The sequence below is a fragment of the Manacus vitellinus genome, unplaced genomic scaffold (assembly GCF_001715985.3).
Source record: "Manacus vitellinus isolate BGI_N305 unplaced genomic scaffold, ASM171598v3 scaffold_50_pilon, whole genome shotgun sequence".
Lineage (NCBI taxonomy): Eukaryota > Metazoa > Chordata > Aves > Passeriformes > Pipridae > Manacus > Manacus vitellinus.
In genome coordinates, this window is record NW_021940612.1 from 3,493,869 (window position 1) to 3,565,957 (window position 72,089).

Genomic DNA, 72,089 nt, shown 5'->3' on the forward strand with positions numbered 1-72,089 from the left:
CTGTGCTGACTGGCATCTAGTGAAATTATTTGCATGAGCCCTGTGAAGTGGTTTTATGTTCTTCTGCATGAAAGGCATTATCTAAAGGCTAGCTATCTGTTATTTAGAAAAATTTGTCACAGCTGTATTGAAATATAGGGAGACATTTTGGGAAAAGAACAAGGAGGACCTCTGGGGAATCAAGCGTTTCAACCCCTTATCAAGTACTGTAAATGTGCAAATGAGGCAGTCACACTGCTGTGTTATAAACTGCCAGTCTTCTGCTGAAGTGGGGAGAAAAAAAAATCCTAAAATATATGGTATAAAGATAATAGACTTCCTTGTATTTCAGCATGGCTTTAAAGTATTAGGTGTGATGTCTAATTTGCATTCATTTTAGGATAAAAAGACACGAATCCTCATGTGATATTAATGATGGCATGGCTGGCCACCTTACAAAAAAATAGGGTTGAATAATGAGGATAGTTACCAGGCTTTCACCTCTCCAACACATGAAGCAATATTATAAAAAAAAATCCGGTCATTTTACGGTATAATTTCCTAAGTGAGAACAGCGATGTTAATATTTCACTGAAAATACTTTTTCCGAAATAACATTAATGACATCCTCCCATTTCCATATGCACATGTCTTTGCCTGATTAAAAAAAATCCCACCTCCATTGCAAATTAGCTTATTTCATCCAGCTATTCATCAGAAGAGCTTCTCTACGTCATATCAATTTTAGGGTTTTTGCGGGTTGTGTGTGACTCTGCTGCTATTTTCTCACTCCTTCCTCCCCCACTGAGAACATTCCTGAAGCTGGTGTTCAGTACTCAAGAGATGCTCTTGCTCGTGGCTTGGTCTTGATCTTGGAGCCGCTCAGGGAATGGGAATGGAAAGCGTTCACAGGATTTGGCTGGCAGTAACAACTGCTGTGACAGCTGTTACAGACTCACTTATGCCTCCTCCTTCCTCTGAGCAGTCTTAAATAGAGAGATGCAGTAGGAGCAGTCCTCTGTGTAGCTGACCTTTCTGCTTTACCTGGTTTTCACAGGTGCTCATCATCTGGAAATGATAGAGGAGGAGAAGGAGCTGGGAGTCCTAGCTAGGCTCAGTGTGCCGGTGGGAGACAGCCATGAAAAAGACAAATGTGATACAGGATGTGTCAGGAGAGGCATTTACTGCAGAGATAGGGAAGTATTGCTGCCATTATACAAGGCACTGGCGAGACCTCACTTGAAATAGTGAGTACGAACCTGGTCACCTGTGTTCAAAATCTTAATTGAAAATGGGACTGATAGGGAGAAGGGCCTACCAGGCAAACTGGAAAAACAAGGGGATGGAGAACTTGTCATGTAAGAAAAACCTGCATCCTTTTAATCTTACAAGGTGGCAGACCAAGAGCAGATCCAAATGTCATCTGAAAATACTTCAAATGTCTATTCATCAAGGGTGAAATGGCATTACAACTGAAAGAAAAAGCTAGCACAAAAAAAAAAAAAAGGTGAGGAAAACAGTGTAACCTGGAATTAAAGAGGCTTCTGTTAAGAGCAGGGAGATGCTGCAAAGGATTTCCAACACAGAGACTGCAAAGGAAAAGCAAACTGCTTTTAAGGCAGAGCACAATACATTTATGAAGATGTGTGTGTGATTGCAGGGCACTGGTATCCATAGCCCATGGGTCTCTTCCAGTGCTTCCTACGTGCTTGACCTACAGAATATATAATGGTAATGGAATGAAAGGATGTTTACTTTGGAAAGAAGTTTGGTAGGTGAAGAGAGTGGGAGAAAAGGGTTGTCAAACAGAAAACACTCAAAGTGGAGTGTTTCTCTGCAGATGAAAAATGAACACTTTTCCTTAGGTCTATTTATTACAACACTGCTTATCTAAAACAATAGTTAGAAAGAAAACAGCACATTATTCAAAGTCTAATGCATTGTGCTCTGGCCAGTTAGGTTCACTGGTTTGTACTCCATCAGCCCAGATAGATGATCTGGTTTCTTTTATAAGTCAAAGTGTTTGGATTTTGAGCTTGGAGAAATGACAGATGCTTCTCCACGTCTATTGTGGGTCTCATCTGTAGCACTTGGGTTCAGTGGAGTGTCCCAGAGTGCAGCTGTGCAGACTGATAGCTGTAAGCTGCTCAGAATAACCTCGAGGGAAGAGAGGGAAGATGATCTTGGCTGCACAGGAGGGAGGCAAGATGATTATAGCTTGGCATAGTCAGTCATACTAATTGCTACTGTGCAGTGCTGTGGGAGATGTGGTTTGAGGACAAAGATTGCCAAGGATCCCTTCACTTATCATGTCAGAAAGAGTAGGAGAAAATGGTATTATAAGGCAAATTGTTCCATGTGAAACACAGGCTGCATTCTACCACCAGACTAAATTTTACCAGCTCTGGTTCTAGGTCAGGCATTTCTTTTCTTAATGCAAAAGGAAAATTTCTGATCCCAAGACAAGTGTTTGTATACTTCAGTCTGGGCGTGCCTGCAGCTGGAAGAATGTGAATATGTATATACAGGCTTGATGGATCACCATGGTAGTTGTAGCATATCAACTAGCTTATTTCCTTTTTTTCTTGCCCCTTTTCAAACGTAGTATTTTCTGGAGCTGAATTTCAGTCCACCAGAGAAAGCATTGTTGACCATCCTGCACAGCTTTCCAAAGAACTTGTTTAATGTATTAATTAATGTGCAGTGGTAACAGTGTGAGAAAATTGTGAACTGAGTTTTGTGTGTCCTCACACCAGTTTTAAGAGTGAAGGAAAAAAGTCTGATGCAATTGAAGTTAGGAACCTGGTGGAATGGTACGCAACTGGAATGTAGTGGCTTGGTAGTGGAACACAGAAGAAAGGCAACAAAATGCTAGCTGAATTTTGGCTGAAAAATGGCTGCAGAAAATTATCACAAAGCTGACTGTACTTGTCATATTAAAAATAAGCAAACAGCAATTTTAAAGACAAAAACAATCTTATTTTCTGCACTTTGAATTCATTGCAATTGTTGTCTTTTTCCCAACCCACCTGTTCATACTGTGGAAGAAGCCCTTTCTTGAGAAGAAAGGACATGAAATTATCATGGAGCATTTAGGTTTCTCTTGTTATCCCTTACTGAAATATTGATCCACCATTGTGGCACTGAAATGTTTGAGACTTATGGAGCATACCATCATTCTTTTCTGCCTGACAGTCCTAGCTGTATGGGTAGAAAGGGAATCTGACTTGAGGGACATACTGTATGGTTTTTGCATGATATGGTGTTCTCCTCTTATTGTATTTCTCCTTTACTTCCAGGGGCATTGCCATGCCTGTGGTAATAGCATGAGAGGCAAGGAAGTCTGCCCTCCCCGTAAAACATCTGGAAGAGTCCTGTCCTGAATTGGATGTAAAATGGGAACACCTTTGAGTCCTTAACAAGGGCTTTTCTCTCAGACACTGACGCCTCATTTGATACGTGCACTTTCTCTAAGCTATAGTACTGCCTCCAGACCTGGGGTCCCCAGCAGAGGAGAGACATCTACTTGTTGGAGAAAGTGCAGAGGAAGGCCACCAAGATGATAGAGGAATGGAGCACCTCTCCTAGGAGTAAAGACCAAGAGAATCAAGTTTGTTCAGCCTTGAAAAGAGAAGGCTTTGGGGAGATCATGTAGCAACCTTCCATATAGCAACCTGAAGGGGGCCTACAAGAAAGATGGATAGGGACTTGTATTTACAAGAGCATGTAGTGATAGGGCAAGGGGAAGTGGCTTCAAACTGAAAGAGAATAGGTTTAGATTGGATATTAGGAAAAAATTCTTTACTGTGAGGATGGCGAGGCATTGGAACAGGTTGCTCAGAGAAATCAAACCTCCATCTCTGGAAGTGTTTTAAGACCATGTTATGACCTGCCCCTGAATGCAAGGGTAACTGAGGTTCTTGTTAAGAGATCTTTTAGAGCAGATTAGAGTGAAACGACACTGAATGATCAGTGCTTATGTGCATATATATATATATATATATATGTTGTGGTGGGTTGACCTTGGCTGGATGCCAGGTGCCCACCTAGCTGCTCTATCACTCCCCTTCCCAGCTGGACAGGGTAGAGAGTGAGATGGAAAACAACTCATGGGTTGGGATAAGGCAGTTTATTAAAGCAGAAGCAAAGCGGAAGCTTGTGCAAGCAAAAGCGAAGCGAAAGATAGCAGGGTTTATTCTCTACTTCCCATGAGCAGTGATGGTCAGACACTCCCAAGCAGCAGGGCTTCAGCACGTATGATCGTTCCTCAGCAGGCAGCCATTGGAGACAATGAATGCCTGCCTACCTGCTCCTTGCTTTAGCTTTTCTATCTGAGCTGATGTCATATGGTATGGAATATCCCTTTGGTCAGTTTGGGTCAGCTGGCCTACTTGGGTCCCCTCCCAGGATCTTGCCCTCAACTGAGGAAGGCATGTTACAGTGCTGATGCTGTGCCTGCCCTGCTCAGCAGTAGCCAAAACACCGGTGTGTTATCAACACTCTTCTAACTACCAATGCAAAGCACAGCACAGTGAGGGCTGTTGTGAGGAATGAACTCCAGCTCAGCTGGACCCAATACACATGTATATAGGTATACATATGTATGTATGTGTATATGTGTGTATATATTTATATATATGCATATATATATTTATGGCAGGTTTATTTTAGAACAATTTGGTTGCAAAGGAAAGGAGGTATGTAGTCATTTTGTTATTATCTATAGAAATGCAACAATAAAAAAAGTATAAAAATATCACTTAAGGAAATACATAAAGAAAGAGAAAGAAAGGATGAGAGTAGAAAGATGTCACCACCCATGGATCTTGATTGTTGCAATTTCAGTGTCCATTTGCTGAAGTGATGGTCACAGTCTTGATCTGTCAGGAGTGGGGGAAGCCCACAAAACATGAAGTTCAATGGGTTAATATATATTCAGGTTCAGGTGGGAACACTCAGGTAGCTCCTCTGGCAGGGGGAGTTTTACACTGCCTGATGTACCATTGTAAGTCATGCGGAGTCCTCTGGTGGAAATTAGTCTGGGGGTTCTTCTAAGGTCTTTGATTGTTTATGACCCCCTCTAAGACATAGCAGCTGCCTCTCAGGCCAGCATAGTTGAGCCAATTATGCACCATCAGAAGGGATGAATACCCTCAGACCTACATATGCATGATGCCTTCCTGAGGTGGAGATTTTTACACCTGAGCCAGCTGTGTAAGGAAGGAAATTGGCACCATAAAAAGCATTATCCCACTGCCGCAGGGTCTGCTTCTTATTGGCCTTCTCCTCTATCTGGCTCAAACCCCAGCTAGTTACCCAGCTCCTTAAACAAAGGTAGTTCGTCCGGGTCATCCTCCTGTGGTGGGTGCTCACCCCCTCTGCATCGGAGCTGTTTATAAAAACAGCTCCATACACCCAAACCCCCTCCTCCTTCCCTTCCGCTGGAGGCTGCAAACCTGGCCTCAACAAAGCACCCTGCTGCTTTTTGTAAATGACCGGTTGTTTGAATCATTAACATTTCAGTCTCTCAGGCCAGGATGGATGGAGCAGCTCTGAGCAGCCTGGTCTGGTGGAAGGTGTTCTTGTCCACAGCCAGTGTGATGGTTTCACTCTAGGCCTTCCTGGAGACCAGCTTGTAACCAGGAAGGAACTAGGGTAATGACTTAGAAAGTATTCCATGCTATTCCTTTCCGTAACACAACATATAAAAAGGCACAGATAAGAGAGTTCACTCTCTTCTCTCTTCCGGTGGCTGAAAGCAATGGGTCTCTCTGTAGATGGGCTTTGTTTATATAGGCCGGGGCCTGCTGCTCAGGCCTGCCGTGATCTCTCCGGGAGGCGTGGAGGAGTTGGCTGCTGCCTTGCACACCTCTGCTGTCCTGATCAGGGAAGTATTTAATTCATTTTTATATTTATTGACTAGCTCTCTATTAGCGGGTATATTGAGGAGATATTTGTTTTTATGCTTCTTTTTATCCCTGTTTCCCCTTCCCTTTTCCCTTTTTTCCCTCCTTCCGGGAGGTCCCTGTTGTGGATAATATATTCAAATTGTATATGTATATATATTTGTAAATATATTTTTTTTGATAGAATCCCGTTTCGTTCAAACTTCTTTCAGTTTTTCCCATGGTTTGTTTTTCTTCCCTCTCTGGGAAGCAGGCCTTGTTGTCAAGTTTCGGAGACTTGGCGGGAAGCCAGCTCAAAACTTGCACAGCCAGGCAAGGTGGAGGCGGGTTGAAACTATATGATCTTTAAGGTCCATTCCAACCCAGAACACTCTATGATTCTATGATAGTCTCAGTGAATCTTTCAGGAAAGGAATTTTGTCTTTTATAACATATACTGATAATATTTTTTTTCCTATGAAAACAACAAAAATGTTTGGTGTAGGCCCTTCAGCTTCTTGGGACATCTCTGTTGTGTTGAAAAAAAGGCTCTCAGCAGATTGCTAATTTCTGGGTTTCCTGTACTTGCAGTTCAACAAAAAAAAAAAAAAAAAAAAAAAAAAAAAAAGAAATTTTTCATTATTGCTTTTTCTTTTTGTAGCATTATTGAACGACAGACAGTTGATTTCCTTAAGACTGTTACCGAATTTGTTCAAAAGGTATGGGGTTGAAGGTGAAAGAAAGTGTTTCAGTTTTCTGCCTTTACCCTACATCTCTGCATGGCCCCTAGCCCAGTGTTAGTTTGTGGCAAGATATTCCTTAGGAAAAAAAATTAGTTTGTGTCCCAGATTAATTGTTTAATCTCCTCTGTTGCCATGGAATTTTGATGCTGAAAAAATCTCCAGAGCAGTTAATTAGGGGTGAGATAAGAAAGGTTTATTTGCCAAGGCTAAGATGTTACAAGACCCACGCAGGCTGTGCCTCAGATGTTACATTTTATAATACCATCCATCCAATCCCAGATGTGTCCACCCTGTGGCCTTTACTCTGGACCGCCACGGGGTCCCCCCCTGAGAAATGGGTCTGGGGGTTTTGGGACCCCCTATTCATCCCATCTTCGTCTTCATCAGAGCACAAAGGGTACATAGTTACCTAATTCTTGACCGTACTCTGTGGTTTAGGCCCTGATATGCTGTTCTGCCAACAATCTAGGCCTTGCCTTGACAAAAGACTAAACATCTCTGCTGTATTCAGGAGTAGGATTGATATAGGGAGCATAGAATGGAGTAAGAGGGTTAAGGAATGTATAAACAAGGGTGCTAGAGAAAGGGAAAGGAACAAGGGACAAAGGAGGGGGAGGGGTTGCTGCTTTTAAAATCTACTTCCACTACTTATAAAACTTACAAGTCTTACAAATATTAGAAAAATAACAAAACCATTAGGGGCTTAAGGCATCACCTCAATCACAGTGTGTATGCTGCATACTCCTATTTACTGGCCTAACTGGATGAATCTTTGTCTTTCTGTTACTGGTCTTATGCATTGTTTTGCAATATTTCCTTAATAAGTGAGAGGTTTTTTGTCCAAAGGAGAGCACCAAAGAGGGTGAAAGGACTACAGGGCATGACTTAGGAGGAGTGACTCAGTAAAGGGCTTTTCATTGAGGGGGTGGTCACTGGAGCAAACCCATAGGGAAATGGTCACGGTCCCAAGCCTGTGGGTGTTACAAAAGTTTTTGGACTTTAGATACAAGGTTTAACTTTTAGGTTGCTCTGTAAAGAGTCAGGAGTTGAACCTGAAGAATTTCATGGGTCACCCACGAGATCCTCTGATTCTAAACTACAGTGAAAAAGTTAAAAAGAAAAAAAAAGCCCCCACACAACCCAAAATTTTATCAAAAATGTTTTTTCTTCGTAATTAACTTTTTAAATTGAAATTTAAATTTTAGACAATTTTTAATCTGGAAGCTTTCTCATGACTCAGAACTCTGTTTCTTCTCAAATTGTGAACTCATTTCCTGCATGAGAACACGCTGGTGTCAGAGACTGAAATAGTTAGTAGCTTAAACATTGTTAAGATTACCAAAAGACTTTTGTCAAACTGCAAAGAAAAAGCTGCTCATCCAGCAAAGCCCACTCCTCCCTGAATATGCCTACTAAGAAAGGACCTTCTAATAAGATAAGGGGGTGCTATTGTCCAACTATCCCAGGTGCCCAGGGATGTGCATACCTGAACCTACAAACTGGATTTCCATATAAAGGAGGAGGCTGATAAGAGGCAAATGCTGCCAGTGGGTTAATCCTTCTTATCATGCCAATGTCCTCCCTTACATAATGACTTACATAATTAATGAAAAGAGGTACCAGGCTAATTAGAAAGGACTTCAAGGCACTGGGTTGATTAGTTAATGGGACAGGAGCACAGGTGGTGTTTGCCTCAATTCCTGCAGTAGCAGAGATGAATGAGGAGAGGAGTAGGAAAACCCATCTTGTCAATAGATGGCTAAAGGATTGGTGCCACTGGCAGAATTTTGGTTTTTTTGACCATGGGGCACATTCTATGGTACCAAGCCTGCCAGAGTCAGATGGGCTTCATCTGTCTAGCAAGGGCAAAAGGACTCTAGCCCCTAAGTTGGTGGGGCTGATCAGGAGGGCTTTAAACTAGGTTTGAAGGGGGAAGGAGTTGAAACCAGGCTCTCCAGAGATGAGCCTGGGGGTGGAAAGCCAGAGTTAGAAGTGAAATCAGCAGCCCAGCTGAAGTGCATGTACACCAATGCACACAGCGTGGGTAACAAACAAGAGGAGCTGGAAGCCATCGTGCAGCAGGAAAGCTGTGCTGTAGTCACCATCACAGAAACATGGTGGGATGACTCACATGACTGGAGTGCTACCATTGGTGGCTATGAGCTCTTCAGAAGGGACAGACGGGGTAGGAGGGGTGGAGGGGTGGTTCTATATGTTAGAGAGTCTCTTGAGTCTGTAGAACTTAAAGTCAATAACGATAAGGTTGAGTACCTGTGGAATTGGGGGGAAGGCCAGTAAGGCTGACATCCTGGTGGGAGTCTGTTACAGACCACCCAACCAGCATGATGAGGGTGATGAATTATTCTACAAGCAGCTGGCAGATATCTCAAAATCACCAGTTCTTGTCCTTGTGGGTGACTTTAACCTGCTGGATGTCTGCTGGAAACTCAACACAGCAGAGAAGAGATAGTCTAGGAGATTCCTAGAGTGTATAGAGGATAATTTCCTGCTTCAGCTGATAAATGAACCTACCAGGGGTGGGGCCCTGCTAGATCTGTTGTTCACAAATAGAGAGGGGCTGGTGGGAGATGTGGTGGTTGGAGGCCGTCTGGGGCACAGTGGCCATGAAATAATAGAGTTTTCAATGCTCAGGGATGCAAAGAGGGCCCTCAATAAAACTTCTACCCTGGACTTCCAGAGGGCAGATTTCAACCTATTCAGAAGACTGGTTCAGAGGGTACCTGGGGAAACAGCCCTTCAAAACAAAAAGGTCCAGGAGGAATGGACATGCTTCAAGAAGGAGGTTATGAAGGCACAGGAGCAGGCTGTCTCAGTGTGCCAAAAGGCACCCTGGTGGGGAAGACGGTCAGCCTGGCTGAACAGGGAGATTTTGAAGGAAATTAGGGGGGAAAAGAGAGCTTACTGGCTAAGGAAAAAAGGGCTGGCTACTCAGGAAGAGTTTAGGAATGTACTTAGGTCTTGTAGAAAGAAAATTAGAGAGACAAAGGCACATTTTGAACTCAATCTAGCCACTACTGTTAGGGGTAACAAGAAGTGCTTCTACAAATACATCAGCAGGAAAAGGAGGGGCATGAAAAACCTCCATTTTTTGTTGGATATGGGGGGGAACATAGTCACCAAAGATGAGGAAAAGGCTGAGATACTTAACACCATCTTTACCTCAGTTTTCAACAGTAAGACAGGTTGTCCTCAGGACAACTGGCTTCTGGAGCTCGTAGACAGAGACAGGAAGCTGAATAGCCCCCCTGTTATCCGGGAGGGAACAGTTAATGACCTGCTGAGCCACCTGGATCCTCACAAGTCTATGGGACCAGATGAGATCCACCTAAGGGTGATGGGGGAGCTGGTTGAAGAGCTTGCCAAGCCACTCTCCATCATCTACCAACAGTCCTGGCTCACTGGGGAGGTCCCAGATGATTGGAAGTTGGCGAATGTCACGCCAATCCACCAAAAGGGCTGCAAGGAGGATCCAGGAAACTACAGGCCCATCAGCCTGACCTCAGTGCCCAGCAAGGTTATGGAGCAGATCATCCTAAGTGCAATCACACAGCACCTACAGGATAGACAAGGGATCAGACCCAACCAGCATGGGTTTAGGACGGGCAGGTCCTGTCTGACCAACCTGATCTCCTTTTATGATCAGATGACCCACATAGTGGATGAGGGGAAGGCTGTGGATGTGGTCTATCTGGACTTCAGCAAAGCCTTTGACATCGTCTCCCACAGAACACTCCTGAAAAAACTGCAGCTCACGGCTTGGACAGGGACACTCTGTGCTGGGTTGGGAACTGGCTGGAGGGCCAGGCCCAGAGAGTGGTGGTGAACGGGGCTGCATCCAGTTGGTGGCCGGTCACTAGTGGTGTCCCTCAGGGATCAGTGTTGGGCCCAGTCCTCTTTAATATCTTCATTGATGATTGGATCAGGGGATTGAGTGTACCATTAGCAAATTTGCAGATGACACCAAGTTGAGGGGGAGTGTTGATCTGCTAGAAGGCAGGAGGGCTCTTCAAAGGGACCTGGACAAGCAGGAGAGATTGTCTGATTCCAACAGGATGAGGTTCAACAAGGCCAAGTGAGGAGGATCACCAAACAGACTGGGAAAGATTCAAGGCCTGGTGGGACTTGTATGGAGCCTGAAAGGACTTTAAATCCACGGACTTTCCTGTTAATCTCCAGTTTTATACCATATTATAATGTACTCCCATGTTATTCCCTATGGTTCATATTGTTCAGGGCTTGTTCAGACTTGCCCTCACGTTTTCCCGCCAAAAGTTGTTTATTCCCTTGTTCTCCCCTAGTTTTCCCACTCATCTCTCACTGATTGGCTGATGAGTGCCGCAGTGCAGAGTGAGCTCCCATTGGTCCTTTCCCCTGGATACTCCAAAGTTCCACCCATCTTTCCCCTATTCCCCAATCCCATTCTACCCTGAGTTGTCAATCCCATGCTCCGCCCCAGTTATGGAACCTCCCCTTATCCATACCCTATATAAGTCCCTGTTTTCCCCAATAAAGTGGCATTGCACCCCTGACCTTCAACCGAGTCCAAACCCTTTTGTGTGGTGCTGCATCCCTATCCCTTTTACCCTTGGGCTGTGGCAGCCAAGTACTGGGTCCTGCACTTTGGCCACAACAACCCCCTGCAGCGCTACAGGCTGGGGACAGAGTGGCTGAAGAGCAACCAGACAGAGAAGGACCTGGGAGTTTGGATTGACAGGAAGCTGAACATGAGCCAGCAGTGTGCCCAGGTGGCCAAGAAGGCCAATGGCATCCTGGCCTGGATCAGGAACAGTGTGACCAGCATGTCCAAGGAAGTGATTCTTCCCCTGTACTCGGCACTGGTGAGGCCACACCTGGAGTGCTGTGTCCAGTTCTGGGCCCCTCAGTTCAGGAAGGATATTGAGATCCTGGAGCAGGTCCAGAGAAGAGCAACTAGGCTGGTGAAGGGACTTGAGCACAAGTCCTATGAGGAGAGGCTGAGGGAGCTGTGGCTGTTCAGCTTGGAGAAGAGGAGGCTCAGGGGAGACCTCATCACTCTCTACAACTCCCTGAAAGGAGTTTGTAGCCAGGTGGGGTTGGTCTCTTTTCCCAGGCAACCAGCTGTAGGACAAGAGGGCATGGTCTTAAGCGGTGCCGGGGAGGTTTAGGTTGGATATTAGGAGGAAATTTTTTCCAGAGAGAGTAATCAGACATTGGAATGGGCTGCCCAGGGAGGTGGTGGATTCTCCATCCCTGAAGATTTTTAAGAGGAGACTGCACGTGACACTTGGTGCCATGGTCTAGTAACCATGGTGGCGTTGGATCAAGGGTTTGACTTGATGATTTCGGAGGTCTTCAGTTGATTCCATGATTCTATGACTCTGTGAAAACCCCTCCAGGGAGCATCGAGGATATTTCACACCTACCCTGAGCTATTCATCTCAGTGATGGACGTAATAGGCAGCTGTAATGTCTTAGGAGGTGTCAGAGACTCATTACATATCTGTGATGTCATCCATTGTAAAACTCCCTGCCCTAGTGGAGATCCTAGACATTCCCACCTGAGCTTGAATTATATAATAACTCATGAAATCTTTGAATTTTGTGGGGACTTCCCCCATCCCCCAATGGATCAAGACCATCATTTAAACAGGACTGCAAACAGCATTTCAACCAACAGACATTGAAGCTACAACTACCAAATTTCATTGCTGGATCCAGCTTGTGGTGACTCTCCATATATCTTCAGACCTTTAACCATTTTTTCTCTTTCTCTCCCTTATACATTTTCTTCAGTGTTATTTTTTGCTTTAACACTGCTATATTACTGTAGACGATAACAACAAAAACATCTACACAACTGTTTTCCTTTGAAACTAAATTGTTCGAAAATAAACCCTACATATATATATTTACAAACTCTGATTGTTCAGTGTTGTTTCACTGTAATCCACCCCCAGGGATTATTTAACAAGAACCCAAGTTACTTTCCCCTTCTGAGACAGGTTGTAACACCTGGGCATGACCATAGGTGAGGTGGGTGGCTCATGTTCGGTCCCCTGCTCTGCTGATCTCAGAGCACGTGCTTGAATGCTGGCTATTGCCATTTCCTATCTTGTTTCCTTGGTTGCAGCCTCTTTGGATACACGATTGCCTTCTCTTCTGAGTGTACAGTGCCTGAGCCTGCCTGAGATCTTTGTGCTTTACTGGAACACAAATGAAGTTGTATCCTTGTTGCTGATTCTAGATATCAAGACTGAACCGTGGGCCTGAAGGTCTGTCTGAACAAATTGCCAATGTTTAGTCTGTTTTACAGTTAATCGTTTTAATAAACTTTCACAGCAATTGATTATAGTGACTCTGGGACTCTTTGTTTTCTTGGTGGTTAGGAGGTGTAATATCATTCCTATTCTGGCCAAGCTGAAAGATTTTAAAAGCCTGTTTGATGTTGCTTTCTGTTACATTATATGTGCCTGCAACTGAAACTTCATTTGGAGTATAGGATATTAGACTTTGATGTAAATCATGTTTATTTTTTTCTCTCATGAGTAGCAGATCTGGCATTCCACAATGGCTCCTAATCAAATATTCTGATAATGTACTCCATAGAAATCTACAGAGATTATTGTATGACTCTACTCTAATTTAGCTGTTATCCCTTATTAAAATATAATTGATAAATATGCTTCTCTGTGGGACATTTTGTTATCTGGGGATTAGAAGTGTGAGTGCAACTATTATGATTTACTTAGGGATTCATTTATAAACTATGTAACATTTATTCTGTGAAAGGTTGCATAAAGGGCAGAAACATATTTTTAACGTATCTGCTTCACGACATTTGAGATCAAAAGACAAGCTAGTGTGAAAACCTGACACACACCTTTAGGTATTCCAGAACCCAGAATGCTTGCATTTTGTGTCTCATTATGTGGAACCATGTATGAGGTACCTCCCTGAGGGATATCATAATGACTGCCAGTTGGATTTTCCTGCACACTGTGATGTTACTCCTGGAGGTACAAGTCTCTTAGGAGGACCTAATGTAACAGGGGGGCTTGTAGCAGTTTCTGAGGCAGACCAGAAGCTTACAATATTAAGAGTACTGTGACTCTCTAAACATCTTTCTAATGAATAGAATATCACAACTGGAGTCTCATTTCTCCTTTTCTGAACCCACATTCTGGATGGGTGAACTTTAACAAAAGACTGCATTGCAGTTGAAACCCTTTTCTAGACATTGCTATATAAGTAGGGGGCATAGAGGAAGTGTGTAACTAGGTCTCCCTTTTGAGTACATCCTTGCTCAGAGGTAGTAATAAGAGGTGGTAGTAGTTGTGAAAATCTGGTTGTTGTATGATTTTTGGAATCCTGTATATTTTCTATTCTGTCAGTTATGATAAATGTATTTTCTGTGAATGGAGATGGTTGAAGGTACTTGATAAGTTCTGGTGGAAGATGCTTACATTATTTTACACCAGTGTCTTTGCAGTTCTATTTCAAGGTCTACTTTATATGAAACTGGTAGAAATATATTTGGTTTTATTACAGACACTGTTTATATAAGGATTTGAGACAAAAATGGTGTCATCAGGGTAAATATCGTGCAAAAACTGAAAGAAAACATGGAGATTTGCTAGAAACAGTGTTTTTCAAGAACCCCTGCTACTAAAGACTTTTAAACAGCCTTTTAATAATCACAGGAAAATCTATGACTGTTTACATAAAAGTGTTTCAAACTCTTCCTCTGTTATAAATTATGTGTGGTGAATAGGTGGTGATGTTTGCACTAAATCTCTTTATCACAGTAAGATAAAAGAAATACTTGTAATTTCTTTAAAATGTATTTGGTTTTCAGTAGGTAAAAGATTATGAAGTTATTCCTCTAAAGAGAACTATATTTCTTGCAGTTGTTAAACCACTATCAGCTGTATAAAAGTGGTTAGCCTATTTAAATGTTTCACATGTCCAAAGGTCCTTTTGGTTGCATGCAGATAAACTACAAATGAACAATATGTATAAGCCAAGTAATTTATCTTAAACAAGAAGCAAGCTATAATTTTCATTTGGAAACACCATGTGTAGTGTAGTTTCCATTGTTTGTTACATTTTTCTGATGTCTTATTTGTGGCTAAATTTTTTTTTTTTTTTATGACTGAAATGTCACTAGGTCATAAGACATTACAATTCAAGAAGTTATGGTAAAATATTTTCCTGTGTAAGCATCTGTGAATTTTGATGGACATAGATCTGAGCTAGTGCAAGATCATTTATCGGTGGCTTAGGCATTAGTTTGAACATGTGTCCAACAGCAGAAGTTCTGATGCTCCTTTGTTCTGAGAAGAAATAACAACATCCAGAAATCTTCATATCCTTTTAAATATGCAATCAATTTTAACCTGCCTCCCTCTTTGCTGCATGGGACCTTATTTTTCCAAGCTCATACTGGGAAAGGTATTTCCTCATGGAAAGGAATGTTTTGTTCCACTTTGCTTTGCTTAATTTTCCACAGGATGTCAGTTTTACTGAACAAAATCCTTCAGCAGTGTAGGCAGCTGTCTGTAAAATAGAATGGTGGGCATAACTGTGAAGGTCTGCTCAAGACACTGGTAAGACCTCTGTGTAGCCTGTCAGAGTCCTGACACTGCATTGTTATTTATCCCAAGCAGAGCAGTTACACTGCTGGATAACAAAACAGAGTTGAAATTTTTGTTGCTGCCTTTCATGGCTGTGTGTTAAGATCAATGCTGCCCAAGTGACCGGTGATGTACTTACATCTGCTTGGCCTTCTTCTACCTTACAGCTTTCAAAAATCTGCTATTTGATACTGAAGTAATTGACACTATAACTGTTCTCCACAAAATCCTTTTGAAATGAAAAATGAGCTAGATCTTTCAAGTTGGGTTCTTTTACATAATATATAAAAGGTGACTGTGTAATAATACAGTAGATGTGTTCACTCATTATGCTATAATTCATGTCCTATTGTGATGTGCCATTCTGTTTAATATCTGTAACTTGCTCAACTGAAGCACAAAAGCAGCGGAGCTGTAATGCAGCTATTCAGCGTGATACAAAGGATGTTGTATTTTTATTAAAGGAACAGTCCTTTGATTTGCATATAGTCTCACGGGGGCAAATTACCTTTTACTTCTATGTATATTTGCTTAGGGGGAAAGTCTCATGTATAGAGCTTCATTATTTGCTTATATGGCTTTGCAACTAGTACCTGAGGTATGAAAATACTTTTGAAAATGCCTTTGAATTCTAATGTAAACCATCAAAAAAACCAAACCAAGCCAAACCAAACAAACATACAGTCCCAGCATGTTTTTGTCATCACAGAACAAAAAAATGATAGAAAACCGAGTCTGAGCTTTGGTTTCTTTAGAAATAAAGCAAAGGTGAAGTACAATGCAGGTGGGGAAAATGATAATAAAAAGTGCTTTTTCTCTTATAAATATGTTGCTGAAAGGAATGCTTGAAAACATAATCCAGATGTTATGCAAATATGTATCTGGATATCAAAAGGAGATAAACTTGGAGATAACACCTGTGTGCCAAAAGTTAGATCTGCACTCTCCAGAAAGAGGTGAATATTTAATTGCAATCAACTGTGTCTCAGGCCCCAATACCGTACACAGATGCTTGCTCTGTTCCAACCAATGACAATCAAGTATTGTTTGAGCATGCGTGAGAACTCGGCAGACTACAACTCCCATGATTCCTTGTTACATTCTTCCTGCCACAATCAACAGCAAGGATAGATTAATGATTTTAAAAAATAATTCTTACTATAATTGGACAAGTTGTAAGACTATCAGCAATCTTCAAGATAGTTCAGTCTCTATAACTACTTGCCATGAAATGCCTGAAATATAGACTAGAAAAGGACACTCACAGTTAAAGGAGGAACTCTTTGTTGAAGCTAAACAAGACTGGAATAGGATTATTCTGTTTGTCTGCTCTTCTCTTTCTGATGTCCAAAGAAAACTCTCAAATGAATGTAAATTTGAAGCTGTCTTTCTTTTTTAAACATTATTTTTTTAAAATAAATGTTGCAGACAAATGTGAGTGTAGGCCTCATTTGGTTGGTTCCTCCTGCGGTATTGTGAACAGTCATTTTTAGCAGGCTATTTTAATGTTTGGGGTTTTTGTGGTTATGGAAGCAGAGGAAGAAAAAGGGAATCATGGATAGCTCTCCTCTAACATATTTCACAGACATGTTCTTTTTAACAGAAGAATTGATAAATGCTACTTATCTAGTCCTGTTACTTGAAAATTCCTACCAAAGGTCTTAAAGAGAGTAGTTTGATGTTTTTCTCATCATTCCAACATAGAAATAGAATCATAGAATCAGCTGGGTTAGAAGGGACCTCAGAGATCATCAAGTCCAACCCTTGATCCACTACCACTGCGGTTGCTAGACCATGGCACTAAGTGCCACATCCAGTTTCTTCTTAAAAACCTCCAGGGATGGAGAATCCACTACTTCCCTGGGCAGCCCATTCCAGTGTCTGATTACCCTCTCTGCAAAGAAATTTTTTCTAATGTCTAACCTAAACCTCCCCTGGCACAACTTGAGACCATGCCCTCTTGTCTTACTTATAGTTGCCTGGGGAAAGAGACCAACTCCCACCTGGCTACAACCTCCTTTCAGGTAGTTGTAGAGAGTGATGAGGTCTCCCCTGAGCCTCCTCTTCTCCAATCTACTTATTGATTATGATATAGTGTTTCATTGTGTGCACCCACCAGGAAATTTAACCAGAAATGCTTTTAGGTCAAATCAAGTAACTCACAGAAACAGAAGATAGGAGCTAAGCCACACAAAACCACACTTATGTTATAAGTAGCTAGAGCTTAAGAGAATTGAATTTGGCTGCAACTACACTTATTAGTAAAAGAGTATTTTATACAATTTCTTGTCCTTTTCTTGTATTGGCACAACAAAGACCTAGTTATTGCTAGTGATGTGTGATTAGATGTGCTTGGGTGGTTGTAATAAAATACTGAGCAATCTTTCTAAAATATGAAGATCTGCTTTAGAAATCATATTGAAATCCTGGTAACCAATCTTCTCAAAACCTCAAGAGTTGTCAGTGTATAAGACTCTCACCAGATGCTACTGAGGACTGAGTCATGGGTTACAGTAGTAATCTGCCTATTGGAGGAGTAATGAAAAGGTGCAAAAGTCTAAAGTCTATTTCTTAATGTTGGTATGAAAATCAGACAATGTTGGGGAAAATACAATGTGAGAGCAGAACGAGGCATTCCACCAAGAAGATAGATAGAGTGAGGGGGTACCTGACCCTCACACTATTTGCTGCTGACTTCAAGGAGACCTTGAATTGCAGGAAGGCACTAGAAAAGGAGAATCATCTTACAGCACTTTCAAGCATCAAATGCTGCTACTGACAGGTGTGCAAAATTTAGAGTAATGTATTACTGCATTTCATCCCTAATTTAGAGCTACAGCGTGTTTCCAAGAATGCGCTGACTGTTGCAGAAGCCACCAGTACAACGCTGAGAAAGTTCCTCTCAGTGAAAGCAACCATGCTAGAGAATAACTCCTGCTATAGGCTTAAAATCAGTGCTGGCTGCCTGACAAGGGGCAAATATTTTTGGCAGCTCAGGAAAAGGATCCACAAAAGAAACTCTGTTATCACAAAAAAGACTAACAATTGCCTCTGGAAATATATCCTGGTTTGTGGAAAACCAATTAAATACAGTCATTGAATCCTCTTAGTGTTTTGGTTTATTTTATTTTACTTGCATGGATTACATTTAAAAAAACTTTATTTTTGCTAGTATGAAATGATGGGATTCTTCAGTCTTAGTGTATGTCATAAACTATTTTATGCACTTCACATTGTGTAAAAATATTTACAATATGCTTGGGAAGTGAAATAAAGAAAATAATGCTTTATCTGAGCTTAGATATTTAGGAGTTTTATAACAAGTAGGAATCATTTATAAGACATAAAAAGTATTACTCACTATAAGATTTAAACAAAAGAAAGAAATTATAGGGGATACTTTCAAAGGCACATGGCCACCTCAGTTTCATCAGCTTACAATGGAAAATTTGACAGCTAGAGTACCTTGTTAAATTATACTGTGAGATTTTCTTCCTCACTCCTTTTCCGTACTAGAGTAAAAGTGAAAGGGTGGATGGCTTCACCTGAGCATTTCAAACTTTTTGGGCCTTAAAGATCTGAAATAACACAGCTGGACAGACTTCCAGTATGCCTTAGGAGTTGTCTTTACTCAGGGCAATAGATTTCTTTATTTATTATGCATGGGATTTGTTTTGGTGGTTGGTTGGTTGGTTGGGGGTTTTTTTTGTTTGTTTTTCCCAGAGCTGTATACTGTATTGCTGTTTTACATTGTTGCAGCCTAGAAGAGAATTATTAGACATTCGCAAAAAGTTGAGAGACATTGCCTTTTCTTTCTCTGGAAAGCTGAACTGCACCTGGCCAATTGTGTAATCAGAAACCATATTTTCATTAAGAGTTAGCAAGAGTTTTTAAATGTTTAACAGGGCTGTCAAGTAAGATGCATTACAGATAGGATACATTACAGATATAGGCCATATGTAGATAAACACAGTTGTGTGCAATTCTTGATGGCAATGGTATTCCTTCTGGCTGCTATCTCAATGGAATAGTTTAGATAGCATTGAATTCTCACACATAGAAGGATGAGTGTGCTTTGGGGGCATGTTATGTCAGGCATCTTATCCAGTCTGGTGTAATTGCCTAAGAGATAATGATTTTTTTTTTTTTTCAGATATCGGTGTTAACTGGTCAGGATATTACACATGTTTTTCAGTCTTTCTAATGTCTGAAGTTTTGGCTTTTGACTATTGGTGAAAGTCATCAAAGCGTTTTTAAGATATGGGCTTGCTGATATAGGTCATCTCTATTGCCTAGTTCTTATTCATCCAGCTCACATATGCAATAGTATAGTTTTTTGTCTTGCAAGTTATTGTGTGATACCATGCAAGTCATGCTTATGAAACAACTGGTTTTTTATTCGCTCCACCCCATTTCTCCCTTTGAATCTTTGGAAACTCCCAGCTTCTGTGAGTGGTATCACTGCCAAAATTTTGTGGTTTTTTTGACAGTGGAATGGCCTATGCAGCACTGGGTATGCTGGCATCAAATGGGACTCACCTTTCTCAGCGAGGCAGTAGTCTTTGCTTGGAAACTATCGGGGCTCATTGACAGGGCTTTAAAGTAGTTGTAATGGGGGATAGGGACAATATCAGGCAAACTGTGAGATGATATGCAAAGGTTATAGTGACAGGGCACTGGTGGAGGCTCTCTACCGGTAACTCTGAGCTGTGCTAACCGTGCTGGAACACATTTGCAGTCTTATGGAGGCAAGCCAGGGTCTCCTGAGGTAAGGGAAGCCAACAAGGAAACACCAGGGAAATTTATCAAAGGAATTAAGGGGTGTCCCACTAGGAAGGTGTCCTGGTTTCAGCTAGGGTAGAGTTAATTTTTTCTCGGTAGCTGTTACATTGCTATGTTTTGGATTCAGAATGAGAATGGTGTTGATAACACACTGACGTTCTGGTTTTTTGCTAAGTCGTGTTTATCCTAAGTCAAGGACTTTTTCTTGTCTCATGCTCTACCAGCGAGGAGGTACATGAAAGAAACTGGGATGCAGCATAGCTGTGACAGGTGACCTGAACTGACCAAAGTGATTTTGCACAACCTAGAACATCATGCCAAGTATATAAGTTGAGAAGAATGTCTTGGAAAGGGTGCCTGGCATTGGTCTGTGGCTGGTGATCAGTTGTATTGTGTCTGTCTTGTTTTTTCTTTTTTTATTATCATTATTATTATAATTTACCATTATTACTTTATTTTAATTTATTTTCAATTATTAATCTGTTCTTAGCTCAACCTACAAGTTGTACTTTGATTCTCCTCCCCATTCCACTGGGGTAGGGGGAAAGAGAGGGGAGACTTGAATGAACTGCTGAGTGGTGCTTAATTTCCAACTGGAAACCATGACACAAGATGACATGGCAGACAGCCCAGCTGAGGTGCCTTTACACCCAGGCACGCAACATGGGCAACAAACAGGAGGAGCTGGAAGCCACTGTGCTGCTAGAAAGTTATGTATGACCTTGTTGCCATTAGTGAAACTTGGTGGTCCGAATCCCATGGGTGGAGTGCGACTACACTGTTCAGAAGAGACAAGGGAGGAAGGAGACAAGAAGGGTTTGCCCTCTACATCGGGAGTTGGATTGATTGTGAAGTGTTGTCTCTGAAGAACAGCCATAAGCAGGTTGGAAGCATGTGGGTAAGAATCAGGGACTGAGGCAACAAAGGGAATCTTGTGGTTGGTGTCTACTTACAGGCCCCAGTTCAAGGGGAGCCTATTGATGAAGCCTTCTTGCTCCAGTTATAGCAGGCATTGCAGTCGCAGGCTCTTGTTCATCTGGTGGGGGACTTCAACCACCCAAACAGCAGCAAGAAAAGTATCACGAGAAGCTGTGGGCAATCCGGGAGACTACATGGAGAATTGCAGACAACAGTAGTTCAGTGGGAGTGTTTATCTGCTTGAGGGTAAGAAGACTTTACAGAGAGACCATGACAGACTTGATCAATGGGCTATGGACAACTGCATGAGGTTCAACAAGGTGAAGTGCTTGGTCCTGCACTTGGGTCACAACAACCCCATGCAGCACTACAGGCTTGGGGAGGAGTGTCTCAAGATACGTTCAGCAGAAAGGGAGGGTGCTGGTTGCCAGTTGGCTCAATATGAACCAACAGTGTGCCCAGGTGGACAAGAAGGCCAATGGCATTTTGACCTGTATCAAGAATAGTGTAGCCAGCAGGACTAAGGAAGTGGTCACCCTCCTCTACTTGGCAATAGTTAGACCATACCCTGAGTACTGTGTTCAGTTCTGGGCCCCTTACTTTAAAAAGGACATTGGAGTGCTGGAGTGTGTTCAGCAAAGTGCAACAAGGCTCATGAAAGGACTAGAAAACATGTCTTGTGAGGAATGGCTGAGGAAGCTGGGTTTGTTTAGTCTCAAGAAGAGGAGGCTCAGGGGGATCTCATCACTCTCTATAACTGCCTGGAAGGACATTGTAGTGAGGTGGGGGTTGGTCTCTTCTACCATGTCTGCAATGAGAGGATAAGAGGAAAAGGCCTTTATCTGAGACAGGGGAAATTCAGATTAGATATTAGAAATATTTTTTTCAACCATGGGGTACTCAGGCAGTGGAATGGGTTGTACAGGGAGGTAGTGGAGTCACCATTCCTGGAGGTGTTCAAGAGGCATCTGAATCTGGCACTGAGTGATATGGTTTAGTGGTTTAGGGGTTACAGAGGCAGTGGACAATTGGACTCGATGATCTTAAAGGTCTCTTCCAATCTTAATGATTCTATGATTCATGACCCAGGTAGTAGACAGCCCTACCAGAACGGATGTGTTACTGGCTCTGTTGATCATCAACGCAAGTGAGCTAACTAAGGACACCAATACTGGAGGCAGCCTGGGCTGCAGTGATCATGCACTGATGGAGTTTGCAGTCCTGAGGAAAATGGGTCAGGTGAAAAGTAAAGTTAGGTCCCTGAACTTTAGGAAAGCAAAATTCCAACTCTCCAGGGAAATAGTCAGTGGGATCCCCTGGGAGACTGCCTTCTGGGACAAGGGAGTGAAACAGAGCTGACAGATCTTTAGGGAAGTCTTTCATAGAGTGCAACAGCTAGCGGTCTCCAGGAGCAAGAAATTGGGAAAGGAAGGCAAGAGACAGTATGGTTGAGTAGGGAACTGCTGGTCAAACTAAAGGGAAAGAAGAGATGCACAGTGGAAACAAGGACAGATGACCTAGAAAGGGTATAGACATGAAGTCCATTTGTGTAGGGACAGGGTGAGAAAGGCCAAGGTGAAGCTGGAACTGAACCTGCCAAGGGATGTAAAGAATAACAGGTAGCGCTTCCTCAGGTATGTTAACCAGAAAGGGGTGATCAAAGAAGGTGTACCCACCCAATAAACAATGCTGGAAAACTGGTAACTATGGATGAGGAGAAGGCTGAGGTACTCAACAACATTTTTGTCTCAGTCTCCAATGGCAAGCCCTCTTCCCACACCTCTTAATGGATAGCAGGATGGGAACTGGGGGAGCAAAGTCCCTCCTGCTGCAAGTAAAGATCAGGTTCACGATCACCTGAGGAACCTGAATGTACATAAGTCAACGGGACCCAATAAGGTGCATTACAGAATTCTCATCAAATTGGCTGAAGTAGTTACCAAGACACTCTCCATGATATTTGAAAAGTGATGGCAGTCCAAGGGACTGGAAAAAGGAAACATCTTTAAAAAAGGTAGAAATAAGGACCCTGGGAACTACTGACCTGTCAGCCTCCCCTCTGTGCCTGGGAAGATCATGGAACAAATAGTCCTAGAAGCTATGCTAAAGCACATGGAGGACAGGAAAGTGAGTTTGGAGAGAGATGGATTCAATGGGTGGACTGCAAGATGGATAAGAAAGCGGTTGGATGGTCACATCCAGAGGGTTGTTGTTAATGGCTCAAGTCCCAATGGATGTCAGTGACAAGTGGTGTCCCTCAGGGGTCCCTATTGGGACCAGCATTATTTAATATCTTCATTAATGACATAGACAAAGGGATTTGCACCCTCAGCAAATTTAGAGATGACACCAAGCTGAGTGGTGCCACTGACACACCTGAAGGACAGGATACCATCCAGAGGGACCTGGACAAGCTCAAGAAGTTGTCACGTGGGAATCTCACGAGGTTTAACAAGACCAAGTGCAAAGTTCTACACTTGGGTCAGGGCAACCCCTGGTATCAATACAGGCTGAGGGATGAACAGACTGAGTGTGACACTGCCAAGAAGGACTTGAGGATACTGGTGGATGAGAGGCTGGACATGACCCAACAATGTGCACTCACAGCCCAGAAAACCAGTTGTATCCTGGGCTGCATGAAAAGCAGCGTGGTCAGCACATTGAGGGAGAGGATTCTGTCCCTCTACTCTGCTCTGGTGAGACCCCACCTAGAGTGCTGCATCCAGCTCTGGGATTCCCAGCACAGGAAGGACATTCATGTGTTTTAGCAAGTCCAGAGGAGGCCACCAAGATGGTTAGAAGGGGTGGACCACCTCTCCTACGAGGAAAGGCTGGGAGAATTGGGTTTGTTCGGGGTGACCTAATTGTGGCCTTCCAGTTCCTGAAGAGAGCCTACAAGAAAGATGGAGAGGGACTTTTTACAAGAGCCACAGGACAAGGGCGAATGGCTTCAAACTGGAAGAGAGTAGGTTTAGACTAGATATTAGGAAAAAGTCTTTACTGTGAGGGTGGTGAGACACTGAACAAATTGCCCTGAGAAGTTGTGGTTGCCCCATCCCTGGAGGTGTTCAAGGAGAAGTTGGATGGAGCTCTGAACAATATCGCCTAGTGGAAAGTGTACCTGCCCATAGCAGGGGGATTGGAACTAGATGATTTTTAAGGTCCCTTCCAACCCACACCATCCTATGATTCTATGATTTAGCAGTAAAATAACTTCAGATTACTCTTGACTCCTTGACTAATGGTTTTAATGCTTCAGAACATCTGATATTCAGACTGGTTATGCTAATTACATAGAGGTAGGAGTGGTGATGGAAGAGGAATTTTGTAAATACTAGATCAGAAGAAGGCTGATTCAAAGTTTGAAACTTAGATTAGTCTTTACTACAGCAGGTAACCTGGAAGGAGGAGGTAGATCTGGGAGGGATTTCTGTTTGTCCTTCTCATTTGGACTGGGGTTCCCAATATAACCACAACCTGAACCCTCTGGTGATCTATGATCCATTACAGGATGCATTCTAGACTGGCTGATATCTAGTCTATATCTATTTTATGTTATTATATCCATTTTATATGCATTATTATGCTATTGCTTTTCCTTTATGTCTCATCATTGTTTTCATTGCTGTGATTTGTATGAGACCATGTAACTATAGTATTGTTGGCTAAAAATGTGTGTGCATGCACGCTCATGTATTTGCACATTTGAACTATGCAAACATTTGAACATTTTTAGATTTCTTATGACTTTTGCCTGGTTCTCTGGTTCACTCTTTCTGCATGATCTGTTGCAAAATGAAAGCACAAGTGAAACATTTCAGGGAAGAATTGTTGCTTAGATATCTTAAGTCCTGGAATACAGTAGCACTTGAAATTCAGGTGAGCCTGAAGCGATTACGGTTCTTAAAACAAGAGTCTGATTTTAAAGAGCATTTATAAATATCAGAACTTTTATGTTATCTTGGATAAAGGAGAGAAGAAATTTCTTCATGTTGGAAAAAAAAGGTATTTTTGTTGTTTTATCTCTTTTAAGAGAAGATGGTTTGCCCTTTTGTCCTTTTTTTTTTTTTTAAATAACAGTCATCTAAGGCTCAATTTCATGAAATCATGCAAGCAGGAAAAATCTGTACTTATATGTGAAGGATGGGTTTATATGCTCTACAGAACTCATCCTTTTATATAACACTCTATTTGCCTGGCCATTATATTTGTTCCTTGTTAGTGTGTTTTAGTACTTGCATATTCCACGTAAATATTTATGTAATTTCTTTCTCAGAGTGGGAGAATATGAGAAAAAAAAAATTCCCCAGAAACTGAAAAGAGAGATTTTACTTTGTTCCTTTATATTAGGAAATATATTAATTTATGATATGCCACAGTGTAAGTATCAAGAGAAGATAAATTCAGGATTTGACTAATTTCCTGAAGGTCCTCTACTCTCAAGATATCATCAACTTACTACTGCTAACTTTCTTACTATGAAGACTTCTTGTTTTTCAGGGGTTTTTTAGAATGCTTATGTGATATGGGTGTAGAAGTGATTAAACTTTGTGGTCCTGCATGGTTGTCACTCCTGGTTTTCTTGGGATTGCAAAACTCAAAAGCAAATGGATGAGCAAAACTGATGAAAACCTTGTCTCGTATTTGTTTATAATATGACATTCTGTGAATAAAATCAATTTTCTTCTGATTTGATGAATAATTCTAAGTGCAGTTTTCATAGATCAGAAATCTTAATTCATCTCAATTGCAGTTCTGTTCTTTTTCAGTTTCAGAAGTGTTCATGACTGTTTAAACAAGAAAAAAAATATGGGCATGAAGCAGATGCTACTTTTCCCTGCCAGACCAAGAATTGGCTATATACCTCTGTCGAGTCCCACAGACAATGAAGTGTTTCTGAATGAAAAGGGTGTGGATTGGATCTTGAGAAAATACTTTAAAATATTTAGATAAATAAATGGACTTTGTAATTCTTATTATAGATTCAAACAGGCATATTCCATGTCACTGAACATACCCTAAAATACTACTGGAGTAACTTTTGGAAAATAGCTCCCCCCATGGATACTGTATCCCTTCTTTGTGAAAACAGTAGTGTTTCCAGAAAAAAAGTAAATAAGCTTGCCATTCCAGACATGAATGCTAAGGAAGGGAGGGAGGTGTCCTGCACTAAGTACTGCAATACTCTTCCCAAAATAAACAGGTTTCTAGTTAAAATTAAGTACAGATCAGTTTAAATTATGCCTAAAGTATGTCAATATTTTTAAAGAATGATAAAGTTCAGCACTGCCCTTGTTAGTAGATGACAGGAGTTTGAGCATGGATAGTCAAATTAAAAGACATTTTTCATCATGCTCATGCTCCTTCTTTGGTGAGAGGAATTCTATGTTTCTAGTAAGACACTTGCCAGAAATCCAGGACACAACATTTGTTTTTACTGATGCCAGGAGAGACTTCAACCAGTTTTTTAAGGTCACATTTTGGTGAAAGGTTTGAGCAAGGTGTGTTTCATGGAACACAGAGAATAATTCCCCTGCTACTTAACTTCTCATTTAAAAAAACTAAGGAAAAATATCAACGCTTTTGATCCCCCTCTGTCTATGTCGTGCACGTGCATTATCAGTTTTCCAAGACAAGTATTTTCTTTCTGTAGAAGTATACCTTCTTTGTATTACATGTCTGCCAGGTGAATTGGTTTAAGCTATCAACTTGTATCACCAGCTCCCTAGGAGTCGTAACTTTTCCCTTAAATTTCTTGGCACTGCTGTTTGGGTGAGTATACTGTAACCTTATTTCAGACAAATGACAGAAGGACCTACGACCGAGCCTGTTTTTTGCAGCTGATTTCGGTAATTTAGGCACAGATGAGCTGGTCATGCAGGAGCAAGTGTCATCTGGCAGCACGTAATACTGTGAAGCTGGGAGTAGTTGCACCTTCTCTTGGCACAGCCATAGTGTTTTATGGGTTCAGAGCTCTCTTGTAGATAAGATAAACACAGTGCAACTCTTTGTAAAGAGATCTGCAAATAGTACAGCTATAGGAAAGTCTGTCATGCTTTCTTTTCTAATGGTTGGTCTGTCATTAGATGAGTGAACCAGTCTTAGTTTTGTTTGTTGCATTTATGAAATCTTTATTTTTTTCTTACATTTGGAAGAGGGGTTTTTGTTTGTTTACAATATGCATTATACTTGTACACATAAGATTTTGGCAGAGTTAAATGTCTGATTTTGGATGCTTAGCCAGAATATTTTGTAGTTGAAAAATATACATATAATTTTCTGCTTAAAAATGATACAAAGTTATTTGTCAGTCAATCAAAAAAAAAAAAAAAGAAAAGTCAGAAATGCTAGAGTTTTATTTTCACCATTGAAGCTGCAAAACTCTCTTCCAACTCAGAAATATTACATTTTCAGGCTTACTAGCTTTATATGTACCATTTTTAAAATGTAATTCACACAGAAAAGTTATTTAAGAGCAGCATAAGATTGCATGATTATGCCTGAAAAGCCAGGGAAGCCAAATGAAGCATGCGGGAGACCTCAAACTATAAGCAATCCTTGCTTTAGCTACATCCAGATTTAGGATCTTCTCTTCACTTGTGTATCTCCAGTTACATTCTTATTTGTATCATTAGCCTTTGAAATGGGAAATTAAACTAAATGGTAGATTTTTAGAAGGTGTGGGGAACAGATATGTTACTCTTGGTGTCTGCCCAGAGCTGGAGCCTTCACCTCTTTCATTCCCCACCTGAGACTTTTTGCAGGAATTGGTTTGAAGATTGCTGATCTCTTTTGAGCTTATAATAGACAAGGTCCATAACATTCTTGCGTCTTGCTTAAAAAGTGGCTATGTAAGATCTGAACTTAATCATCTGCTCTCAAGTTTTCCACCAGCCTTAACATTCCAGATGGTGATCTATACATAGGCCCAGTTGGCTATCACTGCAGCCTTTCTGGTATTGCCAACTAAAAATCATTCTTTAGGCAAGAAGCTTTGAAAAACATTAATTATCTCTGCATTTTGCTCCATATTCTGTTTTAGTGTTGTCAAGGCATTGCTGTTGCATGTTTTCAGTTTAGTTCTTAGTCTAGATCAGGCAGCTGCATCAGATCTTTCTCACTTGTTTCAATGTCTCTCTTTGCTGTTGGGGTTTGTTTAGATTTATTTTTTTTTTGTCAGTTGATCTTGCTTTTAGCTTATTCCAGTTCACAATTTCTGTCTTTCTTACAGCTAACACTGATGTATAAACATGTATGCACACTACCTCTCTTAACTTTGAGGAAATAACTTTTTATTTTGATTCCTTCAAACATATACTATATTTTGCATCATCTGTTGTTCTTTGTGAAGTTTCCAAACCTCTGTTCAATGTAGCATATGCAAATTTCAGGTCCCTTAGCTATTTCTTTTCATCTGTTTAATTCCCATCTGCTCTAGTCACCAGTTCCCCCTTATCACACTGGCTGATCATGGAGATTCAAACATGTACTCAAGTGCACAAGTTTGAGCTGTATACACTGACCTGAAGATGAATCTGCTCCAGTTCAAAGAGTTATTAAACTAATAGATCATCTTTATCTATCTAAATTATTTTATCTGTATGTATTTTCTAAATTAGAAACTAACTTGATAGGTACTAATGGAAGTTATTTTCACCGCAAATATTACTTCAGAACCCTGACACAAAATAGTTATCATTTACTTTAATGTTCATAATTTACTTTGGTGTTTTACTATCTTTGTTATCTATAGAATTTTTTATTCCAAATTAAAAAACGAACTTTTCTGAGAGATTGTATATACAGTGGGATAGGAGTGAAAGACAGTGGAAGACAAACATGAGGGTTCTATGAGCAGCTCTAACAGTAAGAGACATAGTCGTCCCCCTGCCTGTACTCAGGCTGGCATCTTCCTTTCCTCTACATCAGGGAGCTTTCTAGTCTCCCATATTGCTAGAAAAGCCGTTTATGTGAATGTTCTGTAAATTATTTGGGTCCAAATGCATCAGGTTAGCTGAAACAGTGCAAAGAGTAGCTTAAAAGAAGCTGGTTATATTCATTTGGAAATGAAATGTTAGAAAGCTTGGATGGAAAATTTGCAGGGATGTGAACTTTCAGAGTGAAAAGATGAGCTGAAGTGACTGAAGAAGCTGAGAACAGTGACCTCCCCTTCAGCACGTGTGGGTCTTGGACCCTCCCTGTAACTTAACCATTTCTCCTCTAAGAAAAGACAATCCCATCCAATCAGAATTATTGTAATTTTTGTAATTTCAAAAGATTCGCTAGAATAAAAAAAAAAAATTAAAACCTTGATTTAGATAAAAAAATAGTGCACTGATTTTCTCAATGATTAAAGAAATTAATAAGCTAGACCCCAAAGTATCATGTGCTAAATGTTGGGTAATTGATAATGACTTATTTTTATTTATTCTCTAGTTTCTACATTGTTTTAGTTGGGTTTAGGCATTTTTTATTTTTTTTTAATTTTTTTTTTTTATTTAGGACATTCTTGTCCCATCTAAAAATATTATTACAAATTTGTATTTTCCTTAAATATGAGATGAGGTTTTATCCAGCACCTGGTGTTTAGTTATGCTGACTTAAAAATCAAGTCAAAATAAAACAAAATAAGACAAAACTCCCTGATTTTTGAAGCAGTTAGTCTGTCCTTTGGTAGAAAAGGTGAAAACACAGAGCAATTGATTGCATAACATCTTGACATTTGAGTCTCCAGCCCTTTTGATATAGGTATAAATAATAGCATATCAGTGGTGGTTCCATCAGTGTGAAATTTCTCTTTCTCTTAACAGGTAGCACATATTGTTAATTGTATGAGTCAGAAGGCAGTGTTTGATTTTCCAGGGCTGTGTGCATGTGGACATGGGGATCCTGTATGCAATCTGGCTGCAAAGTTGAAAGATGATGAAAATGTTCAACTCTGTGTTATTAAATTTAATATGATATTTCCTGTTGATCTGATGAAATTAGGACCAGAGCTCTGTGTAAGTAATAATCTATGATACGTCAGTTTACTCATGAGAAACAATCCTACTATGCAGCTATAAGTGCTTTCTAAAAGGGAAATAGTATGACAAACATCAAAGGGTAAGCTGACACTGGTAAACAATCATCAATTATTTGAAATAATTCTGTGAAAACCTGCAATACCTTATCAGTTTCAAACAGAAATGTGAGAAAATTAAGTCTTTCAAATTGCGTTCACATGAATATGAATCTTGAGCAGTAATATTTTTTATTTAAAATTAAACTTTTTGGAAGCTTCTTGCATTTAGTGCTAGGGAGTGTTTTTATATCAAGCTGACTTAGTAGTAATACAGATGTTAGCCACTGGTCCTCTACTTTTCCTGGACAGTGCAGGTAAATGTTTTGTTTTCTTGGATTTATTATAATTATTTAGCCTTGTGCAACCTTACTTATGCAAGTTATTCTTAAACAGGGACAGATATGGGGCAGAAGTTTTTAATTTGGAAAGGGTCCACCCCAGGCAACTCCAGTTCCTTGAAAGCGTTTTATACATCACACATTAGTTTTGAATTCAGGGGCACTGTGCGTGTGCCTGAGCAGGTACAGACCTGATACGAGGCTTGATCCTGTGGTTACTTTCCTGTGAGTAGTGTAATGATAAAAGGCTCTCTTTAAACTCCAAAACATCATAGAATCATAAAACAGTTGGGTAGAATGACCTTTAAAGATCATCTAATCCAACCAGGCTGAAATCAGCAGGGACAACTTCAACTAGATCAGGTTGTTCTGAACCCCATCCAACCTTGAACGTTCACAGGGGTGGAGCTTCCTCTTTAGGCAATCCGTGCCAGTGTTTCACCACCTTCATTGTAAAAAAAGTTCTTCCTATATCTAATCTGAATCAACCATCCTCCAGCTGGAAACCATTACCCCTTATCTGATTGCAACAGTACCTGCCAAAAAGTTTGTCTCCATTTTTGTTATAGGCAAAATTTAAAATGAGGGCTCCTCGTAAAACTAAGTGTTTCCAGGACTCTATGCTTCGAGTCTGTAGCAGGTATCCTGGTTTCAATCATGTTCCTTATATCTGTCTTTCTTAGTGTCGCCATATATCCAGTGAAATATATGGTAGCCAAGTACAGTAAAGAAACCTGAAGGTTTCATTCTGCAGGCCTCCTCTTGCATATAAGATTGAAGCACAAAATGTTATACACTTTAAATGTTAAGTCCTCAACACTGTGCAATTCCAGGAACTAGCCTCCTTAATCAGGTATATGAAATAAATAAAATAAAAGAATAGATAAACAGAGTAGGGTTGCATGAGAATAAAATAATATATTAGCATATTTCTCCCTTTTCCCAGCAGAAAATGTGCCTTAATGTGAATATCCTGCTGCTAAATTTCTGAAATATCTCTGGTTTTAATTCTAACACTCTATGAAAAAGAAAATAAATGACAAAATTATATATAATTTTTATATGTGTGTATATATATACACTTTACATATATCTACACTTTACATGTATATACATTATATATTTTTTATTCATAGTTTTGGTGTTTCTATTCAGCTGATAGCTTGATGTAAATAGTTCATGGGATAATATTAATGCTATTTGCTAATAAATCAAACTGTGAAAAACAATGCTTGTCTTCTAGTGCTGTTGGTGTTTGCTCTATGCAACCTGTAGGAAGTAGAAAAAAGGTTGAGGATTCTAGATAGTGTATAAAACCCAACATCCGCTCCCACAAAATGGTCTGAGAAAAACTATGGAGATATTCAACTCTTCCTTAACGCTTGTCATCCATGGAGCTAAAAAGCTTTGCATCAGCAAAGCACATAGCAAGCCTGTGTGCCAAGGGTTATTCCCGGGCAGAGTCATGCCTCCAGGGGCAATTGGAGTCTGGCTCTCAAAGGAAAGGGGGCCTGTCACAGTTATAAGGAAAGACGCGACAACTTACAGGGTTCGACAGGACTGCAGGTTTGACTTTATTATAGATGGCTCCCCCTTACATAGGGGAGAGAGGAAGTTTCTGGAACTGTGGGTGGAGGCACGACAAATAAGGAAAGGGAAGGAGGGCACAGGACTTATAAGGAAGAGCATAGGAGGAGTCTTACCTAAAAAGGGAAAGAGGGGAGAGTTACAACCAAATATGGAGATCCTGCACTGCAGCAGAATCCAGCCAATAGGATTAAAGGAATAAAACATGAGGGAGAAAAAAACTGCAAAAATTGAATAAAAACATGGGGGTACAATATAATTGAACGTGCATTAACAGTAGATTAAAAACTCTTTAACAACAACAGTCTCTGTTTCTGTAGATGTGTATCCAGTCTAGTCATACCGCACTTTTTTTCTTACAGTTCTCTGCTAAGGTCTCCTGCATCTTCTGTTTCCACAATCTGAACTTCTCTTCTTCATCATAGGCACTTCCAACAGAGGCCTGTGCCTGGTTAACATGCTATGCAAACTGTATCATAGCTGTGGAACTTTGCACACACAGGGGTGGGAATGGTAGACTGGAGAAGAAATGAGCTGCAAGGGTAAGCCATGGCCAGGGAAAAGAAGTGGTTTACAAGAGGTAGAGTAAGCCCTTCCCCAGTGGTGGGTAGTGATGAGCTCAGCTCAACTCTAGTCTGGTCAGATGAACAGCCATAGAGCGATAATCTAAAAAGATATTTATGCTAATGTTGCCTTCACAGTTAACAAGCTAAATCTGCCAACAACGAAGACTTTTAAATATTTACTACTTTACTTCTAAAGGAATAATTTCTGACAAGCTAGGAAGCAGCATTAAAGCACTATGGAAAATGGTTTATAATCCTCTTATATCTATAACTTGTATTTCTGAGGTCAAGGACGATGCCATTTTTCAGTGGTTCCCAGCAGCCACATGCTCTGCAATTACAAATAGTACTAGCAGAAACCTTCATTTGTAAAAAATCCAGATTTTTTTGCAATTGATTTCTCTATGTGATCTTTCAGAATACTATTGTGTCCCTCTTAAAATAAACACTAGATATTAATCCTTTTAGCCTTGTTAATCATCGAAGAGCTGCATAGTGCTACTGCTACTATCCTCATTTATTTTTTTTTTTTCAAACAGCACAACAGAATGTTTTAAAGGATGCGTGGGCCCAATAATCTATCTATGTCAGGGATTTTTTTCATTCATTTCCACTGTTAAAAAGGAATGACTGCAATGAGAAAAGTATCTCAATGTAAAACACTAGTAAGATATTCTTGTTCTTGAAGAAAATATAGCAGATTGTGTGTCAGTGAAGCAGACAAACATAACTTCACTTGTAAAAAATCTCTGTTCAGCATACACTAAGCATCCACCTAAAACATTTTCCAGTCAGTACTTAAATTTAAACATGTACCTTAGTGTTTATTGAATTTAGTTCATCATACACACCCATGAGTATGTTTATTTAACGAATAATCTTTTTTAATGCATGCTTTCCATTTCTGTAGCTCACTAAACATCCTTAATTTTGGTTCTGTCCATTAAACATTTGTCCTTTCCCCAAGTACTCTGTTTCAGGAAGGTCGGAGCCTTTTCCCATAGCGTGACTTTTCAATTGCAAAAAAGTTTTCTGTCTCAGCAGATTTTTTGAGAATTTGCCATGTTAGCTGCCACATTTTTAATCTTATCATTTTAACTTATATCCAGTAAAACCTGGCTTTATGGATAAATATAAAGTATAGAGTAAAGATGATCCTGAAACAAAAGATAAATCGTAATTATAAACATCATAACTGTTTGTACTACTTTGTACACAGCAGGTAAACTGCTGCAAAGAGTAATTTGTTTCATAAAAAAAAATCCTAATTTTAAACAGGAATAAATTACACCTGTGTATACCCTTTTATATTAGGCTATCAACACTCTATCAGCCATGGGAATATGTATTTCATTAATATGATACTATCTGCACAGAAATTCTCATTACAGTCAAATCCTTAGAGCTGTCCTCAAAGTGGTGGTCAACAGACTTCATGGGGTTATATGACCCAAGTGCCCTTTCTAGTCTTTTGCACTGAGGGAGGGTAAGTGGTGAAGGTGGGGGCACCACTGCTATATGGGTTGTAGATTCAGGACAGACTTGCAGTATATGACTGTAAATAGAATGAGGCGTATGTTCCCTGGTTTTGAGTTTTTTCAGCTAGACTCAAACTCAACTCAAAGTCAATTATGCGCAGATACAGGTGATCACAAAGGTTTCTATGAGGCCTTGAAAACAACATACGGCCCTACCTACCAGGTACAAAGCCCTCTACTCAGCGCTGATGGTCAAACGCTTCTAATAGATAAATCCTCCATTCTGAATTGATGGTCTGAACACTTTCAGACTCTTTTCAGTACCAACCGTGTAGTTCAAGACTCAGCAATTCAGTCCATCACGCAACAACCAGTAAAATATGAATTGGATACTGCCCCCACTTTAGGAGAAACCCTCAAGGCCATACAGCAGGTGAAAATTGGCAAGGCAGCTGGGGTTGATGGAATTCCACCTGAAGTCTGGAAATATGGGGGCCTTGCACTCCATACCAAATTTCACGAGTTTGTGGTGCGCTGTTGGGAGTTCGGTGAACTACCATCAGACCTTCGTGATGCAGTCATCATCACTTTGTATAAGAAGAAAGGTATTAAATCAGATTGCTCAAACTACCGTGGTATTACTCTGCTCTCCATTGCTGGCAAAATCCTGGCAAGAATACTCTTGAACAGACTAATACCCACTATAGCAGAAGAAATTCTACCTGAAAGCCAATGTGGTTTCAGAGCCCACAGGAGTACCAAAGACATGGTATTTGTTCTCAGACAACTGCAAGAGAAGTGCAGGGAACAGAACAAAGGTCTTTATGTAACCTTTGTCGACCTCACCAAGGCTTTTGATACCATGAGAAGAAAAGGTCTGTGGCAGATTTTGGAATGTTTAGGTTGTCCCCCAAGTTCCTTAAAATGATCATCTCACTCCATGAGGATCAGCGCGGCCAAGTCAGATATGGCAACACACTTTCTGAGCCCTTTTTAATTAAGAATGGTGTGAAACAAGGCTGCGTTCTTGCTCCTACCCTACTCACAGTCTTCTTTAGCAGGATGCTCCAAAGGGTCACAGCAGACCTCGAGGATCAGGACGGTATCTACATTCAATACCGTACTGATGGAAGCCTTTTCAACCTAAGGCGACTGAAGGCCCACACCAAGACCTTAAACCATCTTGTCCGGGAGCTGCTTTATGCTGATGATGCCGCCCTTGTGGCCCACACAGAAGAAGCTCTGCAGCGTTTAACATCCTGCTTTGCAGACGTCGCAGAGCTCTTTGGGCTGGAAGTCAGCTTAAAGAAGACAGAGGTCCTCCATCAACCTGCACCTCAGGAAGTCCCCCATCATCCCCACATCACCATTGGCCAATCACAGCTCAAATCAGTCCAGCAGTTTAATTACCTAGGCAGCCTCATCTCCTCAGATGGCAAGATAGACAACAGATTAGCAAAGGCATATAGTGCTTTTGGAAAACTCCATAAAAGAGTATGGCGTAATAAACACTTGAAGAAAAGCACCAAGATCAGTGTTTACAAAGCCATAGTGTTGTCTACTCTCTTGTATGGTTCCGATTCATGGGTCATCTACCACCACCACCTGCGTCTCCTAGAACGCTTCCATCAACGCTGCCTCCGTACAATCCTAAACATCCACTGGTCAGATTATGTGACCAATACATCTGTTCTAGAGCAAGCAGCAGTCACAAGTATTGAGGCCATGTTGATGAGAACACAGCTGCGCTGGGCAGGGCACTTCTCCAGGATGAAGGACCACCACCTCCCTAAGATCCTGCTTTATGGTAAACTTACCACCGGCTGCCGCATGAGAGGAGCCCCGAAGAAAAGATACAAGGACTCCCTGAAACAACATCTCAGCCTTGGCCATATTGATCAACATCACTGGTCTACTCTGGCCTCCAGTCGGGAGGTCTGGAGACACACCATCTATAACGCTGCTGTTTCCTTTGAGAACACACGCAGGATCACCCTTGAGGAGAAAAGGCAACGCAGAAAGAACCGTGTATTGCAGAATACACCATCTAAGGAGTCTTTCTGCTGTGCCTTTTGCAATTGGATATGTCTGGCACCTATTGGCCTCATAAGCCACCAGCGTGCCTGCAACAAATGTGGATAGAGCCTTCCCAAATCTTCGTTCGCGAAGCCTAGCCATGATGATGATGATGATGTTCCCTGGTGGTTACTGTGGTCTCTCCAGTCTATCCAACCGGGGTGTCCAACTGTGGAGAGGAAGAGAGGGCAGTCACGACACTGTTGCACAAAGGCACTGGTCTCCATTAGGGCTGCAGGGTAGTGGGCAAGAGAGAGGCTGGTTGGCTCCATGGTAGCTGGCCTCAGAGATGCATTGTCAGTAACACAGCTAATGGAGACAGTTGAGGACGCAACTGTGTGACTGGAGCTGTTCACTCTGCAGTTCTCTTTTGGCTGTTTTTCCCACCGCTGTTCATATGGGCCCAAAGGCTCCCAAACAGACAGAACATTGTCCATTTCCCATATGATTTCAAAAGGTTTTATTTCCTCTTTCTCTAGCAAAAACCTTGGGGTGCAAAAACCTTGGGTTTTTTTTAGTAAACTGGATTATTACTATATACTAGATCTAAATATTAATCTTGGTGTTAATCCAGCTTTGAATAAACTGCTTTTATATACCCCCTAGCCTTCCATTAACATTCCTATATGTTTTTGAGGAAGTTATTTTACTTGTAAGCTTTCAGATAATCTCTGCCAGACTGTAAGAAGATGCAAAAATCAAGAAAAATATTGGCTTGTGTAATTCTGTTGCAAATGCTAGTACTGCACAGGGAAAACATCGTATTCATCTATTTTTTTTCTAAATATACAGAGGTATAACTCCTTCTCACAAAATAAAATAAAAGCTGTATTTCCAGAAAAATGAAAATAGAGTCCAGCTTTCCTGATTGAAATACTACAAAAATAATTTCCTTCTTATTAGTTGACATTGCAAAAAGTTATGTTTCTTTTTAGAAGATAAATAATCATTAATAGAAAGTGTAAAAGCAGTCTTGAAACATCAGTGTGTCTGTGTGTGAAGTATGTCTACATATATAAAAATTATTTTTATGTTGCATGTTTCCATAAAATAGAGGAAAACATTAACAATATTAAAAATTATACATTATCAGATGTTTCATTAGAATGTATTGGAATCATAGAATTGTAGAACTGTTTGGATTGGCAGGAACCTTAAAGATCATCTAGTTCTAAGTGCCCTTCTATGGGCAGGGACACTTTCCACCAAACCACGTTGTTCAGAGCTCTGTTAAGGTCCAGTTACATCCAATATGCATTGGCAAAATCCCCTGTTGTCAATTTCTTTCTAGAGCATAGGTTGTTAAACTTGTATTGCAGCACAGCATTTTAATGGCAGTGTAGTTAGAGTGTTTGTCATTCTTGCCATTTTATTTATCACTTCTTTCAAATGTCTTGAAAAATAGGAGGTATGAGTCATGCAGAGCAACACTTAACCTATGCTTTACGTCTAAGACCATCATAAAATTAGAATATGGAATTTTGTATAATTGCAAATAAATTCAGTGCTTTAGTAAATACGTACCATTGCATGATGTAAATTGAGACCCCACTCTGAAATCTGTAAAAATCCCACTGTATTGATGTGCAGTGTAAATAAATTGAACTCCTTGTTCATTATAATTAATAACAAGGAATTCTTGTTTTTCTGCAACATATTGGAAGACCTTGTACTGAAACATGACTTGGCTTGCACTGTAGTCATCTTTCCCTCTGTATTCTGCAGCATTATAACTTTGTACCCTTAGAAGTTGAATTTTCTGAAAAAATGTGTCTGGAAGACAATGAGCAGTGTTGGTTCCCTGCATCATGGGAGAGGTTCTTCACAGCATGGGATATGATGGATTTTTTAATTTGATGAATTCTTTGATCCAGTGATAAGTGTTGTATCAGAATACTACCATTTCTGTCTAACACTGTAGAGCCTTAAGAAAGGACTAACAGGTGTATAACATTGTTTTGGTGATTAATCTGTACAGATAGCGTTGGTAAGAGAAGTGATTTGCAATCCAATAGTTGAAGTTTGATCAGAGTTTTCTTCCTCTTTTAGGAAACACTAAGTCCTCAGTGAAGTCACTAAATGAAGTACAGTACCTGGGGAAAAAGGTATGGAATTGTATCATTTAAATTACAGTACTGAGGATCCAACTTATATTTAAACGACTTGAAATATTGAACTTTCTAATTATTTACACGTGGGAGGTGAGTTGCAGAGAATTAACTGTTTAAGATGTTTGTAAAGTTAGTCTTACAGATTTATATCAACAATATATTGTAAGAATATGATGCAAAAGCAAAATGAAAGCTAAGATATACCAATTTTCAGAAATTAAATAAAAACAGAGCAGAGTGTTATGGAGAAGAAATGTATGGCAATATTTAGAATTCCTTTTTGCTATTGTTAGCAAAATAGAAATGTTTTCCCTTACTTGACCAAATATAGAGAAATAATCTAGTCATGATCTCTATATTTCAGAAGAATGACTTGCTAAATTTCTGGTTCTTCATTATAAAGCGACATTAGTTAAGATTTGTTGTTGCTAAATGTGCAAAATGTTTTAACTAATTCAGCTTAATAAAAATAACTTTTGCTGTTCTTTTGCAAAAAAAAATCTGCCTGTGGAGAATTGTATTTCAGTTCTTGTGCTGTAACTAGATTTCAGAGCAAGTCTGTCCTGACTGACTTTTAAATTTTAACTATATATATTTTTAAATTAAATAAAGAATTGTCTAGGACCATTAATTAAGAAAAAAGACTTTATGCTGCACTGAGGGCATCAGGTGTCTTGTAGAGAGGAGTGGTCAGCTTCAACTTGTACAACAAATGAATTTGTTCATTCCAATATACCCCAGTTTCAAATTCCTAGCAGAACCATAAATAAGGGGAACGAAGAGCAAATTTCTGAATTCAAAAAATTTTGGATTCAACTTTAATTACTGAATCCAGAATACTCATTCTTGACCTTCTACACAAAAATTGTATAATTGTCAGCAAAAACTCCTTTTTTTTTCTTTTTAATCCATAAGTTTCTGAACTCATTGTTTCTCTTCAGTACAAAAAACGTTCCAGGAAGATTTGAAAAAAACTTGTTTTTTGTTAACTGTATAATTTACTCTCTAAACCAAGAACTTGAAAATCACACAATGGCATGAAACATGACTGTGCTGTAGGGCATGGAACATGACTGTGCTGTACTCCAAAAGATAAGATTCAAGATTCTGCAACAACAAAGGAGAAATAGCTTTTAAAAATTTTGTCAATTTTTTATGTCAAGGTGACATCAAAGCTGTTGCATAAGCTCACACTAGGCTCTTTGCGTCATTGTTTACGCTTTTGCTCAAAATAAGTTTCTGGCTGGACTTATGCTCCTTGGTAATTGTAATAGAAAAGGAAGAGAGTATAACTTTTAAAGAATATTTCTTTCTTTCCCCACTGACAATTAGGCTTATAAAAATCTCTTAGAAGTTTGCTCAAAATATCAATCTGACAAACTGATGGGAACAATTTACATTGTTAATGACAAAATTATGTATGAGAGCTTTGAAACTTAATGGTTTTTATTTTTGTTTCATTACAGGCAAAAACTGAGTTAAAAACTGGTGGTAGAATTTCAGCAAGATTCTAGAACAGTCTTTCCAAATTAGGAAAATATTACTCTATTATTGTAGATCATCCAAGATGCAACTGATCAGTTGTATTTCAGACATCTTTTGTATCCTTGAGTCTTTTGTTTTAATGGTAAAATAAAAGTAAAAACATCTAAATGAGAAAATCATCCAATGGAGCAGATGATGTAAGGGCTCTAACACTGAAGATTCAAACCAAGTTTGAAAATGTGTTTGCAATGTGTTGACATATGTGCCCCTGAAAATAAGGCAAATGAAACACTTCACTGACCTTCAGTGTAGATTGTGGTTCTACACTCTCCAGACAGTCAAACATATGAACAAAACAATCAGGGCTAAAAATCTATTTCTATGTAGGCAGCAAAACAATAACACAATTAATCAATGAAAAGCACATTCACCGTTGCATTTATTTTATTAATTTATTTTAATTTATTGTCTCACCATGAGCAGAACTTTCATGTCTAGCTTGCTGAAATTACTGCTTACATAGCTTTTGTGACCTGTTTTAGCTCAGCTTAGATGCTGAGTTTTCTTAATAATAAAAAGACCCTTTATGTCTTCAGTAAGCATGAGTGAGAAGTTGACCTATCTCCTGTTTCTTGTGTAGTCCATAGGATAGTTGGATGACTGTAAGTTGCATGAGTAGAAAAAACTGAGATATGCTGATGGATGTGTATCAGCCCTGGTTCCTATATTTAAAACTTACTTCAGCTGTACCATTTCTGGGACAAACCCAGCAAAGTTGCTATGCCACAGGCAGCTCACATATGGAGCAAGGCAACGTCTGTAAGGGAACAAATAAGCAATGGAGTGAGAGAAGAGATTATGGTTGCAAAACTAGGGTGCCAGAGAGGTACTCTCATCTTTCAGGCCCACCTGGACCACTAGCTAAAATTCATGCCATTGCAGGCAAACTTCTACCCAGGAATGTTGTGGTAGGATCACCAGGGTTGTCGAATGAGAGAGACTGAGCTTCATGGGGCAGGTGAACTGGTAGGCAGGGAGGAAAGCAACCTTCTTTGTATTCCCTAATACCATTCAGTCTGATTTACTTTATCTATTAGAGATGTCCTTTCCCAAATCTACTACCACAAGGTTAGTGGGGGTTTCGTTTATTTATTTTGTTAAAATAAGTGACCTGGCCTGGGAGTACTACTAGAACTGAGAGATAACATCAATTTTCAAAACCCATTTTGCATGCTATTCCAAATAGCTGACTGAAAAGGAAAGATGTGTGAATGACATATTCTGTGTGACAGCAGTGGTGAATCAAAACCATAACTGGGGCTGACATGAAAGCAGTAATGGACTGAATCAGACTGCACATAAGTCAGAAGTCTCCATGACCCAAAAACTGGTGCAAATATTGTCTTTGATTTCTTCAGTGTTGAATGTCAAATCTGCCAGTGCTGCATTTTGACTGCTCTCTCATTCATGGGAAACTGTTATATATCTATGACGTCAGAATGAAATCATAGGTCAGCTTAGTTGCTCTTTTGTATGAAACATCTGGGATGATTGCAATGAACTATAAATCCAATAATTTTAATGTTTGTTCTGTGTGCTGTGAGGTTATTTGTTATTCTCTTTAAGACTTTTTTTGTACTGTTCTTTATGCTCAACCCCTCCCACACTGGTATGGTAAAAAAAACCCAATACAAGTCTTCTCTCTTCTGATAATGCACCTTTGTGTGAGCTTTTTCGTTTCATAAGGATTAAAAAGCCCAGCAGATTATAGTATTTCATCAATTTGGCAGAAAGAGGTAATAACTAGGCTACAAGTGCCTAGAAGAGAAATTTCTGCATAATCAAGTTTTTATTTGATGAAATTTTTATTTGATGACTCTTTGTCATAGTTGGAGACCCCAGAAATCCAATTTCCAAGTCCAAGTCCCCCTCCCACAACTCACCCCAGTGTGAGAGGGGTTTTCAAGACACAACACAAGACTCAGTATGGGAGAAAGGGAATTATATTACAATTATTACACAAATAAATAATATAATACATTATATACACAATCCTAACTATCTCTCCTATGGTAAAGCAATATTTACATTCAATCAAGTCTCCTCCGCCTCCAATAAAAGTTCAGAAGGGAAGAAGGAAAGATCCTTTCCACGTTCAGGACAGCAGCGTCTCTCCTCTTCAATGCAGCGGTCATAGCTGGAGTTGTTGTAGCTGGATCTCTCTCTCTCTCTCTCTCTCTCCATTATACACAAGAGGGTCTCCTCTCACCCCTCTCAGCCCTTCAGCTCCAAGCAAAGGTCTCTTTCCCGTGGGCTTGCAAAAGCAGGGACAAAACTCGCCTTACCACGGTCATATCATGGGGTGTAAGACATCCCATGAAAGTCCCTTCCTCAGGGGATTCAAACTCCTCCTGAGTCAGAACATTTAGGGCAGCTCACAGTTCAGTCTTTGCCCCAGGTGTCCTATCAGAGCTCCTCTGCTCCGTCTCAACTGCCAGCATGGCAGCAGCGGAGGGGCAAGGCCACCTCCTCTGCATTCTGTCTGGCTGTCCCGGTCCAACTTCCAGGACATCTCTGAGCTTCTTAGCTCCTCTCTCTCTGCTGCATGCTACATTTTAGGACTTCCATCAAGTAGAAGTCCACCCCCTCCTCCCAGGAGGGGTTTCAAAGGGGTTTTGGGGAGATTTAATTCAGTTTTACCCCAAAAACGTTTCTGTTGAGCTTAGTCCTCTCTCTCTGTCTCTCCGTCAGACATCTAAGTGTCTCTCAGCTTGGCTGCAATGCCGTCTTTGCTGCTTGTTATCTTTTTGGCTCTCAGCCACAGTTCCCCATTCACTGCTGCTCCGCTGCTGCTTTCAGTATCTCTGGCTGCCCACTCACAGCAAGAAAACTTCCCCCAGCTCTTAGCTACAGTACTTGGCCCAGTTTAACACTGTTCCAAGTTCCTGCAGCCCCCAGCTGGGGGCTGGGAGGGCCTAACCCCCAGCGGGGCTCTTGGCTCTTCTCCCCTCGTTGCCTAAAACATGGCTACTTCTTGTCCAGCTACATCATCTCCCTTCTTTTTCCAGTCTGTTGCAATATGTTGATTTCAAAGGAGTGAAATGCAGCTTTTGATTAGCCCTGCATGCAGAACAGCACCCCCTTGGGGTTACCGCCTTTTTTAACTCCAAGGGAAAACACTTTTTCCCTACCACACTCTTGGGCTTGGATTCTGGCCTTCATTTGTGCAATAGAAAGTATTGCATGAGGAAGGACAAAATTTCACTCTTAAGCACTCATAGTTTAGAAAATATGAAGGACTTTATTCCTAATTTAATAAGGTCTGTCAGCTAAGCAGAATGTGAAAGGAGGTACAGAAAAGTGGAAGTGAGTTCTTTCTCATATTCACAGGCAATATGAGAGTGGAACTGGTCTGCTTTCTTTACCTCCTGCTGTGATAACCATGACAGACAACTTAGTTAAGCCTTGGCATAAGGTACTTTTTTGAAGAGTTTCTCATATATTCTGAAACGACCATATATCAAGCATCTCCTGTCACTCAGAGTAGTATATCAATTTTTATTGGTGTACTTTCTCATTGCAACAGCCTCTCACAGGCTGAATGCTTTTAGAAAAAGCATGAATGATATTTCACCATATTCAAAGTAAACAAGTCCTACTTAAAAAAGATTCATTATATTTAGTGTAATTTTTTTTGTTTGTTTTTAAATCCCATATTTTATTAACAGTCCTTTAGTGGAAAGGAGGGAAAAAATTAAATAATTAAATTATGCCATTCATCAGAACAGGTATCTTCATTTATATGGAACAAAGGCAAATGTCCTGATAGTGGTATAGCCTTGAAGACTTACAAAGCTAAAGTTTTTGCATTTATCAGAATAAATTATTTCCTGACAGCTCAACAGCGAGAAACATCCTCAATCACTTAGGTCTATAGTCCACACAGGATCAGATATTTTTAGCTGACAGTTGTGCAAATCTTAGAATATACAAAGTTGCAGGCTCTTTTATAACTGTGATGAATAGGGGACTCTCATTTAATATATTTTTGAACAATGTGCAGGACATTTATGTCAGTCAAATCAAGTCCTTTGGATGGTGAAGTATAAATTGTGCGGTGAAGTCACAGCCCCACAACTGAAGCTTGAGGGGTTTGGAATATTACAAAGTGTTGGGCTGTTTTCCATGAGAGCAGTGGATCTAATTAGATAGTTCCCATGGACACAGCCTTGATTTATAAAGAGTACAAAGTTAAGGCTGTTTGGTTGAGTGCAGGTGCTGGATTCCTGGGTGTTTTTGTAAGAATATGTTTATGTTATATGTGTGGGAAAATAGAAGTTAGAGAACTCAATAAAAAAGCTGCCTGCTGTGCTGAGCAGGCAGACATCTCTCTGTCTCATCCTAGTGTGTGTGTAGTGTGTGTGTCAGTGTCTTTCTTCCCCCACAGACCAAGGCCTCCGACAGGTACCCTACGACAATAAATGACGCAGAAACCTGGTGAAAGCCTGCTCCCATTAGTTGAGTGGAGTCTGGGTATAAAACAAAGAATCACAAGAATTAGGAGTTTCGTTGGGTGGTCCTTTTATGTGAAAATGTGCCCATATTAAATTTAAAGGAACTATTGACTAAGCTGTGCTTAAAAATATTGTCTTTAGTGTCTGAGTTACTGCTAAGGAAGTATATCAACCAAAGATTCCTCCCTGGTTGCTTCATTTGAGTGGTTTTTCAGACAAAGGAGGTCCTGTAACAGGGTTCTCAGCTGGACTAATGTTCAAAAGTCGTTTTGCTGTCTAATGGAATGTGATGAATTTAAAAGTAAAATTATAAGTTCATCTATTTCTTACCAATAAACCATGGATCTGTTCCCTATCTTTACAATTCTGTAATATTCCTGAGTCTCATCTTTGTGTGTACGAAGAAATCATAACACCAAGCTACTGGGAGAATACCACTTGACACTTTTTGTTTGTTAAATTAAGTAGATGATAAAACAGAAAATTGCACCACTTACGGTACTTTAAAACACTTTGGAAATGTTTGGATATATTTCAGTCTTTTTAAGAACTTTGTATCATTACCCCAGAAGAGCCTAATTATAAAATATCAAGACCATTGGTTTAATCTTTTCCTAGTCTGGCAATTATCACATAATTTCCTAAATAGTGGCTTGGGTTTTTTGTCTGGGTTTGGTTTTCAAAAAAAAGGAATGTCATCTAAACACTTGTAAGAGACAGTGGACTTCTATTGATCTCCAGAGAGTTAGAGGACGACTTGACTATGAGTAGTACAATTCATAAGAGAACTTGGCCTAACACAAGTAGACAATTAAACAAGCTGAAACCCCAAAGGGGGTCTGGAAAAAATACTATGGAGGATAGAACAACACCTTATTCTTTGTCTAGTTTAATTTCATTTGCACCTTTAAGGAACATTCCTGTAGGCAAGATTAAGAACACAATGGACTATTGGTACATGTGAAACTGAGTTCAGTTTATTAAAAACAGGTTACAGAGTGTTCATATGTAAGAAATATGACGACAGACACATTCTTTCAAAACAGGAAGCATATGAAGAAAAATACATATTTAATGTCCTCAGACAACAAAAAGTTATAATAGAATTATGAAAAGAGAGTTGTTCCAAGTCACATAAAAGGAAAAATAAAATGCCTTCAAACTGATGTAAGACAAATTGTTACCTTAAAAAATCAAAGTTGTTGAATATTACTTTAAAAATAAGGAGCAGCAAATTTTCCCTGACACATAGGTAAAGGAACTGAGAAAACTGATTGTAAGACTGTGGTCTTATGTTTCAAGTATTGTGAGAGATTGTCATGTAAACAGTTGTATCCTTTTAGACATGCAGTTTCTGTGGTCAGTTTATCAGAGATGAATAAGATCTTGAAAGTTAGTTGCAATAAATGATTCTCATTGCTTTCAAAAAATGTACATTCTGTACTGAAGGATGTTTGCAGTGTCAATACTCTGGATATAGAAAGGACAATGATTTCTTGGTATTTTGCATAACTGTTTTGTATACTGGTATAATTTCCGTTTAAACTTCTAACCTTTTTTTTATCCTTTTTTCCTTCTTAAACACTTTGCTAGTCCTATGGATTTCAGAACATTCAATAGAAGTAAAGTAAAGGGTATGATGAGAGGGAAATGGGATAGATTAACACAATTAATTGTAAAAATATTTGCAAGTCTTTTTACTGCTTGCTTACTAGCATTTAAATAAGAAGTTAGGCACATTTCCTCATGCTATAGTTAAAATACTGTTCTCTGCATAGTCTTCACTTTCATCTTCATGACTGATGAAACAAGCTGTAAAGGAAGTCAACAAGTTTTCTGCCCTGGTCACAGGGCCTAAAAACACAGGTGCATATCTTCTTCATTTAAGTACAGTTTATAAATACATTATTTTATTTTTCAAAAATAGCCATATAGGTTGAAATCTTACAGTGTGAAACAAGCATCTTGAATTGCTGCTTAACCAAATGTCCCGGGTATACAGGACATATGGAGGGCCACAGACCATGGGTTGCAATACTTGGGCATGGAGAGCATAGACTGAAGCAGGAATCCTTGTTGCACCCACAGTACTGGCAGTAGAACACCAGGTGTAAGTAAATTTTCTGAAAAATATGTGGAATCTCAAAATTGTGAAATAGCTTATAAAGAGGCAAGATTCTTATCTCAAATTCAACAAGTACTAGAATATGTATTTAACTTCATTCATGGGAACAGTGCACTTTGAACTACAGCATCCTATTGAAAAAAGTTTCTATCCTGTTTCAGCTCTGGTGTTTAGAGAGGAGATTCTCTCCCCGGCCAAACCCCTTGTAACTTGCCAGTACTCCTTTGCCAGGAGGTGCTTTTTATTCTGATCGATCAATGTTATTTTCCAGGAAAGGACAATGAAATACAGTCAAGGCTGGGCTGTGAGAAAAGTGTAGGATTTACCTCCTCAGCACAACTCCCTGCAGAGTACATATTAAGTCTATGACTATATGTGGTTGAATCCTTTGTTCTGAACTGCAAAAGGAAAAGGACCCAGGGATTAAGTGACTTTGCTCTCCACAAAACAATCTGGTCAGGAAAAAATACCTCTCAGAGAAGCCTTCTACGCTATCAATCTCTTATTGGAAGGAGGACTAGTAAAAATCAGCTTATTTGACATCCTCTTATATGATATTGCTAGGTTGCCAGCCATGTACCAAAACAAAATACATTCCACTCAGTTTAAACATGTGCTTATACATAGACAGATCTGTATTATTAAATATGGCATCATTAAAATCTCTCTGGATTGGCAATTAACAGCATGAAGTAAATTATGCAGAGACATGTTGTATCTAATTTGAGTTACTGTACACTACTTCCTCAGTGCATATCTCCAGAAAGTGGCATGATGGAATGTAAATTAATTTTTCTTAATAAGAAAAATTAGTGGTAATGTTACAGAAATTCATCGGAAGCCCATGCCATGAAATTACTGCAGACTTTTGACACATTAGCATGTATTTTGATACCTTCATTGCTTTGTATATACAAGATATACGTACACTTTAGGATGAAAAGCTTATTGCCTCTCTTTTTCTGAACTGTTATTCTTTACAAGACAATATCTAGAATGCATTTTAATTGCATGATATGTTTTGTTAATGTCTTCAAAGTCTTAACTACTTGATGTGTAACAGCAGCAGAAGGCTGCTTTTGGGATGTGTGCTACAGATGTGTAAACATAAGAAACACTGTTCTAGAGAATAAATATCTGCCTGACATGGTTTGAAGCTGGCTCCCTGCCAAGTCTCCAAACCTTACCACAAGAAGTACCCCCGCCAAACCTCAGGGAGAAGAGGGAAAAAAAACAACCAAGAAAACTGAAACAAGAAAGAGACAGCTAAAGCAATATATATAAATATATTTGCACTTATATTACAGTCATATACAATTGAAATATATATACAATTTCACAAGGAAAAGGGAAAGGGAATGGAGAAGGGAAAAAAAGAACAAAACCAAAATAAAAAATATATATCCCGATCAATAGCCCAAGATCTAGCAACTAAAAGAATTAGCAAAGACTCTTACTACTCTCCTTGGGACAACAGAAAGTTGCGCTGGAGCGACTGCCGGCAACCTCTGTCTTCCAAGGTCGACAAGGCCTAACCAGACCTCACTCTCCAACCTGACAGACTCAACAGCAGGGAACCTGCACCTCCAAGCCGCCGGAAGGAAAGAGAGCGAAGGCCTCTCCTCCTTTCTTCTTATAATCTGGCTTACGTAAAAATCATAGGGAATACTGGGTAAATCTGGGCACTTCCTTGGTTACAAACTGGTCACCAAGGAAGGCCTAGGCCAAACTATCACACTGCCATAGGCCAAATGCACTGTGAGGATGTAAATCAGTGATGTTGTCACCCAAATGTCACAAATTTCTGCAGGGAAAAGATACAGTTTCTCCATAATTCACTGCTTTTGTGGGAGACTGGGAAAGGCAACTCACTTTGGACTCTTTTCCCACAGTGTAGTCAGAGGAGTTTGCATTTACTTGTGCCACTGTACAGTCTTGCAACTGTAGTTATGTTTCTGTTGGCAACAGCAAAATGGGACAGACAATACAATTGTCTAACAGAGCTTTTGCTTTTGGGTTAGTCTGATAGCACCCATAAATGGAAGAGTTGTGTATGTTCTTTTTTCACTGGTTTCCTTACATGGCAAAGAAGTGTTTTACATGAAGATAACTGAGGCAAAACTGTAGTATAAACAGAGCACTTTCAGAGTTTGCACAAGGTCAGTCAAATGAGGTCAGCTGCAGAGGTATGGTACAGATTTGACCTTACCTGGATACTTCACAGGAAACAGGGAACACACTTTGTTTGCTGTTAAGATTTTTGAGTGAAATAGGACTGTGGGCTTTTTTGGTTGTATAAAACCTATAGCTTTGAGTCAGTCCAGAGAATGCCTTAGTGTCCTTAGTGTTTGCTTAGTGTTTTCCTTCACAAATTCTCTCTGGTTAAAGTGAGATTTAACCTGGTAAAGGTGATTTTTTAAGCAAACACAAGAAGTGTTCATTAAAAAACCCAAAGCAAAACCAAAAAGCCACTGAGAAACATAACTCTCAATTCTGAAAGGTTTTACTAGAAACACATGGCTGTGTTACTTCCCATAACTGAAAGCCCTGACATCTCTCTGTTCTGTTGACAAGGCTATCTCAGTCTCCAAGTATTCTGAACAAGCAACACTTACCTATTTAAAGTTTAATCATTATTCTTAGAAATTATAATTTATGAAAAAGATTTTAACAATGAATTAAGCTAAGACAACTATAAATTGGGGTGAGAATCAGGTGTTTTTACTCAAATGTAGCAGAAACAGCAACAATACTGACTCTAGCAATAGAGTTGAGAACTTCTCATGATTATTTTGTCCATCTGTCTTTTAGTATTATTGTTAACTGTGTTCAGCAGAATAATGCCAATAAACTTACCATGCAGACCTTCACACGAATAGTGACTATAAAGAAGGAAGTAAATTAAGCCTTCAAGTTTTTTTCTTAACATATCTTGGAACAAGAGTCAAACCCTCCTTTCATCTGAAGGAGATTCATGGTTCAAATTATGTTTATTTCTGTCTTTTTCCTTAAGCAGAAGAACCACTCTGATATTAAGACATTAGAACTTCATATCTGAGTCCACTCTTCTCCCCTTTTCAGGAGGCAGGAAGCCATACAAAGCCTGTTTTCATATATATGTGATGATTTTACAGGCTAACTGCAAAACCATAATGGCAGAAAAGGGGAAGTTTCTTTATAAAACAGCAGGTTAAAATTATTTCAAATGGTTATTATTTAACTTTGACAGTCAACACTGTATGTCATAATTCTACCATGTGTTCTTTGTTGCAGAAAACTTGCAAAATTGCCTGGTTAACCAAATTACATGTGATTTTCAACTCCCAGTTACTCAATAACTGGCTACAGGGATTGCGGACAAAATTGGGAAGAAGTGCAGTAAAATTAAATTAAAATTCCAAAACATTCTGCCTCTAAGGGCTAGGAGCACGGGGGAAAGATAAGAGCATAGCATAAGGAGCTGCATAATATCTTTTTAAATTAAAAGTAATTTGTAAAATCAGTTGTAGGGAGTTAGGCAAACATCAGCAATAGATGGAGAACATGAGGCGAACCTAGGCATCTCTGTTCAAAAACAATAGAAATATATTTTGTTGTAATGAGAAAGAAATTACAGCTTATGGATATGATTGTGCTTTCAGTCACACAAAGGAGTAGAATGCACATATATCTTAAATAATTGTACAACACTGTAAATATGATCATAATCAGAAGTTATAAATCTACTGGACGGGTTAAGGCAAGAAACTGATGAACCAGGATCAAGTCTTATGTACTCAGGAAAGGACTTAGAAAAGTGAAGATGCTAACACCTGTCAATTAATGGGTTTCAACAGCCATTGTAACGGTGAGGAGTGTATTAATCTATGAAAACTTGTTTGTTTGTCTGCTTTTCCTTATTAAATAATGCTGTGAGTTCTGTTTCCTCTGTCACATTCTGAAAACTTGTGTAATTTATTTACCACATTTTTTTTCTCCTAGCTGGCTTTACTTTTCAAGATGATGTGTGTTTTTCTTTTCCTAACTTGAAAGAGGACTCCGTTCATCAGACCCAATATTCTTTCATATGATCCTAAAATATTTTAATTTCTTAATTAAAATTTCTTAATTAAAATATTTTAATTTCTTAGTAAGTATATATATGAAGGTTATATGAGAAGATTATTCATATTTCTTATGGGTCATGTCAGAAACATTATGTACTTATGCCACAGTTTCTGAAAGTTTCTGAGATGTCTTAAAGCAGTGTTATCTGAGAAATTACCTCCTTAGCATATTTCATTTAAAAAAGAAAAAAGAAGGAAATTCTTTGCTGGAAGAGCTAGAAACTGGTTGTAAGTGTCTTTGGATTAAATCTGGTCTGGTTGCAAGGACTAAGAGGTGTAACTGACCTGTGCCACATTTTTTCATGAAGTTGCACCTTGATTTAATTTAGTTCATGTGCTCAAAGATGAATGAATGTTGGAATGAAGGAGGTAGTAGTGACCTCAGGGAACACATTCTTCACCTCAGCTAAAGCATATATACATCAGTATTGCTTAAAATCTTTTAAATATTATGTTCAATTGATACAAAAGCAAAATATTCTTATGAGATTCCTTCTTAACATTCACCTCTTCAAAAATTTTATTTACATACATACCCTGAGTTTTCACACTGCTCTTCTGTAAAACTACATGTGGATCCTTATTCAGTAATAATTTAATATTAACTATACCATGAACAAAAAATGCTAGAAAAGGATTTTTTTTCTTTATTTGACAAATTTTAATATTATGAATTGAAGCCACTTGTCTACATTGTCCATTAATCTATTTTTGATAGAAAATTCATAATTCAAACTTTATGTCATCTGAATGCCTGATATTTTGATTTGGAGATGTTGCCATGGTACCTTATAAGAACGGTCATTCAAGCCCTGCTAGGCTGCTGGTACTGTTGGTAACTTAATTTCCCTGGTTAGATCACATTTTTCTTGATGCATCTAATTTTACTTCCAAGATCGTTATCTAAGTCTGTATTCCAGAGAGTCTGTATTCTTCTTCAGTAAAGAAGAAAAAGTGATTTAGTTATTAAAGCTGCAGGAGTTTGAACCAGGATTCCCAGATTTCCATTTCTAGTTTTAGTATCTTGGGTTTGGGTCTTTTCTGCTCATTTATATCTCTTGACTACATTTCTTTGTAATTTCCATGGCAAGTGTATTTATTTATTAAAAATTGGTTTAGTTAAAAAATACTTTGTTACCACAAAACAGTTTTAACCGAAAAATTGGTTGAATAGCTCTGTGACTATTTTTTCGCACGTAAAATCACTGGTTTGCTTTAACTGCACTGCAGTATTTCTCTGACCTACCTCCAAAAGCAGAAGAGAAATTAAACCAAGAGTTCACATAACCACTTCAGTTATGAGACTTTGACATGATTTCAATTTTATGCACTTTTTCCCCTGTCTGTTGAAAAAGATAAGCAAAGTGGGGAAGGGGGTAAGAATTTTCAGGACTGGATTTGCAGCTAATGTGGTTTTCAGAGCTAAAGACACACACATTACCAGAAGTATTTCCAGCTGTTATTTTTCCTTGAGGAATATAACCTTTCTAAAATCACCTTTTTCAAGGTAATAAAGTATTTCCCAGTGTGCAGCTGATAGTAGTCGCAGGGCTGCATACTTTATGGCATGCTTCCATCAGCCTTTGACATAGGGCAGAAACTGTAATTTGGAGCCAACAGTGTAAACCCTGAGACAGTGAAATAACTTTTATCTGACCTAAATCAAGCATAAACAATAGAGGAGTTTGAAAGCTTTGGTCGACAAAAAATGTCACAGTCTTCGGAAGACTGCTTCGCCTGTTTGATCTGTCACTATACTTCTCAAAACATGACACTCCTTGAACATAATATACTTTGATGATAAACTAGATTAACTTTCCCAGTACAAATGAAAGGCCACCTGTTGCCAGAATGCCCATATTCCTTGTTGGCTGTCTTGTAGCTGTCATCACTTCAATGCAATCTGCACTCAACATGCTGGAATATAATGAATATGTCAGGAGTTGGAGGTCAGCCATCAAAGTACATGAAAACTTGGCTTGCATACAGTGTCAGCATGGAGGCCTCGCCTATCATCTTGTGAAAGGATTTCTGCACCACTTGATTTGTTTGCAGAGGGTTTGTTTCTGTTGGATGGAACACATTTACTGAGAGGCTTTTTGACAGCCCATTCAAACATTTTCAATTTGGAAAATGGTGCTTCCTGTTTCAAGCTCTGTAACTGATGGGTGGTGTGAAATGCCACTGTAGCTGATCATGCTTTTTGTTTATTTTTATTCATGGCTGGGCTTGGCAAACGAAGATTTGGGAAGGCTCTATCCACATTTGTTACAGTTATTTTTTTTTTTATTATTATTATTTTAGCATGAAAACAGCCATGATGAGCCCTGAAGTATTTTGATGAGAGAAAATAATATAACAGGAATACAATGTATCTAGGGAATCCTATCCCTTACGTATAGTTAGTAGAACCTTACTTTTGCTTTATTCATCCTTGCTGGACATTATAGGTCTCTTTGGTGGCATTATAATTTGTCTGGATTAAAGATTTCAGACTCTTACCCATGCTGAATCTAATGGTTTACAATACAATGGACATTTCTAAGATTTTTTTCTGAACGGTTCTTAAACTTCTCACGAGCTCTTGTTCTCATTGTGTGACTTCTTGGGTCCTTTATTAAATTTTTTTCAAAGTGACCTTAAGCATGTGACAAAAATTTGAATTCTTTTTATGACTCTTCTCCACATTCTTCCCCATCATGTTAGCCGATTTACACATGCTGTCATTTCTTAGCATCAACTTTCTTCCTCCTCTTCTGCACAACATATACTTTCTAAAGCTTCTCATATTTTCTTATTTTTTAGGTCAAGTTATCTTTCTCCACATACACATATAAAGATGATCTGCACAAGCTAAAATAATAGACTTAACTGTAGCTCAGTCTAAGGAGCCTCTTCTTTTCTGAAAGAGAAATTTCAAAGCATTCTGCATTAACACATGTTAGGTTAATGCAATTTCTCCAAATTAAGAAATAAATTTACGTATCTTACTTTTTACAGGCTGACTTGTCAAGGCCCTCAGTAAAAGGACCACTGAAAACAGAAGCATAGAAAGTTGTAACTGTGGGTTGGTTTCTCTGTGGCCCCATCAAGAAACTGCATGTCACTTTTAGGTGTCAAGCCCTTTACAATTAACTCTGACTCCTCAACCACACTCAACAACCACAATGATAGATGAAAAACTAAGGAAGAGCTTTGCTGGAATGATGAAGTTAGCTGAGCCTTTTTTTTTTTTAATCTCCTAATTGAAAAGGAAAAAGAAGGTAGTTTAGCTGTTGACCAGTTGGATAGGAATGAAAAAATGACAGCAACTTTTGAGGCAAACATAAGAAACAGTAGGAGTCTCTCCTGACTGAGGTGTTTTGGCAATCTACTTTTTCCCAAGACAGTGCCCTGACTCAAATCTTTAACTTGTTGGTCTGGATGATCTAATCTGGCTAGTGCACCTTCATCTAAAATACAGTATATGCACAAGAACCCAGGCATCTTGTTGCCTGAAGGTAGTAAGCATCCACTGAGTCACAAATATTTCTGCTCCTACCTTGAATTTCATGCAAATAGAGCCATCTGACCCAAGGTGTTTGAGACCCCATACTCCCCTTTCAATGTATATTACTTTGGAGACGTAAATTTGAATCTTTTAGGAAGATAGATTTTAATCTGTATTTTTTTTCCTCCTCTGTATTTTGTAAAATATATTTTAATATATATATTGGGATATATATTAGGTAATTTCATGGCATTGAGGTATCTCCAAACTAAAACCATAAAATATGCTAAAGTTGAAGACAACTTTAAATTAACTTCTCTCTGAAGAGAAAGAGGGAGTACCTACAATTCACAGTGTAAAATTTGTGCTTGGTTATAGTTTTTAGATATTTTCACAGTATATACTGTGTATCTGACTGTAACTGGTGAGAACAGGACCAAAAAGTAAAACCTTACAGTGAATGACAATGTAGGAGTGTAAAAATGTAACATTTGTATGGTTGCTCTAAAGATCTTGTTTCAAATAACTGGAGGTTAATGTATGGTAATATAAGAAAGTCTATGTTATGAATCAAAAAGAGCATGCTAGAAGAAGAAGTAAATTGCAGAGGCACTCCAATGTTCCTCACTCTATCCTCTGCCAAAATCCCTATTTGATTTACATTTAAGTAAAATTTTCAAAGGGGAAGTATCTTTCTAGATGATAGGGTAAGATAGAATTTATCCTGGGAAAAACCCTGTAACAATATATCTCAGTACAGACTTAAGAACACTTGCATGCTTATGAAGTAACTTACAGACCAATTATGTGCCTTTACTGTTATACTGGCAAACAGATATAAACAGGATTGAAGTCTCAACCGTTGGCAAGTCCTTATTCCCACTGGATTTGTGTTGCCAAATTTAGATTTGACTTGTGATTTTCCGTAAAATCATGTCAGTCTGTGCCATACAGATGAACTCGTCAGCCTAACTGAAGAGTGTAACTCCTTTGAGTATTAGAATATTGAAGATCACAGAGCTTATTTTAGAGAAAGGTGGTTTTGTTTCTTGGACTTTGACCCTTTCCATTGTCTTTTGCAGCATGATAAATGATAAACATCTGTCAAAAATGAGCTTTTGTGGAAGCTGACATTTTCATGTATCTACTGAATTCCCAGGGAAAAAAATAGAAATCCCTGCTAAATATTTAATACAAAGAAATTGGTTGGTTTTGGTCTGTTTGGTTGTGGTTTTTTTCAGCAATTCAGTATGTATCTAAAAATGTCAGTTTTTCTACAAAAGCGTTTCTGGTCATTCACAATATGTGTGAGAAACATTAAGTATACTATTCTAGTGCCTTTCTTTAAAGATTTTTGAGGTACTTTATGACAAGTCAATCAAGCCTTTGAAAGTTAGGTACACCTTGCTGATTTAGCATAAGAGAAAACCTAGAGCACCAAGGACTTCATCCAGAGCCAGGGAGCAACAGCACTAGGAAATATGTCCTTGCCATTCAGGTATTACACTGGGACTTTGTGTAACTGTGCACTGCTTGGGTGTCTGTCACGGCCTTAGTATAATGTCCTAAGGACATCTTTGTTTTTCCTGGGTAAATCTTAAATGTATTGTAAGGAAGTAAGTGGTGAAATCTATTGCATTCAGCTAGATCAAGATACTGTGTCCTGCAAATGCACTTACATTAAGAATGAGGTACATTTCACTATCAAATGAATTTTTTTAACCCTCTAAATTGTTAGAAATATTCATGCTTGTAATTTGTTTACCCAAAATACTACAGAGATTTCTACCTTAAACACCAGCCTTTACTGGACTTTTCAGTAATTTTGAGCAAAATTTGGGTGTAGACAGAGATAGAGGATTAAAATGAATTTTAATTAAAAGATAATTTTAATTAAAAAATAATTTCAATTAGCACACAAAAATGCCCATACCTAACAAGAATATTGGCTCCATCCTACCATGTATTGTAGGACGATAGCTAGTACCAGATGCTTCAGTGAAAATGAAAGAAATCCCACAGTGGACAATTATGAAATAACCATTTGGGCAGGGCAGTCAGACCCATGACCCGTGTCCAAATACTTTCATTTAACACAAATTGCTTGCACATCTTTAGTAATCAATTTAATGCAAGACAACTTGTGAATTGACACTGCTCTGCCAAAACTTGTCCCAATGCTGTGCCTCTCTTTTATTCTGTGAAGCCTGCTGGCAAAATCCAAGGAGATAAGGCTCCAGCCTGCCTCATGTAGAGCAGAGCACAGACCCTTGCACTATACTTGGGTATGTTTTATGCAAGTACCTGGTACTTCTGTGAGTGCTTCTGTACCAGCATCACATTGATTCCCACAGATTTATTCATATAAGTCTGCTACTAACTATACAGTAAAATAGCTGTTTAAAATGACATATGAACTATGGGATTCATCCAAAAATCCTCAAAGAGCTGGCTGATGTCATCAGAAAACCTTTCTTGATTTTTGAGTGGTCTTGGGAATCTGGAGAAGCCCCAGCTGACTGGAAGCTGGTGAATGTTGTCCCAATTTTCAAGATGGGCAAAAAGGAGGACCCTGAACACTGCAGGCCTGTCAGTCTCACTTCGGTGCCACGTAAAGTTATGGAGAAAGTTGTTCTGGGAAGCATTGAAAAACACCTGAAAGACAACACAGTCATTGGTCACAGCCAGCACGGCTTCATGAGAGGAATGTCGTGCTTATCCAACCTGACTTCCTTTTATGATGAGGTAACCAACCTAGTTGATCAAGGGAAGTCAGTTGATGTAATCTATTTGGATTTCAGCAAAGCTTTCAATACTGTCTCCTTCTGGAGTCCTTCTGGACAAAATGTCCAGCATGCAGCTGGATAGACACATCATGTAGTGGGTGAGGAATTAATTCATGGGTTGAGCACGGATGGTAACAGTGTATGGGGTAACATCAGACTGGTGATCTGTCACTAGTGGGGTTCCCCAGGGCTCCATCTTGGGCCCTGTGCTCTTCAAACATCTTCATAAATGACTTGGATGCAGGACTGGAAGGGATACTAAGCAAATTTGCAGATGATCCAGAACTGGGAGGAACAGTTGACTCCCTCGAGGGCAGGCATGCCTTGCAGAGAGACCTCGACAAATTAGAGGGCTGGGCAATCACCAACCAGATGAAGTTCAACAAAGTGCTGGATTCTGCACCTGGGATGGGGCAACCCTGGATGCTTGTACAGACTGGGGAATGAGATACTGGAAAGCATTGCCATGGAAAGGGACCTGGGGGTCCTGGTTGATAGCAAGTTGAATATGAGTCAGCAGTGCCCTGGCAGCCAGGAGGGCCAGCTGTGTCCTGGGGGGCTTCAGACAAAGCATCGCCAGCTGTTTGAGGCAGGGGATTGTCCCGCTCTGCTCTGCACTGGGGTGGCCTCACCTTGAACACTGTGTGCAGTTTTGGGCACTACAATATAAGAAAGACATTAAGCTCTTAGAGAATGTCCAAAGGAGGGCAACGAAGATGGTGGAGGGCCTTGAGGGGAAGCCGTATGAGTAGTGGCTGAAGTCACTTGGTGTGTTCAGCCTGGAGGAGACTGAGGGGATATCTCATTGCAGTCTGCAACTTCCTTGTGAGAGGAAGAGGAGGGGCAGGCACTGATCTCTTCTCTGTGGTGACCAGTGACAGGACCCAAGGGAATGGCCCGAAGTTGTGTCAGGGGAGGTTTAGGCTGGATATCAGAAAAAGCTTCATCACCCAGAGGGTGTTTGGGCACTGGAACAGGCTCTCCAGGGAAGTGGTCACAGCTCCAAGCCTGACAGAGTTCAAGAAGTGTTTGGATGATGCTCTCAGGCACGTGCTGTGACTCTTGGGAATGGTTCTCTGCAGGACTAGGAGTTGGACTTGTGGGTCTCTTCCAACTCATCACGCTCTGTCATTCTGTGATTCTGTGATATTAATACATCCGTAAGACAAGTATAGTACCTTGAAATGGATATTGGAATTAAAATTTTGGGGAAATATATATTAGAATTAGAATCTGTTTAACAGGTGTTTCATCTATTATATAGTTAATCTCTCCTTCTGTAAAAACATTCGTTAATAATCTGGTATATACACAGTAACCCACTCATGAAATTCTATATTAAATATTTATTTGGGGATCTTAACCTAAAGTATTCTACATTGAACCCTGGGCCTTGTTAATTAATTATGTAATTTCAATTCAATATTTATGGAATTAGCTACCCAAAAAGCAGAACAATACAACATGTGTGTGTTATGAAATACACTTCAAACATCAAATAAATGAATTTTTCAGTGGCCCTTTTGCAAGCCTCTTTAGGAAGGTTCAACTTGCATTATTCAAGGGTTTTGTCTTATTAATTGTTCTTGGAGGAAAAATAAATGCAGGTCTGCAAAAAATCCATGTGTCTATTTATAGACAGATATTGTAGTTACAACTTCCAGAAAGGGCAAAAGAAATATTATAATATCAAGGTTAAACAGGCATCAGAAATTGCTATATATAATAGATTTAAAATTAATAGATTTAGATAAAATTCAAAACTAGAAAAAATGCTACCAAACAAATTAAATATGTATATATGTAAATATAGACATGCATACATGCACACATGTGTACATATATCAAAATAGATTTCTATTCAAGCCTTCCTCGTGGTTTTAAGTATGTTAATACTAGGCAGCATTTTCACTTTTCTCATGTATGAATTCATAAGAAGATAGTTATAATTTCCCTTCTTGGAATGACAGAATTTTCTAGCTTTTTTTCTTTGTTAGTTTTTGGATGCTGACTTACAAAGAAATGTACATACAAGGCTAGAAATTGTTTTGTTGATTTAGCTGTTCTCTTTTCACAGCTTATATGTTTCTTTGTTTTGAGTATGAATAAATGGCATGCAGATGTTATTAGGATTCTGAGCATGAATAGGGCTTACTGTTGAACTGTAATAACAGCTTTACTTTCTCTGAGTTCCTCTCTCCCTCTCCAAGCTCATTAAAAGACCTCTCCACTTTACTTCATTCTCCAAAGATCACGACATGTGTGCACAATTACTGTTCCCTACCTTACAACTGGAAGTTATTGCTAAATACTTAACCCTGGCTGAACGGGAAAAATCAATACACTATCTGCCTGAAGGCTGAAGCATGATGTGACTCACCTTTATAGATGGAAAAAACCTTTTTCTAGGTGAAAGCTATTGAGGAATCTTCTGAAATTTTCTGTATGTCTTCTCCTGGTAGGATTTGCTCAGTTCGTGTAAGTCTGAAAAGTTGCGAAATGTTCGCGTCAGAGAAAAAGAATAGTTTTTCTGTAACTTATGACTCCAGGGCACCTGAAGTAAGATGACTAGGACTGCTCCTGGACACGTGCAGGTGGTAAGGCAAAACTTACTTGAGATACTCACTTGATATCACTGGTGGATACTTTGTAGGGTTGAATCTGTATATAGGTAGTACTTTCTCTTATTCTTCCTCTTTTTAGGAGGTTATGATAGATACATTCATGTCTATATGGTTCCACTCTGAGCTCAAGGTCATTCTCCCTGTAAACTGAACCTGTGTACAACTTGCCTGTGTTCAGCTGCTACATCTTCACTTTTATTCTTTACTTCTCCTGTGCCTGACATTTATCCTACTGTTTGGGAATAGCCTCTGAGAAGTGACACTGCTGCATGAGTGTGTGAAATCCCGTATTGCTGTCCTGAAGTTGATGAGTTGGAACATAGCTTTCCCTAACCTGAAATGACAGTCTGACCCTCAAGGCTGAGCTAAGCCATCTCCATCTCTTTAGAGATAAGGAAATGTTTGCTAGGAAGGAAGGACAGTTCTCAGAAATGGCCCAGAATTATTCTGGGTGATAATTTTAATTTTTTTCACCACTTGACCCTATTATCTCAACCATATACCAACTGCCATACTGATGCTTCAGCTGTTTGTGCATGGCAACATTGAGGCAAAGGTGAAACTAAGGACTGTGTCAATGGAGGTAGCTCATCTCCAGTGCACAAACAAAAAAACTGCTGCAGACCTCATGGCATATGATCTCACCCTCCTTTAAAAACTAAGTCTCCTACAGGTTCTGCTGAAAGGATCCTCTCTGTAACTGGAGATGACACTGAAATGAAATTATATTAATTTGCAAAGGAACTTAAGTGAAATAAAAAGTCTAGAAATTATGTGACTTATGTACTTCTTGATATTATTATTGTTTGGCTCATGGTGCACCCTGTCTGTTTTGTGATAAAGATTGGCATGTATTTTACATGATCTGAAAAATACAGCTCTCAGTCTGTGCAAGATGGCAAAATTCATGCTCCTATAAGGACTGAAACTGCAGCATTTATAGTGTTTTCATATTTTACTTTACTTTTAGATTCATTTTACTTTTTCACAATAGATACTTCCCTACCTGTATATATACTAGCCTATTTGCATACAGGTCAGTAGGTAAACATACACCTGTATCTGCATATGTTTGTACATGCAAATAAGCATACATTTACTGAATGCACATATTAACTGTACTGGTAGCAAATGATACATATTATTGTCTTAAAAATCAGTCTTTAATTATGGAATCTTTTTCTTACATGGCAATAACTTTGATATATGAGAGATGGTGGAAATTGAGATAAACACTGTGTTGGTACAAATTATTTGCTTAGCATCTGTTTTCTATCTGTGGGAAAAGGAGTATTAAAGTTTTTCAAGAAAGTGGTCAGTTATGCAAAATAAGGAGATAAAATCTGACACGTAATAATGAATCTGAATCTAATACAACCTGAACCACTGAAAATTGGATTTTTGCCCTCAGCCTTTCTACATTTGATTCCTTGTTAGCTACAGTTCTAAAGTGCAGTAAGTACACAGGTTTTTCACTAAGTCTCTAGACAGTTTCTAGTAAAGTAATCTTTAAATCTAACAGTTTACATTTTTCATTCTAGAAATGTATATAAATGGTGAACATAACTGATGTCTCTAAGTTTATTATAAGGCTCAATTGTTTTCCTAATTGCAGGATTTTCTAGTGACTTTTTCCAATTATTAAAAGTTCTGACTTCAAATATTCTAAAGTAAGGGTTTGAAAAAGCTGAGGTTACTTTTCTAACACTATCAAAATCAAAGCAACTTTCCTGATAGATAGGCTTGTGAATTACATGCATTCACTATATCATATATATTTCCTTGTAGAAAATACATGTATTATGTAATACGTGTACTAAGGCTAGATGAAAGATCATAAATGCTTTTCATAGACTCATAGAATCATTTTTTCTCAATATTTCTGAAATAAATTTTGTTTCCACTCCAAGTACTAAGGTGATCAGTAACTATATATCTAGTCATAATCTGGGTATACCTTTCAGTATGAATGGGTTGATGAAGCATAAGTTTTAATCAGTTCTATTTGTGGGCCCTTATCTTATTTTTATCTGTGTGTACATATAACTTGCTTTACAAACTACTTATTTCTCTGTAGCTAACAAATAAGACAGCTATCTTAATATCTTAGCTCTTTGTGTAGGTATAGAAAATGTATTCCTTGGTCTCTGTATAACAAATTTCATCTCTACATGAGGTTGAGAGGCCAGAATCTCTGTGATTGTGTCATTCTTTTATTTTCGCATGCTGCTTTGTTTATGATAATATCCTTTGCTATTATGTTGAGAGGCATGTCTTTTTTGGTTTGGTTTAGTTTGGTTGGTTTGTTTGTTTGTTTTTTGGTTTAGTCTATTTCTACTGTAAAGTAATACCACACAAAAAACAGCAAGCATAAATCAGTACATCAGAGTACATCAAAGTCAGTCTCACCATGCTACAGTGTACAAATAGCTCTTGATGAGTTTGCCATGCTTACTGAACTGAATAAATATAAAAGCTTTTTGTGTGCATTCCTATTTTCAGTCCCAATACAGTGTGTTAACCTCAGAATATCAAATTGAATCAGGGTTTCTGAGGAGAGCTGGCTCCAAAGCTGTTAGAATGACACTCTTCATTACACTATCTAGATTCAGGTTTCAGACAGCCATAACCAGTGCTTTCACAACCTCTCACCTAAAGTCAGATAATGTACAGCCACCCAAGTAAGCAACTGAATTTCCTTGCAAGTGCTTCTGAACACCTTGAAATGCGGAGCCTGTGGAGGTCCTGAAAACTAAGACTAAAATTGTTATGAAGGGGCTTTATTGGATGAAATTTTTCCTTGCCAGGCACAAATAAGCAGTTCTCAATAGGGTGCTCACCACACAGTGTGTCAGCACATATTATGCAGTCTGGTGCTGAGTGGATGTGTCAGCTGCCCATTAGACCACACTAAAATAGAATTGCTGGGAGCCTGAAGCATGAAGCATGATATTAGATAAAGTGATGAAATTTCACTCGATTAAAGAGCCAGGTCAAGGACAGTTACCTCAGGAAATTCCTTTTTTTCCTAGAATATTCTCACAATTTTGATAAATTTACCCTCCTTTTTCACTTATTTTCGATTATCATTCAAATTATATGAATGGCTGCATTTAAACTTGCTGGCTTATGACATATTGGGGATAATAGGGACAGTAGATTTTTATTATGTAAAAAAGGGGAAGAGGCAGAAAAGAATTGACTGCTGCACATTAGAGGCTATAGGAAATGTTAGATAGATTTGTTTAGAGTTGTTTGTGTTTTCTTCTTCTGAGGTGAGAGCAGCTGGGACTCTTTGTTAGGCTCCTGAATGCTAGCTTAGAGTGGTGCCTGAGAGAGTAGGAAATTGCTCCCTTTATCCATGGGAACTGCATGCTGTTGGCAAAAGGATCTTCATCCGTTTTGCTTCTTGACTGGAGTGCTGAGGCCTCACCTAGTCAGATAAAGCTGTGGATTTGATTTAGTGTCTGTATCAGCTCCTCAGATTGCTCCACAAGAAGAAATTAACGTGCACGGCTATATCTGGCGCATTTCGTTGCAGTTTATAGTTTGGCAAGAGCCTTCTCTCTCCCCCTCCCTCAATTTGATTTCAGTTAGGATCACAGGTTGCTCTGAAATTTAAGAGGGATCTGAAAGGTTAATGATCACTGAGTATGCCATCCTTGGAGCTGGTCCCTGACCCTTATCCTGTGAAACTTTGGTACAATTTCTAAACGACATATGACATCTTGCAAGTTGTTTTAATGCTCATTAAATAGAACATGCAAACTCTTCTCTCTGGGTAAGTCTACTCCTCATGCTATATCAAGTGTAAAGAAGATTTTGCAGTTAATTCAAACCTAGTCATCCTTCAGGTATAGTTGCCCATTCACCCAAGTAAATGTATCGTAGTGAACTGTGTCAAAAATCCTAGGCACTGCAACTCTTAACTGTTTGGCTGTATTGGTGGGCCAGTTAGAGATTGGTGGTTACAAGAGAGCTATCAGAGAATAACATTTAGTCCAAGATAAATATGATTCCTTTTTGATATACAATTTTCTAAAATCAATGAATTAACTCCTACACATATACTTCTTAAGATGTGCGAAGCTTTACCTAGAATTTTACTGGCATGGTCACAGAGACTCTAATGCTTCTTTGGTATTACTGATGCAGCTTAAAAAAAAAAATTATTCATCCTGAAAAAAAGTAAAATGTTGCAGGGCTAAGTTACTACTGGAGCTACCTATCTGATGAATGGGTTCATGAAAAATGCCCAGATCAACATATTACTGAGGTTATGATAAAATATGAAACCTTAATATAAGTCTAGAGAAAATTACCTTTGGATAACAAATAGCATGACATTCACTCCCTAATAGGAATAATCTAGGAGTCTCAATAGACAAAGTCATCCTACCAGAGCACGCATTTAGAAGCTCGAATTATATTGCATGTAATATTTTGTCTATAACTTATTGATAATAAAAATATAAGGTATAATATAGAGAAGGGATGTACAGCAGAAGTGAGGTCAGGCAATTGTAGAGGCATACTGATGAAATCTAATAATTGTTTTCCATTTCCACTGTTTTGTGAGTTTTTGTTTGTTTTTATTTTATTCTCATTGTGTAGATGACAGTTTACTCTCTGTTTCTGTGAAATTAATCTCCTGGAAGAAAAGCCACACTTCCATTTCTACTTATTTAGATTATTTATTTTTAATTCTGAATTCTGAGTCTAACCTCAAGAAAATTTCCTAGTAGAAAACACACACACGTCTGCTAGTCCTGTATGAAGATGATAAATTTGTTACTTTTAATCTATATGAAGTTACGATTAAAGTAACATAGACAAAAGATAGCACTGTTTGAAATGGGTGGATCTTAAAAAAATTTATTAGACATCCTCACTGAACTGGCTTTGGAAAGCTTGTGTGTCACCAAATGTAGGCAGAACCACCTAAGTGAGGCTTCGTTGGTATTCTTGCTGTGTTTAGCACTGCTCGGGGAGCCTGCAGCAAAGCTCTTATCTCTCTCTCCCTTTTGTGTTTTGCTTTGTTTAGCTTTGTTCTTCAAAGCAAAGCAAACCAAACCAAGCTATACCAAACCATACCAAAATTCTTGAGTCTTTTGCTTAAATTATTTTAACATAATAAGGCTCTTTATGAAGCAGAGAAAGTGGATGTTTACTGCTGTTTGACAGCACAGGGGCATGCCTGTTTATTAAGAAGGTTGTAGAAGGAAATCTGATATGTCACTTGCTCTTTTTCCAATTGCTGGAGGAGTGATCAACAGCTTCTGCCAACTCATACCATCTACAGCAAAAGCTACTGGCTCCACACTCCTCTGTTAGTCTAGTCCTTTCTATCCACTAGCCTGAACCTCAGCCAATACTAAGGCATTTGAACACCATGACAACTGGTAAGGAAATATGGTCATATTTTTTGATTTTTTCTTTTTAACATTTTGTTTTGCCTAGTGTTTGTGCATGCTGGTACAGTGAAAAGAGTGTGAGAGTCAATGCCCTAATTCCTGCACAGGATAGCCCTTTCTCCTTCATCAGTCTGTAAAGAAAACAGTATGGGAAATCATAGAATCATAGAGTCATGGAGTCATAGAATCATTAAGGTTAGAAAAGACCTCCAAGACCTCCAAGTCTGGCTTTAAACCATAGCACTGAGTGCCACATCCAGTCCTTTCTTAAACACTTCCAGGAATGATGATTCCACCACCTCCCTGGACAATTTGTTTCAACACTTAACCATCCTTTCAATAACAAAATTCTTCCTGAGGTACTCAATCGCCTCATCCAGGTCATTGATAAAGATTTTTAACAGGACTGCACCCAATACTGAGCCCTGGGGAACTCCACTAATGACTGGCCACTGACTGAATGTAACTCCATTCACCACTGCTCTCTGGGCCTGGCCATCCAACCAGTTCCTAACCCAGTGAAAAGTGCACCTGTCCAAGCCATGGGTTGTCAGCTTCTCCAGGAGAGTGCTGTGAGAGACAGTATCAAAGGCTTTACTGAAATCCTGATAGACAACACCCACAGCCTCTCCCTCAGCTACAAGGAAAGGAAATCAGGTTTGTTGAGCAGGACCTGCCTTTTCTAAACCCATGCTGTCTGGCTGGACCTGATCCCCTGGTTGTCCTGTTCATTCCATGTGATCACACTCAAGATGATCTTGAGTACCAAAATCAGGCTGACAGGCTTGTAGTTCCCCGGATCTCACTTCTGATGTTTTTTGTAGATGGGTGTTACACTAGCCAACATCCAGTTGTCTGGGACCTCACCAGATACCTAGGAATAGAAATAAATGATGAAGAGTGGCTTGGTGAGCTCTTCTACCAGGTACCACAGTTCCCTCAGGTGAATCCCATCTGGTCCTATAAATTTTTGAGTGTCTAAGTGGCACAGCAGCTAACTAACTACATCCTCCTGGATTAGAGGGGGTCTATTCTGTTCCCCATGCCTGTCTACCAGCTCAGAGGACCAGTTACCCTGAGAATAACCAGTCTTTCTGTTGAAGACTGGATCAAGGAAGGCATTAAGTACCTAGCCAAAGGGACTTTAAGAGGACTGTTCTGGTTCAGGACCAATATTAAGGTTTAAACACTGAGAATAGATATTTCACTCATTTCTCACAGGAACACTTTCTTAAGGAAAAGCTTAAGTGACAATGTGACAATGAGACTGATCCATTGGCTCTTTACACAGTGCAACAGTTCAGCTTAGCCCTTTTTTTCTTCATGTGCACCCTGAGCTCCAGAGTGAGCAAGGTCAAACTTCTTGGGCTGTTACAAGGCCCAGCTGCCAGGGAATATAAATTAACTGAAGTGCAAATACCACCAGATTCCTGCCAAAACTCTCAGCAGACCCCACACCCCCATTGTGTTTCCACACTCCAATAAAACCAAATCCCCAGTCTGCTAAACAGTGTGTTTGCAGTTTTCATTAAACTGCATTAGTTGCTCTACTTCAAGGGCCAGGAGGTGAAACACCTCCCACGAAGAAACTCATGAAAGAGTATATCCATGAAATGTTGTCTTGAGTACCAGGAACTGCTAGCTACCAGGTTGAGTGTGGCAGCATATGCTGCAGTGTCACACCTGATGGTTATGTGCTGTCCTCTCTCAGAAGAAAGTGTTAGCCCAAGTATATCCTGAGCATTTCCCAGAGTTTGAAAATTGATTTCTAGCCTCTTCGAGCTTGTAAAAAGTGAAGCTGTTCTTCCCTTACACCACACTAGTCCACTGTGCATCACTCAGGGTCTAGTCAGCATAATTTGCATCTTCCTACTCTCTTCTACAACCTGGTCATTGCAGTTTTTCCACAAGATAATACCGCCCTTTTCTCCATCATGCTTTAAACAGCTGAGTAGTTAACACTGATGATATGAGACAATATTTGTGTTAAGTCCTGGTGAAACGGACTCGATAGTTTGTGTTTGAGGGTTAGTTTCAGCATCTTTGAAAAGTGAGATGGACAGTCCTGTATGGCTTATGCTTATGGTTCAGAGGATCTTCTTTCCATAATGACTGGAGGCATGTCATGACAAGTGAAGTTGGTAGAAGATAGAGCGAGTGTCTTGACCTTCTCTGCTCATTATCCTTGCAAGCCCTTTCAGATTTATGAGCACTACATTTGGAAAACACTAGTTTCTATGTACAGTTGCATTTCAGATGAATTGATTATTAAAATATGTATTGTAGTACTAGAAGATGTTTGCTTTACTTTACAACCTAACTGGCTGTGAAGTGTGGTTTGTCAGAAGCAACAGTTTTGGTCCAGAAGCAGCCTACAAAACTGTTACAAAACACAAGGATATTATAAATCTTTTTGGCAAAAGTGGCAAATATTTGTCTTCACATCACAAAAGCAATGTTCTCTGCTCAGAAGCCTGCAGGTTTAGACAGTCCATTTAGACAGTCAAGAAACCCATGAGCCGAAATGCCTTAAATCACTGGAGTCTCAGTTTTGGAAGTCCATGCTGGAGCAGGCTCCTGACAGGAGCCCCCACTGGAGCAGATTTGCTGGTAGGACTTGTGACCTCACAGGGGACCAATACTGGAGCAGGCTGTTCCTGAAGAACTGCACATGGTGGAAAGGGACCCCTGCTGGAGCAATCAATGAAGGACTGTATCCTGTGGGAAGGATTTATGCTGAAGAAATTTGCGTAGGACTGTCTTCTGTGAGAGAGACTCCACACTGGAATAGGGGAAGGACTCCTCTTCCTGAGGAGGAAAGGGTGGTAGAAACAACATGTAATGAACTCATCATAACTCTTATTCCCCACCTCCCTGCACCACCGGGGGGAAGGAGGTAGAGAATCAGGAATAAAATTAATCCCAGGAAGGAGGGAGAGGTGAGGTAAAGGTGTTCTTAAGATTTGGTTTACTTCTCATTATCCTATTCCAATTTTAATTTAATTAATTTTTCCAAGTCTTTTTTTTCCAGGTCTGTTTTGCTCATGGCACTAATCAGTGATTGAACCTTCCCTATCCTTATCTCAACTACTAAGCCTTTCTGTTACATTTTCTCTCCCCTGCCCAGCTGAGGAAGGAAGTAAGAGAGAGGTACTGGTAGACACCTGGCACATAGCCAGGGTCAAAACACCACAATAGGCAAAAATGGTACAGACACAGGTGTTCACAGGAGGTGCTGAGGTTCTAAATGCAACTTTCTGTCGCTGAAATCTTCTCACTCTGTGTTCCTTTATAGTGTTTTGCCTGGTAGGAGGTTTATTCCTGACATGTACCCATAAGCAAACACTTTTTAACTCCTTCATTGTACTGAACTGTGAAGAGAGCTTTCTCCTAGGTAAATCCATTGGAACAAATCCATCGGAGGTTTTATAAGAAAACAGTGTCCTGGCTGGCAATCTGTGTGCCATGTTTCAGCTCTGGGGATGTGGCATATTGAAGCCACTCAGAGGAAACAGAAATGCTGACAGGCTCAAAATGACTACAATGACAGTATCTGCAGCTGTACTCATCTGATTTACAGCACGTATGAGTAGCGGTTTTATTACAGTGCAGTTGAATATTTCCAAAGCTTCTTCCTTTTCCCCCCCCCCCGGTATTGTGGCTGAAGGGCAAGCTTGTCCTCTGATTTTTATGACTCAGTGAAGTCCTGTTTATGTTGCATCTTGCTAACATGTCATCGGATCAAAGTGTATAAGAAATGTATTATGAGATTAGGATTTATGAAAACCAAGCGGAGTTTCTAACTAGCCCCATTATCTTTCCTCTATGGAAAAAAAGCACACATCATCCCATAATTAGTATTCACTTCTATTGTGTAAGATTGTAACCACTTTTTCTCTCCTTTACCTACTTTCTGTTTTTCTTTAAAGATGCAATGTGTCTTACCAAAATGTGTTTGACTCTTTTTTAGATCATCCTGCATAGAAACAGAGCTGCTAGCCTTTGATTCTGTCTATCTGGAGAGAGCAGTGATCAAACCTACAAAGATTTGCTCTTAAATCCAGAGAGAAAATGAGATGGTGAGCCTTTGGACATATTACATGACATCTTAATGAAAAAGTTTGGTACACATGGCCTAGGTGACATCAGTGAAATGAGATATAAACTTTGCTGTGAAACCATAGCCTGAAAACAATACAACTCTGCCAGTATGGAAGAACAGCTAAAAAATCTAAGGTGCAAATCAATGGGCAGGAATGATCAACTGTGCAGATACAAGATGGGAAAAGTTGGAGAATGTAATTATTAAATAGAAGAAAGGTTAGGGGTTATGAGTGATCACATATTGAAATAAAGGCTTTTAACACTGTCTTCCATAATACACTGAGGAAGTATCAACTAGGTAAGTAGAGAGTGAGGTGCACTGCAAACTGGATGAACTGTGGCTCTCAAAGGGTTCTGATCAGTGGCCCAAAGTCCAGCTGGATGCCAGGCCCTAGTGCTGTGCGCCACATGTTAATACTGGGTACACTACTGCTTATTTTCCTTAATGAGTTAGATGCTGATGTGATGTACACTCGGAAAGTCTGCAGATGATACAAAACTAGAATTGGCTGATATACCAATTGGTTGTGCTAGCAACCAGAGGTATGTCAACAGGCTGAAAATGTGGTCTGACAACAACCTCATGGAATTTAACAAGGGAAAATGTAAAGTCCTGACCCCACAGAGAGATAGATTTGGGCTACTTTGTTGGTAAGGAGCTCACAGAGAAAAATTCTAAGATCTTGGTGGACAACAAGAGGAGCATGAGCCAGGAACACACCCTTCTGGAAAAGAAGACCAACAGTTTCCTGGGCTCCACTAAGACAAGCCTCACCAACAGGTAGAGGGGAATAATCCCTTTTCTCTGATCAACACTGGTGAGACACAACTGAGTGCTGTGTCCAGGTCTTGGCTTCCCAGTACAAGAAATGTAGACATCCAGCAGTGAATTCAGTAAAAGGTCATGAAGATGAAGAGCTTAGAGTAACTGACATTCTGAGAAGTCAGAAGAACTGTGACTCTTCAGCCTGGAGAGAAGAGGCTCAGGGGGATCTTAACAGAGTGCATAAGTATCTGATGAAAATGTTTAAACAAGATGGAGCAAGACTCTTCTCAGTGGTGCCAAGTGGCAGGACACCAGACAAGAAGTAGCTGAATAGAAATAGTTAGATTTAAGCATAAGATTGTGATTTTTTTACTGTGAGGGTAATCAGGCACTGGAATAGGTTGTCTGTTTAGCTCACAGAAGAGAAGGCTGAGGGAAGGCGTGATACTAGTCTTCATATTTGTGGCTGTTTGGACTTGGCTCCTGACCAAGAGCCCAAGACCAGAGTAAAAGGGCTTCTCCCCCCCCATTTTTATGAACACAGGGGAAGGAAAGGAAGGAAAAAAACCCTAAAAGACCGAAATAACAGAACCAAAGCAGTAAAAATATATATATATATATATATAATATATATATATATATATTACATTTATATAGTTACAAAAACTATATACATATAAGAAAGAGAACCCCTAACACCTCCCCCAAAAAAACAGAGAAACAAATATATGCAGCCAATAAAGTACTAACCAACAAAATCTTAATACTTTCCTTAAGAAAGGAGAGTCCACACACCAAATCTCTCCTCTCAAATCAGGAAGAAGCAACAGACTCTCAAAAACTTACAGGCCTACACTCCTACATGAGAAACCCACCTGCAGAGAGGTTGCTTTGCTTTCTCCAACTCCACCGGAAGAGACCTACTTTCCAACTTCCTTCCCCCTTCTATTTATATTTCTGCTAACGTAAAGAATAGAATGGAATACTGGTATATGGGTATTTCCTTAGTTTTGATCTGGTTGCCAGGAAAAGGCCTAAACCAAACCACTACAATATTCCTAAGACTGAATAATTGTTTTACACATGCATGAAGGACAGACTAGGAAACAGCAGACTAGCATTGGACTAAGAAGATTCAGGTTGGATGTCAGAAAAAAGCAAACTACATACTAGAGACACTGTGAAGTTTTATTAACTATTATTAAATAGATTAAATAGATTAAAGAACATACCTCAGGGATGTCACTGGTGTAGTTGATTCTATGACCAGGAAGAATGATGGACTAGAAAATCACACTTTTTTGGTGATTGTTGAGGAACTCTGTGTTAGAAGGTCAAACACGGTGCAAAGAGGTAATGATCAAAGTGACAAACACAGGAAAATGATTTATGAATTTAAAAGGTAGCCCAGAACTTTATTTTAATTTGTATTGCCATAAGAGTTCAGGAAGGAGAAGGGAAAGGGGCAAAACCAGGATATTATACAGAAATTAACCATTGATATCAGTTTCTCTTAACACACATTACACCAAAAAAAAAAAGGTCACTGCTTAACAGGCTTGTGACAAACAGTTCAGGGTATAAAATCAATAGCTGGATTTTTTTTTCCTTACTGTGACGGAGGATCCATGAAATAATTCAACATGCTATTTGTGGATTTTAAAATCCTAGGAACATTAATTTTTTCTGGCATGGTTTCCCATTCAAACCAATCAATCATCTGCCTACTGGTTTGAAAAAAAGCTTTTTTGTTTGATCAGTTCCACAAACAATTTCATCAACAATTGATTTTTCTGTAAGGTCCACAATAACTGCCATAACAATAAAGCTCTTCTGTGTGTGACTAAAAGTAAAATCAAATTATTTCTAAAAGTACTCAGGGCAAGTAAATATTCTTTGCCGCTTAGAGTGAAGTACTCTATGGAGTACAGTGGAGATGTAATTACAGAAAAGGGATAGCTACATGTGAATACCAGTAAGGAGTAGAGGTAGGAAATTTAGGTAGAAAGTCCTATCATGGGGCTGTTAATATCATTTTCCCATTTTTATAATGGGAAATTATTCAAGACTGAATATGATTGAACAGAAATTAATTTCCTTGGAAGTGGCTTTGTAAACGAACAAATACTCTCCTCTACATAGTATCATATCTTATTATATTGAACAGTTCTTGAAAAAAAATTGGAACAAGCACAGAAAATTTTCCTCTTCTTTTATATTTTTTTTCTTTTATAGTTTTCAGATGACCTCTCTCAACCATATTAAGCACTCAATTCTAGGATCATGTGAGTGGCACATGTGTTGAAACTGATTGCGGGAGAAAGTTAGATTTCAATTTTGAACTTCATGTACATACCCACTGTATGTCACAAGGTACAAAATATGGTTTAGGGAAGCAAAACCACTTTCCTGTTTACTGAGCAGTTGCCACCATGGATGACTAAGCTGCTGATTTTAATTATTTTTTCATTTGCTAAGGGGAGATAGATTATTTTATAGTAGGTATCATAGTTAC

The 72,089-nt window shown here is 39.3% G+C and overlaps 1 long non-coding RNA gene across 1 annotated transcript; it reads left to right on the forward strand.

Moving 5' to 3' along the window:
* The first annotated feature begins 21,009 nt into the window (after window positions 1-21,009).
* On the forward strand, window positions 21,010-39,724 carry LOC108641090. Its single transcript, XR_001921749.1, has 3 exons — window positions 21,010-21,186; window positions 38,099-38,154; window positions 39,627-39,724. It is a non-coding gene; the product is annotated as an uncharacterized LOC108641090 (long non-coding RNA).
* The last annotated feature ends 32,365 nt before the right edge of the window (window positions 39,725-72,089 follow it).